At 35.5% G+C, this 68,505-nt stretch overlaps 3 protein-coding genes across 3 annotated transcripts; all 3 read left to right on the top strand.

The window, feature by feature from the left end:
• Positions 1 to 13,743: 13,743 nt before the first annotated feature.
• On the top strand, positions 13,744 to 18,777 carry LOC130996053 (probable peroxygenase 4). Its single transcript, XM_057921558.1, has 7 exons — positions 13,744 to 14,005; positions 14,101 to 14,199; positions 14,275 to 14,360; positions 16,760 to 16,854; positions 17,393 to 17,518; positions 18,209 to 18,352; positions 18,478 to 18,777. The coding sequence occupies exons 2-7, from the start codon at positions 14,103 to 14,105 to the stop codon at positions 18,491 to 18,493; spliced, it is 564 nt and encodes a 187-aa protein (XP_057777541.1). The 5' UTR covers positions 13,744 to 14,005; positions 14,101 to 14,102; the 3' UTR covers positions 18,494 to 18,777.
• Positions 18,778 to 32,072: 13,295 nt separating this feature from the next.
• Positions 32,073 to 36,292, top strand: LOC130996052 (plasmodesmata-located protein 6). Its single transcript, XM_057921557.1, has 3 exons — positions 32,073 to 33,048; positions 35,652 to 35,762; positions 35,931 to 36,292. The coding sequence occupies exons 1-3, from the start codon at positions 32,334 to 32,336 to the stop codon at positions 35,942 to 35,944; spliced, it is 840 nt and encodes a 279-aa protein (XP_057777540.1). The 5' UTR covers positions 32,073 to 32,333; the 3' UTR covers positions 35,945 to 36,292.
• Positions 36,293 to 60,460: 24,168 nt separating this feature from the next.
• On the top strand, positions 60,461 to 62,575 carry LOC130996051 (probable inactive receptor kinase RLK902). Its single transcript, XM_057921555.1, has 2 exons — positions 60,461 to 61,806; positions 61,883 to 62,575. Exons 1-2 carry the CDS (start codon positions 60,555 to 60,557, stop codon positions 62,419 to 62,421), a joined length of 1,791 nt encoding a protein of 596 aa, XP_057777538.1. The 5' UTR covers positions 60,461 to 60,554; the 3' UTR covers positions 62,422 to 62,575.
• The last annotated feature ends 5,930 nt before the right edge of the window (positions 62,576 to 68,505 follow it).

Here is a 68,505-nt window from a genome sequence, read left to right as displayed (position 1 = left end):
TTTTAAGTATAGGCAAAAGCTAATTAAAGCTAAAGGAAAAGTCTGAGTTGCTTTACACTTAATTCGGACAACCACTACTGCTGGGTGCGGTGCATATCTTTTCTTTCAAGGTTCCATCCGCGTAGTGCACGGCGAGCATCAAAATTTAGCGGCATAATTAAAAAAATATTTATAAACATTAAAATAAAATTAAAATATATGTAATGATTAAATATGTTTTAAAAATAAAATTAAATAATCTACATAAATTATTTAATGAAACTCCGAATTTGAAACGTAAATTTTCAACTTTGTATAAAGTGTAATAATAATAATAATAATAATATTTATTAAATAATTGAAACGTATTTGATAATAAAAATTAGCATTACAAACTATTATTATTATAGAGTATTAATTATGCGTCATAAATATAAATATTTTCATACACAGTTAAATATAAATAAAAAATCATATTGAAATTAATGAGAAAAAAACATTGAAGAGAGTAGAGAGGAAAGAGAAAATAAATATTTTAAAATTTTAAATTATCATAATTTATTCATTCTAAATTTATTTTTTTATGAATTTTAAAATTAAAGAGTTCTATAATGAATCAATATACTCCTTAATTGCACTAAAGAAAAGAAAAGATTATAGTATGTTCAACATTAAGGAGAGAAGAAATAGGATAGGGGAAAAGGTTTATTTCGAAACTATAAATAATCATAACTTATTCGTTTTAAATTTAGTTTTGATTATTTCTACCCCAAATTAATTTTTTTTTTCATAATCTTTAATTTAAAATGTATATTGAATATTTTTTTCATAAATCAAATTTCACGGTTTTAAGAAGTAATTGGTAAAGCAACATTATTTTGGCAAATGATCTTTTTATATGTAAGATATTTATATTGCATATTTTTTATTTATGAAAAAATATTCCATATATATCTGAAATTAAAGATCATGATAATTTTTTTAATTTAATATAAAAATAATTAAAAATAAATTTGAAAACAATAATATATATTCCTCCGTCTCAATTCAATAGGCCAAAGGGCTTGGATGATATGAGAGAGAAAGTAACTTTTTTTTATAAATATAGTTGTTCAAAAAGTTGGAGAGAGAAATGAAGATAATATTTTTTAAATGAAAATAGAAATAATTATGCGTAGGTCACAGTGACATTTGATATAAATAATGAACTATATCCATCCCACTATAAGTTGCTCAAAATTTTTCACCACATGAATTAATGAGGAGGTGTAAATTGGTTCAAAGTGGTAGTGCTAACACTTTTTAAAGGATTAAATTTTTTTCTATTTATGGAAATATGCCACTTATAGTGGGACGGCCCAAAATGGAATACAAGTCACTTTTAATGGGACCGATGGAGTATTTGTTATGTATTGACTTTCCATTTTTAGGAAGTAGCCTATTGAAAATGGACATACAAATAAGGAAACGTTACCTATTGAATTGGGACGAAGGAAGTATGTATCTAGAGTTTCAAATTTTTTTTTTTTTATCTCGTCTTTACTCTCTACTTTTTTATTCTCTCATCTTTTATCTATCATTTGTACCTTAACTTTTATCTATTTTCTATCCTTTATCTTCTCTCTTTACATTCTAAAAGATTGCCCTTAATCAATATCTATAATTAAAAAATTGTCATTAAATTGTCGGAAGAAAATAAATTATTGAAAAATTGTGTTCATATTATATAGGTATAGATTAATTATCAACTCAGTGACTATACTGGAGCACTAATCTTAACGAGTATCGTATAGTGTTAGTTAAATTATAACAAAAAAAACATAAAATACTTGCTCAATCCCATAAGAGTGTGCCTGATTGTTGGTGACATGACTGTTGATAAATGTTAGGTGAGTGTGTTATTAGTGGAAGAAGAGTTCCACTTTTATTAGTGAAAGAATGAGTCTAAAAAAGGAAGATGCACACTCTTGTGGAATGTACCAAAATGACAAAAAGTGTGCACTCTTATAAGACGAAGGGAGTATTTTATTTCAATATACTGTCAATCTAACATTAAATTTAATTGAGAAAATATAATAGAAAATATGTTTATATAAATAAATAAATAATTTACAGACCAACATAACTATATAAAAGAAATATTAAACCAATCTATTACTTAAATATATAATTAATTATTCATTTATAAATTTATATTAAATTAATAAATAAAAAATTATCTTTTCAAATTTATTTTTAAAATTTAATAGTCTTAAAATGGATGAATATAAATTTTATTTAAAAGAGTGAGATTATATTATATAATCTCACTCTTTTTAATTTCATTAGACATTATTATAATTAAAATATATATAAATAAAAATTGATATCTAACAGAAATATAGAAAATGAAATAAAATTCATATAAAAAATAAAAGAAAACAAAGAGAGAGAAAAAATTGTATGTTCAACATTAATACTAAGAAGAGAGTAAACGAAATCTTTTAAATTTTAATTTTTTCATAACTTATTCGTTTTAAATTCATTTTTGATAAATTTTTATGCCATAGTAAAGGTTTTATCATAGTTAAGGCATCATGCAAATCATGCTTATAAAAAGTTGTAAATTTTAACGAAGAGAGAAAATAAAATATTTTAAAAAAATTCATAGTAACTTATTTGTTTTAAATTTATTTTTGATAATTTTTATACCATATTAATTATTTATCACGAACTTAAATTTAAATTTGCATATTAAATATTATTTCATAAATCAAATTTAATAATATTTAGAAAATAATTAAATTAATATAAAAAATGGAGATAAAAATAATAAAAAAATTTATGAGATAAAAAAGAAAAAAAAATAAGATAAAATAAAGGGAAAAAAAATTCCTCATTTATATATTATATAGATTTCCAAACTAGACTCTTTTGCAACCCACGCCCAAAAATAAATAACTAAATTTAACAATCAACAAGTGGACTTTGGACCGAAGAAAGAAGAAAAATACTTTATAATTAAGTTTGCAGAAAAGGTAAATTTAAATTTATAATTACTCTATTAAAATATTAAAAATAATTTTAATAAGGAAAAGAAAAATGACAAGTCTTTTTTAGGGGTAGAGTAAATAAATACTAGAAAACCAGCGAATACGCTACTCTATTAAAATATTAAAAATAATTTTAATAAGTACAAAGAAAAATGACAAGTCAGTTTCCGACCAGGGTAGAGTTATTAAAATGAATTTTATTGCGGACAAAAAAAGGAAAAAAGAAAAAGCGAAGAACATAGAGAGCGAAAAAAAACCTAAGAAACCATGCCACAAAAGCAAGCAAAGGCCAGACCTCGTTAAAATATGCTTAGGGAATATTTACTTTGCATGATTGATAAAATGAATGATTGAGTATTTTTATCCTCAAAAATAGAATTATTCTAATCCCACTCTTTTGATCGGATAAGAATTAAGGAAAACTAGCTTGGTGGATAAAAATAATTAAGGGTCTTGGAATATCCTAAAGTTGCAATCCATCAAAGTAAACAAAGGATTAGTCTTACTATTTTTATCAATCAAGGCTTATCCACCAAAATAAGAGGTGGTCTCCTGTACACTCGGGTGTACCGTACACCCGGATTGTACCCAACCCAGATCCTAATCCAGTTGGACCATTTTTTCTTGAAATGACACTAACACTAACACAATCTTGGAATGACACTAACACTATTTTATTTTACAAATAACACTATTTCGAAGATAACACTAACATTATTTTGTTTTTCAAATAACACTATTTCGAAAATGACACTAACACTATATTAAAATGACACACTACATATAAATTAAATTAACACTATGTCAAAATAACACTAACATTTGATACTCGGATAAAATATTTCAATTAGATCAGATCCGAATCAGAATTTGGATCGGGTACGACCCGAATGTACCGTACACCTAGATGTACAGAAGATTTTGTGCCAAAGTAAACACCCCCTTAATTAAAATTCACTGAAAAACATTAAGCAGGACAAAATGTAAATACTAGAAAACCAGCAAAATAATTCTGACAAAGCGTAGCTGGTTGTGTATGATCCCTTGACCTTCGCCGCAACAATCTATCATGTCACAATTATTAGCTAAGCAATAATTAATTTTAATATAAAGGTCCACGTTTAATTTTATAACTTTGTTTCTCCGGATTCAAACTATGCTGTGTTTCACATGGTAAAACTAGGACTTTTATACTCTGCTGTGTTTATGGAGATTCTTAAAAATTACTTTCTTCATCTATAGAAATTACTCTCTTCATCTTAAGATCTTATCTTAAGATCTCAAGGGTGAGTTTACTTTTATTATAAAATTTTTATTGAAAAATAATTGTTAAAAAAAATTTATTATACTTCTTTCCTATATGAAATTTTTATTGAAAAATAATTGATAAAAAAAATTAAAAAAATATATATTTTCTTCCTTTTTTATCATCTGTTAACTAGTGATAAAAATGTTTGAAAATACTAAAAGGTATTTTCACATCACTACTTAAAAATAATATTATTCAACATTAGACAGAAAATGAGTGAAATAAGTTGTCCCAAAAATTATTCCACCTTACATGGAGAAAATTTTCTATTATAATAAACATGTGAAAATGATGGAAAAAAAAATACTCCCTCCGTCCGCCAAGATTATGGCAATTTGCTTGGGCACATGATTTAATAAAATTGGTGATGATTTTGATGTAGTGGAGAAAGGGTCCCACCACTTTATGAGATGAGTGGTTGAGATTGAATTTTGAGTGGTTTTTTTGTAAATAAAGAATGTTAGTAACGATAAAATATTAAAGAGGGTGGTGGGACCATTGCCATAAAAGGAAAGTGACATAATCTTGGCGGACACCCGATATAGTAATTATGACATAATTTTGGCGGACGGAGGGAGTAAATGAATACGATTACATGCCAACGAGATGGCGTAACTAGGGATGTCAATCGGGCTAGCCCACCGGGTTTTCGGGCTAGCCCTATCGGGTTTCGGGTTAGTCGGGTGCGGGCTAATCGGGTTGGAGATTTTTTCGGGTTGTAAATCTTCGACCCTAACCCTAAACTTTCGGGTTTCGGGCTAACCCATCGGGCTAATCAGGTTAAAGGCGTAAAATTAAAATTATCATTTGTATTTTATTATTCCTAATGATCTAATGTATGATGTATAAAATATACATAGATATTAAAGATATAAATTATATTGCAAAGCATGAAATGCAAAAGTATAAGATATTCAAGATTACATAAACAAAATTATATTAAAATGAGATAGTAAAATTTAACATGTATCAATGCACTAGAATCAATCTGGATTATTACTGAATAATTAGTGGATTTGCCATGCACGTCTCATTGACAAGAAAAAAAAATTGGTATCACTTTAAAATGAGATACTAATAATTAATTTCTAACTAATGAGATACTAATAATCAATTTCTACAAAAAAATCCGTAATTAATTTCACTTTTTTTAATGAGATTGCACACACACACACACACATATATATATTCTAACTAATTAATTTCACTTTTTTTTAATGAGGCTACATATATATATTTAAGCAAATACCATAGATCTAAACATAGCAGAAGTTGTAACTTGATGCATCAGTCACAATTCCGTCAGCCCACTGGGCCAGCCCATCGGATTTTCGGGCTAGCCCTATCGGGTTTCGGGTTAGTCGGGTGCGGGCTAATCGGGCTGGAGGTTTTTTCGGGTTGCGATTTTTCAACTCTAACCCTCTAATTTTGTCGGATTATTCGGGTCGGCCCACAAATTTCGGGCTGCATTGACATCCCTAGGCGTAACCATTGTTTTATTCGTTTTAATTTTATTTTATTTTCTTGAGAACATTGCTTTATTTTGTGTTATCCTCCTATCAGATTTATCACTTTTTTAAAGATATATATAAGGACTTTTTTTAATAAAAATCAAAATTATTGTGATAAATGAGAACTAATCTCAACCTTTTAATTTTGGTAACATGAAGTTAAGATTTTTATACAAGAGACTGAAACTATTTATTTTGATTTGACTTGATCAATGAATGTTATATATATATATATATATATATATATATATATATATATATATATATATATGGGAGAGTTAAAATAAGTACTCTTTTTAAGATATAAAATAAGAATAATTTTTAACCCTTAGATCATCAAGATCTACGATTGATTCATCATCCTGTTGGATGAATTCATGGTCTTGAGTTCGAATCCCAAAGGTAGCAAAAATTTATTTTTCGTAATTCATACCTTTATACAGGGAATTCATACGTGTTCTACTTAAAATTCATACATTGTTCCTAGTTCATATTTTTTATTTTAAAAGGTGCTACTTTTGGGATTCGAACTCAGGATCATGAATTCATCCAACAGGATGATGAATCAACCGTAGATCTTGATGATCTAAGGGCTGAAAATGATTTTTTTTTATATCTTAAATACTTATTTTAGCCCTCCCCTGTATATATTCAAGAAAGAACCACTAAATAAAATAAGAACGGAGAACCATTTTCAGTCATTCAAGCATCAAGATCTACGGTGGATGCATCATCTTGTTAGATGAATGCAGATCCTGGGTTCGAATCCTGAAGGGAGCAATTTTTTTATTTTTTTGAGTGCATTAATTTTAACAGCGACTGCATTAATTTTTACAGTGGATGCATTAGATTTGATGATTCTCACATTCTCACAAATAATGTAATTCTCTCTAGAACCACACCCTATATATATATATATATATATATATATATATATATGGGAGAGTTCAATGGAGACCACTCCCTTAGATAAAGAATAAATACCAAATCTTGTGCGTTGATCTTGCTTAATCTAAGGGTGATAATTTAACCCTTAATTATGATTTTATTTCATTTATTTTATATTATAAAGGTTAGGTTTGTCATTTGTATTTTCTTTCTCTCTCTCTCTTCCAACTCACGCTCTCTTTCTCTCCCACACAGCCGCCGCCTCCCTTTTCCAGATCTGACATCGCCGTCGCCGCTTCTGCTCCGCCGCCATCCCCTCCATTCTCCCTTCCATCGCCTCCCTCCCCTATCGCCTTCATCTCCTCTTCCTCCTCCTGCTGCTCTGCCGGCGTCGTAGGCGGAGGGATTCTCGAGGCTGTGTTGCCCCGGCGTCGTCAGGGTGAAGTCGATGAAGACGACTATGGTAGAACGCTTGTGGTGGCGACCGCCGCGCCGCGCCGGATTTGCAGATCTGCATATCGTCAATGAAGTGTTCGTAGAAAATATCAATGAACATACTAATGTTCGTTAATATGTTCGTAGAAAACCAATGAACATATTGATGTTCGTCGATATGTTCGTAGAAAAACCAATGAACATACTGATGTTCGTTGAAATGTTCGTAGGAAAACAATGAACATACTAATGTTCATTTATTATGTTCATTGACGGATCAGGTCCCAGAATGGGAAAAGAGGAATTTTTGGGATTTGTTCAACGGGGTCCCATATTTCAGTAGATTTGAGTGGACTTATTTGCCCTTTTTGGATTAAATAAATGTAATTAACCAATATTTAATTACATGTAAAATCAAATCGGGAAATTATATGAACCGTTGATTGGAGTGAGATGAATGGCCTTGATTTGGTCTTTATTCTTTATCTAAGGGAGTGGTCTCCATTGAATGCGACCCTATATATATATATATATATATATATATATATATATATATATATATATAGGTGGGCTAAAATAAAAACAGTTTTTTTGTATAAAATAGGAACAGATCTCACCCATTGATTTTTCTAGATCGTATGGCCAGATTTCATCCTAGTTTTCAGCCTACATATACACGCAAAGGATGCTAGAGGATATTGATGTCATTTTAACTTTTCACAATCAGTTACCAACATATGATTAATTATTAGCATATTATTTCCATATCAAAACAAATCTTTTTTTCCTTAAATCATAACCTAAGCGTGTAATCTCTTTAAATATGCAGTGCAATTGTTTACATACTGAAAACCCAAAAAACTTGAGATTTCTTTAATCTCGTCGTTGCTTGAAGATCCATATATATGGGTCGTCTGGTACGCCGTTCTACTCAATTTACTGTTGTAGGCATTCGTGTCTATATATTTAGTATCTAGGTGGTTGTCAATATAAATTCCTTGAATATAATTGCGCTAAATATAGAACACGAATTCCTCATATTTACGATTGGTTCAGGAATTGTTTAAATAATTCATGCATACATGTTAGTAATTCATACTCACAGTTTAAACTATGCTGCCCTTATTTTACATATAGCGTTAACACGGATTCAGAATATCTATTATGATTTGGCTAAGTTTTTTTTTCTAATTCATTCATAATGAAGTAGTGGTTCACGCCATAAGTTTCATGAAATATGTTGCAAATATAGAACAAAGCGTAAATTAAATTGCATGAATTATGTGTTGATACATCAGGAATCGAAAATTAAATTGCATGAATTACGTTTTGATATAACATGGATCGAAAATTATTTTAATCCAATTCAGGAACTGCTAAAATAATTCATGCAATCAATTTTGTGATTCATTTCTGGTGTGAATATTGTACCAATATTAGTTCTCTATTCACATCTTAGATTATGTCCCTTGTGCATATCTAGCACGTTGATATGTTTTTTAATTAATTCATACACAATAAATTTGTAATTCATGATTCAAAATAACTCTAATTATTTGATAAGCTTTCCCAGTGATTCATACATAACAAACTAATTATTCATATTTAATATAATTAGTAATATGATAGTAGTTACTCCATTTGATTGCATGCATATCAATTGTATCCAAATTCTAGACTGTCCTCTAGAAAAGCACGATATTTCTAGCACGATATGTTATATTATAATAGTAACCACAAATGTATGTAGATAATTTCATTATATTTTTAATATATCATGTTTCATTTCCATTTAACATCTGATTTTGAAAAGGGGAATAAACCAAGGAGAAATTGCAGGAAATGCGATCGTCTTGTTCTGACTCACGTAATTACGAGAAGGTAGTTGACAAAGAGAACGACGAGGAGTGACTACCACTACTGCGTTGTCAATTCATTATCTCATTGCTATTGAACAATTTTTTGTTTTTCACATTTCAATCTTAGACATTAATTGGGTTTTTGGATATTTTTGATGCTTTGGGAAAAAAAAAAAAAAAAAACTTCCATTGATTATGACTGTTGTTGTTAACTATTTAGTTTGAATTAAGCTCTTATACTGTGGAACCATTAGATACGTGGCAGTCCTTAAATTCCTATTTAACAAGCATTGAATCATTATAAGTTAGTATTTACATCTCTTCACAACAACAAAAATTAATAAAAAATAAAAACTAGAGATCAATTCATGCCGATGAACTCAAATATTCATGCAATTGTATGTAACAAATGTACCACATGTGCCGCCAATTCATACCAGTTCCTCGATTATTAATACATTTTTCACAGTCACACACAATTGAATTGTCGATATACTTTAAAAAACCCCCAATAAAAAAATGAACTTGACGCTGAATGAATTACTAACATATCAGTTTTTTATAACGTGCATTAATGTTTATGAATCTAAGAATTATTAGTTTGACGCTATTTGAGTGTTTTAGCTTATACTTCTTATTAAATTTTGTGTGTCATACATTGATATTCAGTTCATGTCCTACAATGATAATTCGGTCCACTTTAGTTAATGATCGATGCAATTGCCTCACTGTTATATCTCCAACTCAAATCTAATTCGTATAAACAAGGGAAGCAGTTCACCCCATAGTTAGTACTTCATACAAAAAACCATGGACAGTATTTCATACTTTGTAACCTATTAGTTTGTGCATTTTATCTTCGTAAACTGAAAATATTCAATCTTTATTACTTCGTACAAAATAAATGACCACACATTCATCATAATTTCATAATGTACTAAATAATCTAGAATAATCAACAACATTTGTCAAAACCTCCAATGTATCACTAAGAATTCAATTTACCACACCAAATGCGAAACCAAAGCACAAATAAGTCTGTAACTATCCATCACCCAGTAGTTAAGCTTCTCGGGTAGATCCTGGATAGGAAGATCCAACAAATAATTAAATCCTAATGTCGCCACTGCTTTTGATGCTCGTTCATCTCGTTCAACAAGGACGACTAATCTTCTGGACGTCTGACAACCCACTCCTTGTAATTCACCATCACCGCTTTGCGCTTCTCGTTCCTTGTCTTTTTTATAACAGCGACGGTAGACCTCCAACATCAACCGAAGTGTCTGAATTATCTTCAGCAGACTGCTTTGCAACCTTCATTTCTTTACTCTTTTTCAAAACTCCTAATTCATTCAAACAACTAAATAATTCAAAAAATACACAAACATAACCAAAAACATATAACCACATAATGCAAAAATTCAAGTACCACCTATATATAGAAAAAAAGTACAACCTAAACCACTCTTAAATTAATAACAGTTTAACATACCGTCTATCATTGCAAGCTTCAACTCTGTTAGCAATGGGTCATTCCTATGCTTAGTTCGTGCTGCATAAAGATGAGGAATTGTATCTCCTTGCATAAAACAAACTTGATACTGGACAAGTCACATAAACAAACCTTCACTTGTCTGTCTATTGTATCTCCCGAATTACTATACCTTTTCCCCTTTTTTGGACACATTGCTGCAATTCACGCGCAAATTTCTTTCGTTATGCACACAGATTGTGGCTTCACAGAACCTCAAAGATATAAATTTATCACACTCACACAAACACATATCTAATATCAGTTGGGTTCACACTCATCACCCACGCAAACTTGTATCCATTTCTAATCAATTACTACCTAATGAGCTGGCAATCATCAGCTAAACAATCAGAATACACAAAACAGATGTCAATTCAGACACGACACAAAATATTTTCAAATTACAACATGGTTCATGCTAATAAAGTTCGTATATGCAATTTCATAATTATGGATTCATACAACATCTAAAATTGATTCAAGGCCAACATGTAAGAGTGATTCATACAACAAATTCATATCAAGAACAAAACTGATTCATAATTAATATCAGTAATTCAAAAAACTCATAATTTAGCAATATCTTCCTTTGAACGGGTTCACACAAAGTACAGAGTTCTAATTCATGGTTGCAATTCTGGTAAAACACATATATGTTCATGAACAAATGATGTCCCGATTCACATTGTGGACATCATCAGATAATGATTACACAAATGAATATTATTAAATTCGCATTAATACCCCCGAAAATCATCATTGTGACATGTCATCTACAAAAAAAGGGGGAAACACCAGAAAATAAACCCAAAGTTTTGATTAATTCATATCTTACAATCTCAGAGATCTCAAGAATACACATATATTGAAAAAAGAAATAACAAACCTAATAGAAAAGTTGCAATTAGACGAATTCCTTAAAAAAAATTGATATGTGTAGATCCACTACAAAAAATAAAATGACATCTCACACAACATTGTTCTGACACCAATTAATCTGTTTATTAAATTATAAATCTGACAAAACCATTTAAACTAACAAACTAATTCATGCGAATTAAAAATTGTACAAGTCAGTCCATGAATCAAGCAAACATGCAAATTCGTAAGCAAATATACAAATACTTTAAACCATTAGAGAAATCGCACATCACAACTCACTCACCGGAGCTCTTCGATTTCGTCTTCACCATTAAAACATGGGATTAGTTTCGCCTACTTTTTTGGGGTTATAAATTTCTGTTCTCTGCGGAATGAATCTGCAGACGAAATATGAAGAAAATTGCCTGCAAAAAATGGTAGAAACTAAACCCTAAAATGATTCATTTTATTGATTTTAAATTAATTCTCCATAGCAATCATATAAAATCTGATTTTTTTCCTTATTTATTGAGCACAATTTCCGGGGAATAATTGTTGCAGATAAACATTCGAAAAATACTATACCAAAAAAGCCCTTGTAAAAAACTTTGGTGTGAATCATACGTATATGACCTTCAAACTAGATAGCTAAATAATTCACAATCTCAACCGTCCAGATTTTTAGATCAATGGTTAAGATTAGTTCCTATTTTATACACTAAGGGGTGTTTTCACCCTAGCCCTCCCCTATATATATATATATATATATATATATATATATATATATATATATAACATTCATTGATCAAGCCAAATCAAAATAAATAATTTCAGTCTCTTGTTAAAAAATTATGGAACATTGCATTTTTATGTATACCGGCATTAGCAGTTTGTCTGTACATTAGACACACTTCATAAAGTTTATAAATAAATTGTTAGAGTTGAATAATTATAATAAATTTCACAATATATAGTAATTAATATAAAAAACTTCCCTAAAAAATATCAAAAAATTGAAAAATTATTCTTCTCATAATTAATATAAAACCAAAGATATATATATATATATATATATATATATATATATATATATGAATGATACTAGTGACCATATTAGTACTTTATGGTAATTTTTAAGTCTGAATTTATAGATAATACAAATATAATTTATACTTATATTTGTTGTTCACTTAGGGCCTGTTTGATATGGGTTTATAGGTAGGATAAATTAAATTAATACAGATTAGTGTGATGTTTGATATCATGTGCAGTTAATATGGTCAACTCCTACTTAATCCTACTTCTCCATGCTATTTTGTGGGATTAACCCATACTAATAATCCGCCCACCCCCCCTCGGATAAATTTAATACTGAGAAGTTGGATAAAAATTCTGCTACCCTTTCTCACGCATATCGATGCAAATGCCCAAGTAATGGTGGACATACATGATATTTTTAAAATTATGTGAGGATAGTTTTGGTATTAGATAATATAATCCAACATAATCCTATGGATATCAAACATAATATAGGATTAAGTAGCCATGATATCAAACACCCATGAAATAATATAAATCCATACTAATCCACACTAATTTCTCAAGATAATTTTAATCCTAATCAATCCTAAACTGCAAATCAAACGGCCCCTTAATGGTTTAAGTCAAAGTGTATCGTCTAAAGTTGATTCAGCAACACTGTCATTCTTTTTCAACAGATGCGCCGTCTTATTCATATTGAGAAGATATAATTAGAGATTTAATTAGTTATATTTATAAATTTAGGCTAAAAATCATTATGGGTCAAAAGTGCATGCCATAATTTGCAAAAACCTTTAATATTTTTTTATAATAATAATTTTTATATATATTGTTAATACTTCTCTATGTTAATTATATATATATATATATATATATATATATATATTATTTTTTAGGCCAATTATAAATTATATAAAATTAATGGTCCCAATGATTTTGTGCGCACATAGGGGAAAAATTGATATGTTCTATAATAGTATGAAATAAGAAACATCTACCATGTAACCTTTTTGTTATAAATGTAGTATTATAATTCAACAACTTATCATTTTAATAGTAACTAATAATAACAAATACCCCCTCAACAAAATAATATTGTTCCGTCAAATTATAAATGTCACATTCTTTTTAGAGACGAGATTAAAAAATATGTAATTAATAGATAAAATGAATTGATGAAAATTATTTAAATATTAAATAATATATAAAAATATTTAAAAAAATAAGATATTTATAATGGTACGTCCCAATATAAAAAATGAGATATTTGTAGACTAGTGGGGGAAGAGAGTAACAAATACATACCTTCCAATGTGGAAAACACAATTTACAAAGTCACACAATGTTTACACTCCCCTCTCTCTTTCTATAAAACCACAAACAAAATCACAAAGTTTACACTCCCCTCTCTCCCTCCCTCTCTCTATCATTCCGTTTCTACAAATATCACACAAACATAAGTACATAACCCCCATTTCTGTGTTAAACACGCTGTTTCTACTTTATTTCCGTGGGCGCACCAATTGTGGCTGGAGATTCTAATTCTGTTTCAACAAGTTATTCCTTGTCCTTTCCCAATTCTGTTCTGGATTTCCCATTTTCTTCAATACTCTTTTACATATTCACTAATCGGAGACTGCATGCTATACAGGAATGGAAGATCACAATCATATCACCGCTCTGCAGAAACACGTTATGTTCTTCGATAGAAATAACGATGGCCTTATTTATCCCTCCGAAACTTTTGAAGGTTCCTCTCTCTCTCTCTCTTAATTGCCTAAATGTGATTTTTATGGTGAGATTAATTGATGGTTGATTTATTCAGGATTTCGAGCAATTGGAGCGGGGCTGTTGCTGTCCTCCGTCGCCGCCGTTTTCATTAACGTCGGCCTCAGCCGGAAAACAAGACCGGTAAAATCTCTCTTCCGTTTACAGATATTTCGACTTAACGCCTGCATTTGTGTTTTTAGTGGCTACAAAATTAAAATCGACGGTAGATTTAACGCCGTCTCTTTACATGGAGCATAACATAACCACTCGAATATTTGGGCATGGACTCTCCTAAAATGTAGGACAGCGTAAATCATATCCCAACAAACATTTTTTTTTTTTTCACAAATGTTTGGGTCAATATTATCAGCAATTTGGTTATGTATTCATATCTGGATATCTACACTCTGACGATTCAGGTACCCTCTAACAGGTTCATGTCTAACATAACACTATTTTATAGGGCCCATCACATAAATGCCACAAACTTTTTTTTTTTGAAGTAAAGATGCATAAATGCCACGATGTTTTTGAAGGATGCACAATTAAACATTATGGTTTGCTAGTTTCAGTCAATTTAAGAGACTCGACCCCAATTTGCGAAATACGTAGTTTGAGTTTTGATCATTTGCTTTTTTTTTTTTGTAATCTCGTCATTTTTTCCGCGGCTAAGCAACACAAATTTCATATCCTTCCTTATTTATTTTAATTCTTATTTTTATAGTATTTTTATCGGATCGTTTTAAATCAAGTTTTTACTAGATGATGTCGTTTTCGTGTTGTGTAGATCGTGTCGTGTCCGTGTTCGTATCTAGCAATTTCTTAACAGATCGTGTTCGTGTTTGACCTTATCGTGTCGTATCGTTATTGTGTCGACCCGATAATGACCCACACGCACGATTTGTCCCTAATAAAATTCCACTTCGTTCTCCCAAGTCCCAACATGAATAGTTACGATTTGTCTCGGATCGGTTCTAGTTTAAACCGAAGGCCAATAGTAGAATCGCCCGCCAATTATTAAGGTCGATCTTTCTTGGCCCTTATGTTCATCACAAGGATTTTTACAATCCTAATCTTTTCAATTGAATATGGATTAAGTTATGTCAAATTAAGATATTTAGAAAATCTTAAAATTTTAATCCATCTTAGTAATAATAAATAAATTTATATTAATTTTGTCGATCCAATTAATTGTAAATAGTACACGTTCGCTATATGTATTAATTCACATCCTAGACGCTCAATTAATATCATGTTGAGAGGCAGTAGGTTGCCGAACTAAGTGTCTTAATATGCACAGAAAGTAGTTAAGAAGCACATCGACAAGGAATATGGTAATAAGGGAACCTGAGATTAATGATGTGACGAAGTTATTTTTAAATACAGTATGTGGTTGCTTAGAAAGAAAAATTCATGTGTTGCATTGGTTTCGTCGTCAGTGGGGGTCATCTCTCTACTTGTTTGTAGCAACGTATGATAACCATAGCTTCCATTGCTGAGTTGTTATATTCATTAGCTCAAGTTTAACTATTGAACTCATGAACAATGTTAATGTACAATAATACATGAAAGTGGGGTTATGATTTCTATGACTAAATTCATCCCTTTTATGGAATTATGAATTACTCCCTCTGTCGATGAAGAATGTATGTTCATTACTCTTTCGTCCCATATTAATGCCCCAATTATTATATTGAAACTTAATAAAAGTTAATTGTGTATTTGATAAATGGAGAATGGATCCCACAAAAAGTGAAATTGTAAGAGTAATAGTTATTGAAAATGGAGAATGGGTTCCAAAGTGAAATTGTAAGAGTAATAATTAATGAAATTGTTTTCAAAAATAGATAGGAAGATGTTTTGGGGACGGACCAAAATAGAAAGAGGGGATGATGTTTGAGGGACGAAAATAGAAAGAGAAGAAGATGTTTGAGGGACGGAGGGAGTGCATTTTTTAGTAAAAAAAATAACTATTTAAAATATTATTAATATCCAACTCAGTTTATACGCCAACGTACTTAAAATAATAGTACTACTTAAATATATTTCACCAACTCACTTATATACTAATTGCACTGCTCAAAAGTAATGGGACATTACTAATGTGACCGAGGGTGTATTATTTTCGTCCATCCACAAAGATTTGATGAGTCCCTTTGTCCACTCAATTTTAGTGTACCCTCTTCTTTATTTTATAGATGCATCCAAATTATTTATTAAAATACGTGTCCTCCACTCCACCATACAATCTTCGTGGACGGATAGAGTATCAATCTTGTGACGAGTTGAAAGTACATATGATTGAGAAAGACAAAATTCGGTTTGTTCACATGTTCTGTGTTAGCATATGTTGCTTCACACAACTGTTTTAACAACTTCTCACGTAAGGATGGTTTTCTAGTATGTCATAATTACTATTTGTGATATGTATCGTGCAAGGGAAGTCATATTGTGAGGGTTTTACGAATTTCCTCTTTTGGTATTCAATAATGTAGAAGCCATGAAGGGAAAATTAATATGGTTTGGATTGTTGGATGCAGGAGAAACCCTTTTCTTTTCAATTTCCAATTGAGGTCAAAAACATCAAACTGGCAAAGCATACTAGTGATTCTGGTGTCTATGACAAAGAAGGAAGGTACATTTCTCTTGTTCACTTTTACAAGAATATCTGTCAAGACACTTCACTTATTACATCATTCTTCACATAGGAGATTCTAAATTTTACCTTGGATGTTTTAAGAATTTATTACGTAATGCATTTGTTATAATCAAGATTTACTGTCTTAACAAACAAGTATCATAGTTTATTGATAAAATGATAATCAATGCAAGCGGAATATTTTTCACACAAGTTTCTGACAAATTGAGGTGACCAACATAAGAAATTTATATTGCTTGATGACCATGATTCCTCTGCATGCTAATGACTGGTGACATGCAATACCTTTCTTGATCGCATTAGTTTATAGTGAGTTCCACGTGGGATAGGATTTCCTTATATATTGCTACTATAAAAGTGAGTAATCTTAAAACTTTGATTTATTTTGATCTCCAATGATAATTTAGCAACTTGATATAAATTATTTATACACTTAGCTTTTCCATGCATCGCAATCAAACATCTGTAAGAAATATGGCTGTCTTATACTGGTATTCTTGATTTCATTTCGAAGGTTTGTTTCTGAAAAGTTTGAAGAGATATTTGCGAAGCATGCCCTTACACAACGGCACGCCTTGACTTCAGATGAGTTGCAAAAGTTCATGAAATCCAACAGGGAGCCAAAGGACTATGCTGGATGGTATATTTTTCATCTCTACTCTATTCTTTTTTTTTGAAACCATCTCTGCTCTATTCTTGAGTTTGAGTTATCTCTTCTTTTTAGGGCCTTTTTTGCTACGCTTTATAAGGGTACGCTTGTTTCAAGTACTAAAATTCTTAGGAAGAATTTGGTTTGAGTGATAAGATATAATTGATAAAATAATCTAACTTAATCATATTTGATTTGCATGATTCGGCTCGAGATGGATAGCTCAGCCACACTCTAATCATGAATGATTATTTGTCACTCTAAAGTTGATTGATTATTTAATCATGATCCTTCAATTTATCCTATACCGTAATCAATCCAAACACAAAATTAAATAATTCAAATAATCCAATCATACTCTTTACACAAATTCTCATATGCGGACATCCGCTCGGTGCGGACCACTCACATACTCTTACAGAATACTTGTAAGTGTCTCTTAAAGTGTCTAACGGGACACTTACAAGCATCATTTTAAAATATGTGAGTGGTCTGCACCTTGCGGATATACGCACAGGAAACCTCATCTCAATTTTATCCACCAAACCGAACGACCTTTAATAAAAGGGATCAGCATCTATTAGCCAAGTATATATTAGAAGACATCTCAGTTTTATCTGTCTTATCTGATTATGTCAAGCCCTAAATGTGCAATGAAAAAGCATGGATTTGTGTGGACAGGTTGGCTGGTTACACAGAGTGGAAGATACTGCATTACCTTTGCAAGGACGAACACGGGATGCTGCACAAAGACACAATAAGAGCTGCTTTTGATGGATCCCTCTTCCAAAAAATGGCTGAGGCGAAAGCATCTAAGAAGAAAAAGTAAATTTTCATTTCCATACATAATGATCAGCTTAAAACTGTAATCTCCTTTTTTTTTTTCGGTATTCCATTCAGTAAATGAACAGGTGTTTAGTTATGCCAGTACATGGTTTCTTTTTCTGCAGCACAATCCATGTTTGATGAACAAAAGGTTTATAAGATCATCAGCCTTCCTTCCTAACATACGTCGTCGCTCTCAGGTTTCGACGTTGATGTCTTCTTCATCATGTTGATATAACATCAATTGATGCATTTCTTTATTTGTTTATTTTCTTTATGGTATTCTTTGTGTGTGTCTAAGCTGTATCTTGTGAGGAAAGTGTGAAATTTGATGTATATGATTGTGGTTTGTGTAAATGTAAGAAATTCAAAGTTGTAAATATAACCTATTCTATATTGAATATGTATCTTGAAGTTTGAATTGATGTTTTATTCTTGAAGCTGTGCTTAATCCGCGTCCTAAAACAAAAATGAGAAGTTCTTCTTATAATAGACAAAGACTTGTTATTTTCTTCGGGTTTGAATTAAAGAAGATGATGGACGCTCAATTAGCATGGCACAACCACTTGATCCAAGATGTGCTCAAGCGTCGAGGAATCATATTAGGATTTTTAATTTATCGTAATTTTTTTTAGTTATTTAAATTATGTAATTTTTATTTTTAATGTAATGTTTAATTTAAATTTCAATGAAAATTTCAAATTTTAAAATAGAAGTGTAGAAATTGAATTAAATGGAAATGAGGATTTAAGAACCCCTTTAGAACCTTTGCATTGGAGAGGGGAGGTGCTAAGGTGAGAATCACCTTATAAAGCCCCCTTTAAGCACCTCTCAATGGAGATTGTCAACCTACAAAACGTTGGAGGTTTCAGAGAAATGGGCGAACCCCATCATCGGATTAGTAGTCTAAGGTAGGTCTCGTCCCTTCATTTGAGATCTTCTGTACAAATTTTTGCTGTTTATTTTTATTTTTCTTTATTTTTTATTTATTATTTTAACTTCTTGTATTATTGTCAGTATAACTTTTTATTTTTTCTTTAATTTTATAAATATTTATTAAGATTGATTATATCCAATCAGAATACATAATTATTTTTTAATATTTATAGTTAATAATTGATTATTAGGATCGATTATTCCAACTATTACTTGTTGGGTATAAGAATAAATAAATAAATAAATCGATTATTCCAACTATTTGGGTAGATAAATTCTAAGTTCTTAACTATTTTTTTGGCACAAGTTTTTTGTTTTGGTAATAATATTTATTTGAATCATATACTACGGTAATAATTATTTTTATAAATGTGTATTATTATATTAATAAATTTATCAGTGTGACAAAAAATGTTGGGAATAGCCGAATAGAGGATCCAAAATTAGTAAATTATGCCTCATTTGTAATAATAATAATAATAATAATAATAATAATAATAATAATAATAATAATAATAATAATAATAATAATAATAAGTTTCTTTAATTTTCCTTTACTTTTTACTCTCACCAAAATTCTTGGGGTTGAAAAACGTCCATGCAATCCAATATGTTTGTATATATACATGCATAATTCATGTTCTGATCATCCATGTTCCATCTTCAACTTTTGTAATATAATATGTTCGTTCCACTTCACTTGACCTAATTCTTTTTTATACGGTTATTTCAAAGAAATAAAATTATAATGTAAAAGTGTGTGAATATATATAAACTCATGTTTATTATAGTAAAAACTGATTATTGAAAAAGAAAATATACCAAATCAAATAAAACAACTCAAAAAAAAAAAAAGTAGATCAAGTTAAATGGAACAAAGGAAATATAGTATAAATTACTTTGAGAAAAATAAGAATTTGGGCCAGGTTGAAGCGGAGCGACTCAAGAGAGAAATAAAGCTATATAGCCTATATATAAAGGAAGAAATGTAGACCCAGAAAAGCAGCGACTCAATATAATACGTTCCAGCCCAACTTTATATGGGTTATGAACACAGATACAAGCCGGATTCTTGGACTCAAAAATACAAAAAAATAACACAATAAATAGATTAAAGATTATATTATATCCAGTCATTTTCTTGTTCTTATATCCAAAGCCATTTTCTTCACCCAAATTGCTTTAGAAAAATCCGTATTTAGATAAAATAGACAGTGAATATTCCACCTTGCAATATAAGTACTTTCTATAAAGATTAAAAAGGAATATCTGGAGACAGAGAGACTGGGCTGGACCCAACTATAAATATGCCATCACACGACCTTTCTCTACATAAAATAAAATAATACTACTAATTATTTAATGATCATGTTTTATGCAATTTAGGTAGACACACACACTTAGCTTAACTCTGACTTCCTATTTTTATATAAAATGTCAAAAAAATCTAGCCATGTCAATGTCATATAGTGTGGAAGTTTCTTGTATTAAACCCCGTTACCGTAAAGACTCAAAACTTAACTTCAAACTCATATTTCAATGATATATTAGCACACGCCCACTCGTGCGATACACAATCAGTATCGAAACTGAACAATTTTTTGAATAAATAAATATGCATGTTAACTATATATAATATAAATATAAATAAATGTAAATATAAATCTAAATAAAAAAATTGAAATTATCCACGACATAATTTCAATAAAAAAACATGAATTCGAAAATATACAAATTTTTAATTTTGTATTTTCAATTACCAATTAATTGATTTTCATTGATAATGTATAAATATATAAATTAACTATTAAAAGTAAGTATAAATGATAATGAGTATCATTATATATCATATAATATTCTAAGATGTTCAAAACTATTTGTTTGCATATAGTTTAATAGTATATTGTTGGACTGCATATTTAATCATATTTATGTGGTCATTTTGTTTTAATACAAATTCTAAAATAAAGTTCCTATACATCATCCAAAGAATTGATTTTGCGAATAGACATGATTCGTTTTCATAATAAAAATGGTCAGTTTATTAAATTTAATTTTATAATATTGAATTATGATGTTGCATTATTTTAGTTGGTGTTTCGATTTTAATAAGAAAAACTTTATCAGAAAAATTGTTTCATCGGTGATTCGTAAGTGCATACATGCCATGTAACTTGAATAAACATGACAACAATTATTTTTATATGCATCAAAATTTTTATTTGTGTATTTTACAGACAAATATTTTTTATTAATGGGTTAGCAGAAAAAATAAAGGGTTGAACGTGTCATTTATTTTCAAAAAATAAAATGTGGAGTATATGATTTAAGTAAATTTGAATAGACATGGTACGACAAAATTAAACTCTTCAATTTACTTTTATTTTATATTTTAAAGAGAAACAATTATGATTATCCAATTAATCATTTTTTTTTGCTTAATAGATAAGTAATTGTCAATAGGAATCCAATTTCTCTTATTAAAATATAACCTAGTTGTAGAAGCTAGACCTAGATTTAATATTTTAATAGCATTAAGAGGAAGGAACCCAGTTTAGACCAATTATGCTAGATATGCTAGTAATAATCAATCCACCAATTTATTCCTACTACGAACATGGTAGCTTTATCACTAATCAGCCATATTCCAACAATTACGGATTGGAGGAACCAATTGACTTTAATCCAATTTAATCTAAGTTGATCAGGTTTAAATAAAATCAGAATTATCTTTAAACACAAAGAATAAATCGAAATCAATAGGAATCAATTATATGATTAAGTAGGTCTCACAAATTATTAAATCAATACTTCATTATTTTCGCCGAATTAAAAAAAAATAATTACTCATAATTAAACTAAGAACAATCAAATAATTAAAAGCAAACATTAAACTAAGCAAATAAAACTTGAATTGAAAATAAAATTGAATCACCAATATTGAAATAACCAAAAGTCGTCTACCACTTTCTTACTCCAACCGCCAAGTTCCAATCACCAAGCTAGAGAAAAAAAAAACTAAAACTAAAGTAAACAAAAGTAATTCTTCCTATCAAAACTAACGTGTAGTGCCCAAGAGAGAAATTAAAATAAAACTCTAACTACTATCCTCTAATGTGCGGCTCCCCTCTGTTGATCAAACTTAAGGGATTTAAATATCCCTAAGTAGCCGTCCCCTAGCATGGGCTTCCCCCCCCCCCCAAAAAAATTAATACTTAATAAAAAAGTTTAAAGCATATGACATCCAAAGTAAATAATTCCAAGCCCAACTCTCATGCATCTCCAAATCCAAGCTAAAACTTCATCAAAATCTCGTTTTTCCTCGTTCCATGCATCCAACTTTCTCTAATTACAAACCATGCAATTCCTGCGCAAAACATACCACAAGTCGGATAATATAGCATAAAAAATAAGCAAAACACTCTAATCTAAATAACTAAAACACACACATCAGAGACAGTCTACAAAAATCCTAAGTTTACTTCTAGAGATATGCAAGGTCATGTTAAAGACCATTTGAAGCTTTATATTAGTTTAAACAAGTGTAAAAGGGCAAAGAAAGAGATACTCTGCAAGCTTGAGGGTAGCTACAAAGATGAGTTCAATAGGTTAGTTGTCTATTGTAAGATTGTTAAGGAATGTATGCATGGAAGTAAGATGGAATTCCAACTGTCCACTAAGCATCTCCAGAATAGAAGAAGAGTTTTTAAGAGAATGTTTGTCATGCTAGAACCTTGTAGGTTGAATTGGATAGGGGGTTCTCTCTTAATGGTTGTCACTTGAAGGGTAAGACATTTGGGTGTCTGTTGACAGCAGTAGGTAAGGATGAGAACGATGGAATTGTTCCTATTGCTTGGGCAGTTGTCAACAAAGAGAACAAGAATAACTGGAGGTGGTTTCTAATGTGGTTGAAGCAGGAGCTAAACCTTGGAACAAGTGGTGAAGTGTCAATAATGTCAAATATGCAAAAGGTATGGCTTTCAAATTCAATTCATATAATTCTCTATCTGCAATGCTTGTGTGTCTAATTATTGAAATTGTGTATAGGGATTGATAGAGGATGTAAAGGAGATCACTCCTGCAGCTGAGCATAGGTGGTGTGCAAGGCATATTTATGCCAATTGGAGCAAAAAGTGGAGAGGTGAAGAGTTAAAGAAAAGGTTTTGGAATATTGCCTGGAGCTCCTACCAGCAGGAATTCAAACACAATTTAGCAAAGATTTCATCCATAAACAAGAAGGCAGCTGAGGACCTACTCCATTATCCTACTGAAAATTGGTGCATGGCTTATCAAAGCACAAGGGCTTTCACATACATGGTTGACAACAACATCAGTGAGTTCATTTCTAATGCTAGAAGATCTTAGAATGTTAGTAATGACTAGAATAAGGGATAGGAAGGTACTTGTTGATCACTGGAAAACAGAATGGTGTCCTAATGCAATGAGATTGTTTGAGGCAAATAAGGCAGCTTCTATGGAGTGTAATGCTCTTTAGAATGGTGATTATGGGTATGAGGTACGTGATGGTGAAGAAAAGCACATAGTATTTGCAGATACTAAGAAATGTAGTTGTAGGATGTGGGATTTGAGTGGTATCCCCTGCCCTCATGCCATTGTTGCCTTCTACTCTAGTACATTGGACCTTTTATCTGTTATGAGCAATTGGTATCATAGCTCAATGTATAAGAAATGTTATGAGCATGCTATTCAGTCAATACCTGGTGTCAAGTTTTGGGATGTGAAGTTTGAAGATTGCATTGAGCCTCCACCTATTGAGAAGAAGGTGGGAAGGCAAAAGAAGAATAGGGTTAGAGCTCAAAATGAGCCGAAGTTGAAACATAAGCTATCAAGGATAGGTAAAACTCAGCATTGCAACATATGTGGAAGTACAAGCCACAAGAAACACAACTGCCCTAATAGGCCTACACAGGTTTATACTTAGCACTACTTCAAATTGAATATTATGATTAGTATATGCACTTACTTTGCTTATTTTGAATGTAGTTGCAAAACCAATCACATGCTTCAACATCTACAAAGTCTTCCAAGAAGAGGGGAGGTTCAATGGCTGGAGTAGGTCTATATGTGAATATGGAGACAGGAAAGAAGTTACTAAATGTAAGTTTGAACAATAGACCATTTGTAGCACTGAATTTCATTTTACTTGAAACTAAATTAGTGTTGTATCATGGTTTACACAGCCCGGAGGATCACAATCAGTTGTGATTGATGAAGGCACACCAAAGGAGGCAGATCCCAATATAAGATTTCCTATACCAAATGAAGCACAGATAAGGAAACAGAAGAGAAAGAGAGGAGAAGACACCTCAACTGAAGGATCAGTGAAGGTGAAGAAGAACATAAGAAACCATTCAAAGCTCCAAGAGGGAAGACATAGGCTGTGGAGCAAGAACCCATCCTTAGAAGAAGTCCAAGAGGAAATAATGTTATCTCAACTGCTGGATCAACAACCACCAGTTGAAATCACATTTAGAATTGGGTTTAACTAGGGCTTTGTGGTTTTTTTTTTTTTTTTTTTCTGGATGATAGTTGATCATGAGAAAACAATGATGGCTTTTTTAACATGAATCATTTTGACAGCAGCTACTGCTACTGATGTTGCACTTCAATTTTTATGAATGAATTCCAGAAATTTTTGAGATTATCCCTGTCATCAATTGTGCTCTCTTTGTGAATTTCATATGATAACAAACAGAAATGCAAAATAAATAAACAACCAAGATGGAAAATTTACATCACTTTAGAAATTTCTTTCATTCATTTCAACAAAAGCAACATACGTTAACAATGAAATTTAACATCAAGCATCTAATACCTACATTCATGCTATATAACAAGCTTGATTATCACAAACCAAGAAATAATCAAAAAAAATGAAAAGAAAACGGCTTCTCCTTCTAAGACCCCTTGACTCTTCTTTCCAACTTGCAATTGCTGACCAAAGATGATCAATTTTAGCTTCCAAATCCATGGGTGCATTCGAACTTTCATGCATCTTTACAAGCTTCATGTTTTCCTTCTTCAATCCGTTTATAACTTCCCGAGCTCTCTCATACATTGGTTCATCATACCAATCAAAAAATCTGCAATTTTGAGTCTGCAAATCCTAAAAATAAGTATTAAAATTCTATTTTTTTTAACAAAAACCAAAGGAGTCATAAACAATTGATGTACCTTCCAATTTTGACACCCATAGAACCTTCTCCCCGGGTTGTCGTCCGTCCATGAAGTCATTCTCGTAGCTTTCAACCTATTGCCTTCAAATTTGCAACGACGATACCCAACCTCATCATCTTCACCATATGTCATCTACCGCGCGACGATGATGAACAGAATCCGGAGCTCGAACTCATGATAATAGTTCGAATCCTAGTATCCTCAGCAAACCCTAACCTAATTGCACTTTAGCTTCTCGATTTCTCTCAATTTCTGCCAAGAGCATTCGAAAATTAGGGTTCTTAATATTTGAACCATAAATCCTAAATACATTACTGTTGCATTTTAGTTGGGGTGGGGTCCACCGCTAATAAATATTAAAAAAAAATTGAAGTTACACGCCGTTTACCGGCCGTTTAAGATGTGGGCTTATTTGCATCCTTCTTTCGGGAGTTCAGGGAGGTCAACCCACTTTGACCGAGTATGTGGGGCTAAAAACTATAGGGGATGTAGTTCAGGGTGCAATGTGCACCTTTGCCCTATATAATATATAGATTTATAATTTTATTGTTATTTAGCTAAGGCACATTCTAATGCATCTGGGTGCATAGTGTACAATAAAATAGTGACCTGTACCTTTTTGTCATGAATCTATTCCGGAATTGCCATAATGAAGTTGCATAAAAACTAGTACATTTTAGTTGGACTTGGCCCTAACTTAATTTGGCAATTAGGTTCCGCATTAATAATTAATATAATTTTTTCCGTTGAAATAAATAAATAATTTTTGCTACATATTAAAAGAAAAATATCCTATGTTTTCTCTATAAACATGATATTCTCCAATAGAATGGTATTTTCGTGAATTTCATGAATAATGTGATGCATAGCGAAACTGATTTCTTAACATGAATTTAGTTTGTAGTATTGCCAATAATCTGTTAGCTATGGGAAGTTTAACTGACAATTCTTTTCGTTAGTGTTCTTTTTGTATAAAATAATTAATAAAAAGGTGTATTTATTTTGTAGGAATAATTCTAGCCAAATACTGCCAAATAATAAAGTAAGATTGCTCTCTTTTTATCCCTACCTTTTTTTCTAGAACTTTTAAATATGCAAAGTTGAAAGGAATATAAATTTAACAGAAAAGGGAGAGGGATGAGGTTGCCCAGTAGCCTATTTTCCTTTTCTCCATTTCAATGGTGAAGTGACTGTCCTTTAACAAGAAAAAATTCCATTTCAATAGAATATTTTAGCACCTTCACTTTATATAGATAGAAATGGTGTTTTTTCACTTGAAAAAACAATTGTATTTATGTTATTTAGCGTTTTGTTGTGTGCGAATAATGAAATTATTTCTCTACACTTATTAAGATGTCAAAGAATTTGAGAATTGTTTGCACAATCTGGCCCATTAAGATTCATATAGTTTCAAAAACTTGGCCCAAAGAAGGTTGCACCTCAAACTACTCCTTTCATTTTTCTTCCTTTTTTGTTGGGGTGTCTTCTTTTCTACGTCCAAACAATTGTAATTCACTCAATTGAAATTTAAAAAACCTTTTCATCATTCCAAAAAAATCTGGTAGTGCATTATATATAGTAATAAATATTTATCTTATAAGTAGTGATATCACAGTTTTTATAGCGTCTACCGTGTACACCTTCAAGCGAGAGCATTAATCTGAGGTGGATGATAATTTCTGATATTTAAGTTGAAAATTTTCTACTGAATTCATTTTCTGTTCAGACATAAAAGGAACATTATATATAATGCATGAAATAGATTTCATGTGGAAATATAATGTATTTGGCTTCCCAACTATACTCACTTTTACCTTTGTCTTTGGGGCATAAACCTTTTTGTCGCAATTTGCAACTCAATTGAACTTATGTTTCGGGCCAAAGTATACAGCTTCAGCAATAATTTATTCTCGTTTCACATGAACTGCATACTCTATATGTGGTTCTAAAAAATTTTGTGCATATTAATTGAACTAAACTAATCTGAATGTGACATATATATGTGCTAACTATTCAAATATACTCACATAAACTATAATAGATAGAAGCCAATTATCATTCATATATATATATATTAGTCATAGTGGTTTAAAATCTAATGCAAATTTGACGAATTAACGATCTGTAGGTTGTAAATAATACTTCCTCCGTCCCACTTCAAATGACCCAAATTCTATTTTGGGTTGTTTCACTTCAAATTACCAAACCCAAATTTAGAAATAAAATTAGGCATTTAACACTACTCTTTGGATTGTCTCACCATCACTTTACACCTTTATCACACATTTCTTAATTTTCGTACCCAATTTTTTTGGGTTATTTGAAGCGGGACGAAGAGAGTAATTTTCTGCAAAATTAGGTTGCAAAGCGAAGAGATGTTGCCTAATTAGTAAAAGCTATCATAGCTAGTTGGTTTATCATATATGAATATTGCACAATCACATGACATAAGCTACCTCCTTATCTCTTTTTTTTTCTCAAATTTTCTTGTGTTGTGGGAACCTCCTTTTACATATGTATATAGCCATATAGGGTTAGTCTTTTTGCAATACCATAAATCTCATGTATTTTTGTGTATACGGTAATGCATTATTATTATTATTATTATTATTATTATTATTATTATTATTATTATTATCATGTATTGTTTGATATATGTACATATATGCAATAATGTGTTTTTCTCACACTTAAATTTTATAAATATATTATTTCCATGTTAACCTGTCGATGTCAAAGTGACGTGATTAAGGGTTTTCGAGTAAAGGCTTTCAATTGCATCACGTGCAGATAAGTGTTGTTCAGGTGCAAGGTAGAAGAACCATAACTTTCAACTCTGGATTAAGGCGTTATTGGGCTAAACTTATTTCAAAAAAATTTATAAGCTTTAATGGCTTATAAAATAAGAATTTATAAGATATACTCCCTCCGTCCCATAAGTAGTGTTTCATTATTTTTTAGCACAGAGATTAAAGAGTGTGTAAAACATAGATAAAATAGATTGATGGAAATTATTTAAATATTATGTATAGAGATAGAATATATTGTCAAAAAGGAGAATGAGACATTACTATTGGGACGGCCCAAAAAGAAAAGTGGGACATTACTATTGGGACGGAGGGAGTAATTTTTAAGAGCTTATAAGTTGTTCAAGTGTTTAAATAATGGACACCTAAAAAAAAGTGTTTAAATAATAGAAGTTATAAGTTAGAGAGAATTTTTTTGCTAGAGAGAAAAAAAAAATTTAAAGAAAAAAAATTGAAGAGAGATAAACTTATTATGGTATATACGATGAAAATAATAAATTATAGTTGAAAAATATTTGTAAAATGATTGTTGCGTATAAGAATATTAAAAAATAAGTTAGGATAGAGAAACTTATTTTTTGGGAGCTTATAAGCTCATGAAACTCATCTGTTTTTGAAGTTACAAGAAGTATTTGAATATAATCAATTATGCAATGCGTGCGGGACCTCAACACCACTCAAAGATGGAAAAACAATAATCAATTATGCAATGCGTGCAGGACCTCAACACCACTCAACGGTGGAAAAACATCATCAATTATGCAATGCATGCGGGACCTCCACACCACTCAACGGTGGAAAAATATCACCGCACGCAGACGACCCGCACGTAAGCGAGAACGCCCTGCATGTGGGACCACAACACCGAACAATATAATACAACAACAATATATCACCACATAAAGTGGGAAAACATCGCCGTCAAGCGGGATTGAATCCAAGATCTTTCACAAATGAGAGTTTTTGGGTGCCACAACTTTGCCACTAGAGCAAGGCCTCATTGGCTCATGAAGGTCATTTTTAAAGCTTATATATCATTTAGGAATTTATTTTATCAAACACTTTGAATAAGCTTATAAATTTTTAAACAATTTATAAACTGTTTAAAAAATTGTTTAGAAGAGCTTATAAGCTCAGCGAAATTAGGGGATTACATCAGTTTGATGATTTTCTAGAGTCTCTTGGGGGTGGGTGTTTAAATGGAGTCGTGTCTTTAATGCTTATGACTTTTATGATTTTCTGGAACTTTGGAATTGCATTTGCAGATTGGAGTTCGATCACAATCGACCAGATTTTCGAACTTGGGCGATTTCAAAAGATGGGATGTTTCATCCAAGGGACTTGTATTTCGCCAATGCAAATGCATCACTAAGTGAGGAAGAAGTTATAGATCATTGGCCATGATTGTGGTGGAAAGCCATTCCGTTGAAGATTTCGGTTTTTGTTTGGAAAGCAATGCCTTATAGATTGCCAACGAATGATAATTTAATTAAAAAATGAATTTTACACTCGCAGGAAGACGGTGTTTGTGCTATGTGTTGGGCTCAAAATGAATCTTCGTGCCATGTTCTTCTTACCTGCTACGAGGCACTCCTTGTGTGGTCTAAGGTTTGTGAATGGATTGATCGTCATTTGCTTTATGCGGCTGTTTTGAAAGAGCATTTCGAAGATTTTGTGAGTTTTGGTTTTGGGAAAGTGAAGAAGAAAATTCTTGGTCTTATCTGGCAATGTGTTGTGTGGAGAATTTGGAAGGCGAGAAATGAGAAAATTTTCAAAAATTCAATACCGATCGCAGAGAACATCATGGAGAGTATTAAATTCTGCTCATAGAAATGGTTGAAGTCGCAGTATCCATCATCTTTTTATGTCTCACTGTATGAGTGGAGTTCACATCCTATCGATTGTTTGCCGACAAATCTTTATTTTCTTCTTTCTTTTGTTTTCAGTTTGTTGCTTTCAGATTGTTGGAGATGTCATTTTTATGAGTACCTCTGGTACTCTGTTTGGTGGAATGAGAATTTCTTTATTACTTTTTAAAAAAGGGGGATTAAATCATTAATGGAGAGCTATTAAGCAGAGTTCGACTGTATTTAAAACTAGATGTTACTATAAATCTTTTCTGTCATGTTCGTAGAGAAGCTAATAGAGTGGCTAATTGTTTGGCAAATTTTGCCGCGGTCTCGTCTGGTGTTTCGATCTGGGAGTCAAGCTTTCCGACTTGGCTCTCGGATATTGCTGTTCGCGATCTTTAATTTAATAGATATCTTTTCCGTTCAAAAAAAAAAAAAAAAACACGCGTCCAATTAACCCTTGGCCTTGGGTCATATAATTTCTCCTTATCCGTAGTGTTTATGGTCAGGGGCCAGATCACCTAATCCTAATTACTCCTATCCATCTTTAATTGCATATCATTTTCTGCTATGTACTCATCAATATATAATTACTTAGTTGAAAATGCTGTGCTTACACATAAATGAGCCATTCTCTATTTGAAATTTGTCCCCTCTCTATAGTTTTTTCTCTACGGTTCTAGAACTTTCTTGTTCACGTCTTAAGATTGAAAACTACTAGCATTTCTTTTTTTTCTTTTTTCTTTTTTGAGAATAGATTAGTATTATTCATTTAAAAAGTAGGTGATTGATCTAGCTTCAGATACTAGTGCGCAAACAGTAGACCACACACACTCATACGAGCAATAAAACTTCTTAAAAAATATGTGAAAAATTAGTAAACTCATTAAAATAATGTTTTTCCCAGTCTTGTGAAATAATATATAGATCAGTTTCATAAAAAAAATCCCAAAAAAGGTTCTAAATCATACTCCTACGACATTTCTAGGGGAAAAGTTGAAACTGGATCCTTTTATCATTTTTTTGTTTTAATTTGTTACAATCAAAGAAAGGAAAAAACCCACTTACTACACCTTAACTCTCCTAGGTGACTCGAACCCCCAACCTATTAGTTGAAGGAGAAGCGTCTTACTAACAGATTGCGCTTCATCGTCAAAGATAATAGTAAAACATATAAATATAGGATAGATCTATGCGTTCCTTTAAAATAAATAGGATAAATCTATATATTTATGGATTTTATAATTTTTTAATTTATACATATGTATAATTAACCTCTCGTCGACTAGGAAACTGAAGAAATTTCGCCATCAATATTTTAGAGACATCACATAAATATAAAGTCTCGTCGACTAGGAAATTAAATATGAACGAGAATTTATTATATATCGCGCGTGGTCGAAATTGTTCCCACTGGAATCACCTTTTTGAAACACACACATATATACCAATCTGCCTTTCAACAAAGTTGGATTATTCCAGCATTATGCAAGTCTTGGTCAAGTTGTATTAGGTGAGACACCTTGATTAAATTACACCACCATTAGTCTTTCTTGCAAATTTGCATAACTAACCTCTTTATATTGTATGGCCAGTGAAATTTTTCACTTAACAAAATAATTAATTAATTGGTATATACACTGTCCATCCTCTTCAAATTGTATACTATATTCTAATTACATGACAAGTAGGAGTATAAATTTAGCTAATGTAGCACCATTATATTAATTAGGTTCACACTCGAGCATAGCATTCACTTCGGACCATACTCTACAACATTGGGTAGCCCACACCTCTTCAAATACCCATTCGCATTGTGGATTAGAATTTCATTTATGTATATTTATTTTTTTAGTCAATAAGGATGGAGGATTAACATACGCACTCTAATTGCTGAATTTTATAAAGAGGGGGGAAGAGGTATATTCATGATTAAAGAAGTAATTAAATGGATTAGGAGCAATAGAAAAGTAAGAAAGATGAGTTTGAGAAGGGAGCCCCAGCCCCCACAGAGAAATGAGTGAGGAAACTTCCCTTATACCTATTTATATATTCATCACTGCACACTCGATCAAAATCAGCATACTGTATTTCTTCCACACTCATCCCGTAACGCCCAAACACACAACTTGATCATATACATATATATATACCTCTCTCTCTGTGTCTCTCATAAAATTAATTAAAGAGATGAACATGCAGTCTGTGTGGGTATTAGTGATGATAATCCTGACGCAGCTATCAAAAAGCTGCTGCAGCTCTTCCCTGAATTCGTTCATATACGTGGGGTGCTCCCAACTGAAATACAACCCGGGCAGCCCCTACGAGTCCAACGTCAATTCAATACTCACCTCCATCGTCAACTCCGCCTCCTACGCCAACTACAACAACTTCAAGATCTCCCTTCCCGGTTCCGCCGCCGGCGACGTCGTCTACGGCCTCTTCCAGTGCCGCGGCGACCTCGCCGCCGCCGACTGCCGCCAGTGCGTGTCGGACGCGGTGGCCCGCCTGGGGGCCACCTGCACGGGGGCGTCGGGCGGGGCGCTGCAGCTGGAGGGGTGCTTCGTGCGCTTCGACAACGCGTCGTTCGTCGGGGTGGAGGACAAGACGGTGGTGTCGGAGAAGTGCGGGCCCATGGTGGGGGAAGAGTCGGACGTGTTGACTCGGCGGGACTCGGTGCTGTCGTACCTGGGGGCGGGCGGCCAGTACTTCCGGGCCAGCGGGGCGGGGAAGGTGCAGGGCGTCGCGCAGTGCGTGCAGGACTTGAGCGTGCCCGAGTGCCAGGATTGTGTCTCGGAGGCCATCCAGCGGCTGAGGGCGCAGTGCGGCTCCGCTGCGTGGGGGGATATGTTCTTCGCCAAGTGCTACGCGCGATACTCCCAGCGTGGTTACACGTCTAAGACAGGTACTCACTTTAAAAAAGACGCTAAATGTGTGCGTGTGTTGGTCTAGTACGGTCTTTAAATTTCTTTGTTTACTTATATAATTAAAAAAAAAAAATCACTAAATTTCGTCAATAATAAAATCCGTCCGTCGTTAGTTCAAGCGACGGCCTCAACCCGACTCTATAATTTGACTGTAGCTGATAAAATAAACATGGGAGAGTTATTTGTCGTAAATTTAGGAAAGGATTAGGGGCTTAAAATTTTGAGCGTCGATGGTCAAATCATTTTGGAATACGTATATTGAGAATTTGAAGATTGGAATATAAGACGAAAAACGTTATGAAATAGAGGGTTTGCTCTGATTTTAGAGAGTGGACCCCATCTTATTAACATAATATGACTATATGACATGTCTAGATCATATATAGCCTACTTAGTTTTTACTGCTTAGTTGCCATCTCCAGAGTAATTGTGTAACAAAGAGTCTGTGATTTATACATAAGCAAATGTGTAGACTGCATAAAATATGTACGATTTTAAGCTTTCTAGATCGCGAATTTAAGGATGAATTCATCGCATTATTGAATAAATTCATAAGTTTCAAATTCTAGAGGTGATATATTTTTTTTAATTAATAATTTATTAGTACAAATTTTAATATTTTATAATATTAAAATTTAATTCATAGTATATCATCGATACCTTTACTCATTTAAATCACTCAAATATATATTTATTATTATATACTATAATATTTAATTTGGGACTAATTTTGGTGCACGTGGGATTCCCTCTAGTGTTGGCAATAATGGAAATGACGAGTTCTTGTGGAAATGAATTCGTGTGTCTTGGAAAAAATATATATATATATAATAAAATTGCAGTTTTGGCCTTTTTTCTTTTTCTATTGCATGTCAATTTTTTTGCTCATATACTCTCTTATGATCATGCCGTGAGCTTCACATAATTGAATAACAAGGAAAAGGAAAAAGTTGAAGCAAAGGTTCCATTTCTTCTTCTTTTTTTGTTTGCTTTTGGGTGCGGTAAAATTATGAATAAGGCCGGCAATTCTTTTCAATTCAAGAATCTCTCCCACACCATGCTTATTCCAAACCGGAAAGAAGAAGGAAAAAAAAAAGTTAACTTTAAACTTTCATTAGTGAATTTGTAACCTATTAATTTTGTTACTGTGTGTTTATAGAAGGTGAAGGTAATACATCAAATAAAATAATACTAATATAGGAACTTTGACTTGTTTACTTCTAATTGTGTAGATTATATTAATAGCTTAATAGATAATGATGTATAGGCTTAGAGTAATATTGTATATCCACCTAATAATTAAGACTATGAATTAAAAATTAAGGCCATTATTGTAGTTTAAGGTCCGGATTATAAAGTCCGCGCCCCACGTTGCTACTTATACAATACAAAAATTAATACTTCTCAAAAATAAAAACTAGTAGCAAATCATTATCAGTATAAACATTTCCCTGAATATGTGCGTGAAAAGACAATAAGGGTGCATATAAGAATATATATAACTTTTATACTTTACTTTATTATCTAGATGCCAAATAGTACTACCCTTTTGGGAATAAAAATTCCAAAAAAAGGGCCGATATGGAGCAAATAATTCCTTTTTTTTGTGGAGTTTTTTTTTTTAAGGAATTTGGTAGAGCTATTCTTCTGCTTTTAAGTTTTAATGACTCGGTTTGCAAATATATTTGGTTCGTCGATGTTAGAATTTGACTTACCGAGTTAAAATAGAATAGTGGGACATGGGATATTTCAGGTAATTTTTCAAAATAATATGAAATTGATTATTATTATTTTTTTTAGTAGATGAAATTGATTATTCTAGAAACCGTTTGTGCATCTTTTCACAATTTGAAAAGTGTGTATTCAACTGATTGCCGTGACAAAGAGAACATTTTAGGCACTAAGCTAGGACTGAAGTTAAAGAAACTAGTTTCTTTTTGGTATTTTAACACTTGTTTGTTTGAAATTTATAAAAAATATTTTCCGAACACTTGTATATTAAACAAAATCTTGAACAACTTGCAAAAGTGAATGAATAATTGAGAACCGATTGGTTTTTAATGTTTTGAATACTATGTCTTCATAGGTAAACACAATGAATTGATCTAAAATCATTGATAGAACTAAAATTCATGATCTTTTAATCATGATATTACTACCCCACGAACAAGGAGAATCCATTATGCATTTTGAACCAATAGTTGAGATTCTAAAGTTTGTTTATTAATCTTACTTTTTTACTATCCGTAACTGCTACTGATCATAAGTACATTTTTTACACTTTGAATTAAAATGCATCGAGTCCTTTGTGTTAAAAGTGGTCTAAGGTTTCGTCTCCATTGTCCTCCTCCCCTGATTCAATAATAATAATAATAATAATAATAATAATATTGTTTAAGGTCTTGGGTTCGAGTCCCTTTTGACGCAGTCTTTAAATTTATTTATTTAATAATAATAATAATAATAATAATAATAATAATGTGTTGACATGATTTATTAGTAATTAATAACATGTTTATAATTTAATGTTGAGTGATTAGTTTTCCATGAGAAACTAAGAATTTATTCTGTATTTGTACAGAAAATGATGATGAGGTGGAGAAAACACTAGCCATTTTCATTGGACTTGTAGCTGGTGTAGCAATACTCGTGGTCTTCCTCTCTTTCTTGAGTAAAGCTTTAGATCACAAAGGTTACTCATCTAAACTTTCCCACTAAAAAATGAATTTCTTTTAATTAATTGCATTTGTAAATGGTGAATTAAATACTTTCCCACTAAAAAATGAATTTCTTTTAATTAATTGCATTTGTAAATGGTGAATTAAATAAGCCAAAGTGATTAACATTTCTTCAACTGCAGGTGGCGGCAAATAAGCAAATTACGTTGCAATCATTCGGTAAATTTCCTTTCTTTGGGTTAATCCTTTTCTTTTACCTTAAGTGAGAGCAACAAAAAAAAGTGAAGAAGGAAGATTTGATTTGGTCCGTGCCTCAATCTTGTTGTAGTTTTCATGAATAAAATTCGTTACACTTTTGTAAAAAAGGTGTTGATTCCGCAACGACGATCGAGATCATTTTAATACCTAATAATTAGGCTAGCCATTTTCATTTAATTGTTATCGTATAGAATGTATTTTTGTCATGCTGCACCATTCATTATGGTTAATTCTTCAATTTCATTTCTAATTCATGAGGAATACTCCACTCATTTAAATCCTTCAATCTTATCGGATTCATTTATTTACTGTTCTGATAATTAATCCTTCAAATCTGATCAATTTTTAATATTTTCTATAGTAATAATATGTGGCGATCGAGCATGTGAATGGCAATATAGTCAATCAAGATCTAGTAACAGTATAGTTAATATCTGAGATCAAATATCATAGATTTGAATGCGTCGTCATGTAATTTTCGAAAATTATTTGTTCTTTCATTAAAAAAATTAAAGTTCTCAATATTTTGCAAATCGAAATTCATGTGGTTATTTGATTACGGTTTCGAACTCCACTATTGTATTTAAAATGCACTCGTGAATAGTTAATTTGCTTGCTAAAGTATGTGTGTGTGAGTGCGTGAAATTCATTAATTTTATGTTTTACTCCCTTCGTACCATGAAGCAAGATCTAGTTCTTTTTGACACGAAAATTAAGAAATTGATATTTTGTGTGTTAAGTGTAGTAGGTGAAAAAGTGAAAATGTGAATAAAGAGTAAATTTTTTACTATTTTTAAAAACTGATCTTGTTTCGTGGGACAGACCTAAAAGAAAATTTGGTCTTGCTTCATGGATGGAATATTTCACTAGTGATCACCGATCATAAACAACTTAAGTTCAACTATTAGTTAAAAGTTTTATATACTCATCAATCTACTTAAATATTAAGAGATAAATAAAAATTAAAATATCAAATCTCATTATGCTGTTGCTGAATTTGACTGGAACAGAAAGATAAATGTCACAAAAGTAGCCTAGTGTCAATGTCATAAAGCACTAACAACAATGATGGAGACAATATTCCCTAAACTTTATGTAGCAAATTGAAATGCGAGACTAATTTTATAAATTAAAAGGTACAAATCAAATTAAATTTGTATGTTAATAAGTGGAGGCAAAGATACGAACTAGGAGCATGTCTCCAAAGTGATTAGAATCTTCTCTTTCATCAATTATATGACTCTCATTTTTATATTTTTGTTTTAATTAGGTAGAATATTATATCACTAAACTCTTTATGTCATCTCATTAGCCCACCAATCCTTATCTTACTTCGGTTATTGACTGCTCACTTACGTTTGGTGCTCTAATTAAATCAGGTTGTTTAATCTAACAATTTGAGGGGTAAATCTCTCCTAAATTTTCTTATATTATGAATAAATAAACTTATAAACAAAACACGTATGAAATGGAAATAAAGTTTTTGACATTTTTGGGTCTTCCTTTTTTTCGCCTTTCAAAGATTCAAAGATTTAAATATGCATCATTTTTTAAACATCTATTTACCGTTTAGTGATTGACTAACATCTATAGAGTGAGAATTTAGGAGCTCAGAGCTTGCTCAAGCTGCGACTAATTGAATGGATTGGAAAGTGTGGAAAATCTATTTATCCATAATGATTGCTTAATTTTATCTATTAATTGTCTTATCGGATTTGATGAAAGTCCGTCATTCTTTAATTTTTTTTAATGGTGAATTTCTTGTAAATATTCATAGGATAGCTAAATTTCGATTTTAATCAATATTATTTTTTTAATTAAGTATAAATTTTAAATATTTTGAAATTCAACCAGAGTTAAAATTCTAGGCATATTTAATTCATCACACGTACTTACAACATGATTTAGTAATCTGATATGAGTTACAATATCTAAATCATGTGTAGACTACTAAATCATGTTGTACAATATCTTTTCAATACAAAATAACACTTAGATTCGGGTATTATAATCAACTTATATAAAAAATAGGGCAAATAGCATCAAAATTCCTATACTTTCCCCGAATTCGCATTTTTCCCCTGACTTTAAAAATTCGTGTTAGAATCCTTGACCAGTGATTAAGTTCGCAATTTTCCCTTAATTAATTTTCCGGCGACTAACTCCAATGACGTGTCACTTATGTTGCATAATTTTACCGAGTCATTAATATAGCAAAAACATCGTCGTTTTGGCTACAGAATTATTTAACCCTACCAAATCAATTTGTAAAAAGTAAAACTAAGAAGGTAAAAAAACGAAGAGTCACTCACACTGTGTCATCTTCATCGGCTTCTGAGGAAGAAGGAAAGTCCGATATCTCCATTTTCAAGCGTTCCAACTGATTGCATCATCATCGGCGATGGCTAATCCGTAAGTGTGCTTCCTTATAGATGTTATTTTGAGTTTAATTTTTCTGGAAAAAACGAAGGGAAGCTCTGAAATGCATGTATGTGGAGAACCTTTGTAAAGTTAAGTTTTGCAATGCATGTTGTCAAACTTATGTTGATGATTGATTCTTTATTGTTTTGCTTGTTACAATGATACTTTTACCTTGTTTGTGCGTCATGGGGGTGGGTTTGAACCAGTTAATGGTGCAGATCACTATGTTGGGGGTGTGATTGAGATTAGGTCTCGTCTTGATCCTGACTTATTTGGATATTTTGACTTAACTGAAATCGTAGAACAAATAGGGTACACGAAATGGGCTGATATTTGGTGGAGAACACCTGAAACTAGTACCTATAAGACTATAAATGCAGACAGGCAGGTTATGGAACTTTTAGGTCATCTAGAGTCTGACCAACGGGTACTAACTGTCTATGTTGAGGGAGGGGAGATGGGAAACAATGATGATGCTATTGATTTAGGTCAGGACAATGAAATGGGGGATGTTGATGGGCAGGCTGATGCTTTAGGTGTTGAAGGGCAGGGTATTGAGGTGCAGGCTGCTGATTTAGTTGTTGAAGGGCAGGGTATTGAGGGGCAGGGTGTTGAGGGGCAGGGGGTTGAAGGGATAGAGGGTGGAGATGGAGAGGGTCCTCTAGATGATATGAGTGAAGATGATGATGACTATACCCCTTCTATAGAGGGTTCTGATGATGATTCAGCATTGGATGGTTTAGCAGAGGATGAGCTAGTGAGTGATGATGAGGAATATGTCCAGTCAAGAAGGAACTTAGCAAACAAGCCCAATGTTTTTGAGCTCATTGATGACAATGTTAGGACAGAACAAGATTTGGTAGGTGAAGTAGATGTAGAATCTGAATATGATGCTAGTGAAGGGGATGTTGACTCATCTGAAACTGATGAGGAGGGAGTTGTTGTTAGAGGTAAACCAAAGAAGCTACTTTATGACCCTAAGTGTAACCACAAGGACTTAGATCTCTGTCTATGCCTTAGATTTCAAGATGGCTGGCAATGCAGAGAGGCCATTCAGGCTTGGGCAATTGAGAATCACAAGCATGTCCATTTCAAGAGGGTGTCAGGGGAGTTTTGTGAGGCATTTTGTAAGAAAGGGTGTCCTTGGAGGATTTATGCAAGTAGAGTCAGTGGGGATGGATCTTTCAAGATCAAGACAGTTGGGGGTAGACATAGATGTTCAAAGGCTATGAATAATAAGCTAATGAGTAGTAATTGGATAGCTAAGAGGTACATTAATGTGTTTAGAGTTAGGCCAAGTTTGTCAGTTGTTGAGTTGAGGGAGGATATCTGGCAGAGGTATGCAACTAAAGTGCATAAGGATAGGCTATACAGAGCAAGACAGAAGGCTCTGGAGCTTATTCGAGGGACTGTGACTGAGCACTATGCTCTAATCAGGAGATACTTGGCTGAGAATAGAAGAGTGGATCCGGAGGGGAGTTTTGAGTTGCTGTTGGCAGAGGGAGGTGAATTCAAGGCTTTGTATATGGGCTATAACTCATTGAGGAAGGGATTTAAGGCAGGCTGTAGGCCAGTGGTGGGCCTAGATGGCTGCCATTTGAATACTTTTCTATGAGGTATTCTGTTGTGTGCAATAGGCAAAGATGAGAATAATCAAATGTATCCCATAGCTTGGGCTGCTGTAGAGATAGAGAATGAGCATTACTGGACATGGTTTATGAAATGTCTGGTTGAAGATCTTCAGATTGGGAGTGGAGATGGATGGACTTTTATATCAGATCAACAAAAGGTATGACATGCAATGTTTCTTTATATTTGATATAGTGTATCAAACCTGCCATATGTATTGATTCTGATGTTTGATTATTGCCACAGGGTCTTGAAGCTGCTGTCAATCTTCTTGTACCTCATGCCGAGCATAGAAATTGTGCTCGGCATGTGATAAACACTCATTTTGCATTACTTTTAGGAGTGTTTAAGTGTTCAAAGTGCTAGAATTATGCTTGGTTGTGATATCATTTGGTTTAAGTTTCATATTCTTTTGTGATATTACTTTTGGGTATGGTTTTGGTCATTTTGCTATAGGTTTGAGTGTTTTGAAAGCTACATATGGATGTTGAAGATCCAAATATCAAGTTACAAGTGTTCCGGATGCGAAAATCGACGAAACGAGCTTGAAGAGCTAGAGAAAATGAAGAAACGGAGCTGCCGGCGATCAACCGGCGACCCAGCCGGCGACCGCCGGCTCATGAAGGAAAATACTGCAGCAGCCGGCGACCCAGCCGGCGCCCGCCGCGCAGCCCGCCGAGAAATCGGCGTGGCTGGCGATCGAGCGGCGCCCGCCGGGCGCCCGCCGCGTACAGAAGGAAAATAAAGAAGGAGGCGGCGACCGCCGGGTGCCCGCCGTGCGACCGCCGCGAGTCCGGGTTTTTGCGTTTTTATTCGTTTTTCAAAGTCTTTTCGAGCTCAAACTCTGTAGTTTTACCCTGACACTATATATAGGTCTTCTTTGCACCTATTCAGGGTTCCGAGCTTTAGTTTTTCAGTTCCCAGATTTTATCTTTCAGTTTTCTAGCTTTCAGAATTTCATTGCTTTCTAGTTTTCAAGGCTTGGATCAAGACTGAAGATTCAAGCCGCTACAATCGTTTTTCATTCGGTTTTTATACAATTTAGTTTTTATAATTGTGTTCTTTTTAATTATGTTTATGTTTTATTTTAGCATGTCTGGCTAGTCTCCCTTAGCTGATTCTAGGGTTTGTAAATAGTTGATTGAATTTATGTGATTTATTTGTTAATACCTTTGTGCCTTCCAGTTTTTGATTCATAATTCCTGGTGCTTATTTTCTTGTGAATTATCTGATCAATAGTTTGCATGTTTAGCTATTCGGTTTGAGACCTAGCGGAGATAACTGTTTAGCGGATTCAGGAATGTATGATATGATTTTAACCTTGAGACCTAGCGGAGATAGGTGAATCATAGGGAGCTATTCTTAGGAGCTATTGGGAGTTAGTAGATTTTCTTGAGACCTAACGGAGATAGAGAATTTACTAATCTACGATCGTTGCTGCTCTAGCGAGAGTAATTGATTAATTAAGCGATCTCTCATCATAACTGGATTAAACTGGTACATAGGATTAATAGATTTATTATGTGGATTTAGTTAATGAATTTACTACCCTAGGATCAGTTGTCTTTTAATTTTTGATTTTTCCTACAATCTTTTCATTACTGTTATTTGCGTTCTAGTTTAAGTTAATTAAACCTTCCTGCGTTCGTTTACTTGCATACTGTGAGAGTCTGTTTAGGAGATAGATAGAGTGATTTCGTCATAATAGTCTCTGTGGATACGATATCCGATTGCTGTTTATACTACGATTACACCGTGTTAGTTGCGGTATTTTTGTTGCTAATAAAATAGTGATCAACTTTTTGGCGCCGTTGCCGGGGACTGTTTAGATTTTGCTTTAATATTTCTAATAGGACTTTATAGTACTGCAAGTTTTATTTGTTTTTATTTTTCTTTTCTGATCTTTTTGCTGTTTCTGTAGGTTGCATATGAACACACGATCTCACGGGACTCCTCTCTTTGAGTTACACCCTGAAATCAACAAGACCTTGCGCAACCTAAAGAAACAGAACACTCAAGCTGTGACAGATCCAATGGCTACTCCAGAGCAAATCCAAATTCAAGCTCTGCAAGAACAGTTGAAGAAGCTACTTGATGCACAGGAGACGAGAGAGGCTCAAAAACAACCAGCCATCAATGAAGCGTTCATACCACAGTACGTGTACCAGGAGCCCCCAAAAGTGAAAGTTAACAACTTTGAGCTGAAAACGGGTTTGATCACGATGGTCCAACAGAGCCAATATGGTGGACAAGCGATTGAAGACCCTAATGCGCACCTGGCGCATTTCCTGGAGCTGTGTAGCACGGTAAAGATGAATGGTGTCCCTGATGACATTATCCGTCTTCGTCTTTTTCCCTTCTCACTGCGGGATAAGGCGAAGTCGTGGTATCATACGCTGCAGCTGGGGGACAATATCGTGTGGGAGGACTTAGCTCATGCATTCCTACGCAAGTTCCATCCCCCTGGCCTTACATTGAAATTGAAGATGGACATCGTGCAGTTTCAACAGTTTGAAGGAGAAAAGCTAGCGGAAACTTGGGAGCGTTACCAGGAAAAGCTTAGAAAGTGCCCGGGCCATGGGTTTGATGAAGGCACACTCGTGATAATGTTCTACAATGCCTGCGGGGAGCGTACACGGATGCATATGGATACAGCTGCAGGTGGCTCTCTACTCCAGAAAAGCAGCTCTGACGCATGGAGCATTATTGATAGTATGGCTTCTACGAGCTACCAATGGCCATCTGAAAGAATACAATTGAAGAAGGTTGCAGCTGCGTCCAGTTCTGATCCTATGGCAGCATTGGTTACTCAACAGGCATCGATGGCTACACATCAGGCAGCAATGGCTACACAGCTGGCAGAGTTGACTACAAAAATTAGTGAATTCAATGTTGGACGTCCTGAGCAAGCTGTGACAGACCCTTCAAGCATGGAAGATATCAGTTATATTAATGGCAGAAACTATGGGAATTTCCAGCGAGGGCAGCCAGGAATGTATGGCAGAAATCAACAATTTCAACAGGGTCAGCAGCAGTTTCAGCCAGGAGCACGACCGCATCCTAATCTTTCTTACGGCAATCCGAACAATGCTTTGCAGCCCCCACCTGGATTTTCTGTGTCTAGCGGAGGAGTCATAAATGAGCCGAAGAAGGTATCACTGGAGGATATGATGCAGCAGGTTTTAACAGAGGTGTCTAGCATGAAGACAACTGTTAATTCAAGGATGACTAATTTGGAGTCTCAAGTGGGTAATATTGGGAATAATTTTTCATCACTGTCAAAGCAAGTGCAGATTTTGGAGACTCAAGTTGGTCAGATTGCAAATCAAGCAGCTGCGCAGCACACACCAGGAAAATTTCCTAGCAACACTGAAATTAATCCCAAAAATCAGTGTAATGCGATCCATCTTCGAAGCGGGACTGAGTACCAGAATTTTCCAGAGCTGCAGAATGACAAGGGAAAAGGCAAAGTAGTGGAGGAGGACGATGATGACTTAGAGGAGCTTGCAGCGAAACAGACGCCTCCCCCTAAGAAGGATTCGAGCTCTTCTGCTGTTAAGGAGCCCATTCCTACTCCCACGTTTCCCAGACCAGAGTACAAGCCTGTAGCGCCTTTCCCGAATCGCCTGGCAAAGCCAAAGATGGATGAGAAGTTAGCCAAGTTTATGGAGGTATTTTCCAAGCTACACATCAATATTCCTTTACTTGATGCTTTGAGAGATATGCCAGGCTATGCCAAGTTCCTCAAGGATGCAGTCTCCAACAAGAAGAAGTTGGGGAAATATGAGACGATAAAACTTTCCGAGGAATGCAGTGCTGTGCTACAAAGAAAGCTACCATTGAAGCAGAAGGATCCTGGCAGCTTTACTATAGCTTGTGTGATTGGAGGGCAGAATTTCTCCCGTGTTCTTTGTGATTTAGGGGCAAGCATCAATTTGATGCCTCTCTCTATTTTCAACCGGTTGGAGATTGGAGAAATCAAGCCTACATCTATTGCTTTGCAGATGGCAGATCGTTCCCTTACTTATCCCAAGGGAGTTGTGGAGGATGTTCTAGTGCAGGTGGAGCAGTTTATCTTTCCTGCAGATTTCGTAGTATTGGACATGCCGGAGGACAAGAATACTCCATTGATCTTGGGGCGTCCGTTTCTAGCTACGGGCCGTGCATTGATAGATGTTCAGGAGGGAGATCTGACTTTCCGTATCAATGATGAGAAGATGACGTTGTCTATCTATGATGCGATGAAGAAGCCAGCTGAGCCACAAGTTGAGGATTGCAACCTAATTGATACTATGGTGGATTTTCCTGCAGCTGTAGATGATCCTTTGGAGGAGTGCATCACACAGTCCTTATATCCTTATTCCGATCTTGATGAGGCGTGTGATGAGATTTTAGATTATATTGCAGAGCTGGAAGCCGTAGAGAGCCATCCCATCGATCCTGTGCCTTACATGGATATTCACAAACCTGTTGATGGGGGAAGCAAGTCCACGGAAAAAGGAGCTGATTTTCCTGCGCCAGCTGCAGCTGCAGCTGCACCCAAACTTGAGCTGAAACCACTTCCTGAGCACTTGAGGTACCAATTTTTGGGTGAGAATGAAACGTTTCCTGTTATTGTGTCTGCTTATTTATCTCCGTTGGAGTTGGAGAAGTTGATGCGAGTATTGAGGAAATACAAGTCTGCTATAGGATGGTCTATTTCTGACATCAAAGGAATTAGTCCTTCTATTTGCATGCATCGTATTTTACTAGAGCAGGAATACAAGCCTAAGGTGCAGCCGCAGCGACGTTTGAATCCGGCGATGCAAGAAGTTGTGAGAAAGGAGGTGCTCAAGTGGTTAGATGCAGGAATCATATATGCCATCTCTGATAGTGAGTGGGTGAGCCCAACTCAAGTTGTCTCTAAGAAGGGAGGCATGACTGTGGTTAAGGATGAGAGAGATGAGCTTATAGCTACGAGGCTAGTCACAGGATGGCGCGTGTGCATTGACTATCGAGCTTTGAATGCAGCCACACGTAAGGATCACTTTCCTCTGCCATTTATTGATCAGATGCTTGACCGCTTGGCAGGATATGAGTACTATTGTTTCTTGGATGGGTACTCGGGCTACAATCAAATTATGATAGCCCCGGAGGATCAGCATAAGACCGCTTTTACTTGTCCCTATGGCGTTTTTGCTTTTAGGAGGATATCTTTTGGTCTCTGCAATGCTCCTGCCACTTTTCAACGCTGCATGATGGCGATTTTCCATGGGTTGATTGAAAACATTATGGAGGTATTCATGGATGACTTTTCTGTTTTTGGTTCCTCCTTCGATAATTGTTTGGACAATCTAGCTCAAGTGTTGCAGCGTTGTGAGGAGACGGCACTAGTGCTCAATTGGGAAAAATGCCACTTCATGGTTAGAGAAGGCATTGTTTTGGGGCATAAGGTTTCTGCCCAAGGTTTGGAGGTGGATCGTGCTAAGATCGTGGCTATAGAGAAGTTGCCGCCTCCTACGTCTGTGAAGTCGGTGCGGAGTTTTCTGGGGCATGCAGGATTTTATAGGCGCTTCATCAAAGACTTCTCCAAGCTGTCCAAGCCACTTTGTGCTTTACTAGAGAAGGATGTGAAGTTTGTCTTCACCGATGAGTGTCTCGTCTCCTTTGAGAAGTTGAAAGCTGCACTGACCACTACGCCAGTTTTGATCACGCCGGATTGGAGTGCCCCGTTTGAGTTGATGTGCGATGCTAGCGATTGGGCCGTGGGAGCTGTGTTGGGGCAAAAGAGAGATAAGCTGTTCAAGGTAATTTACTACACTAGTAAAACTTTGGATTCTGCGCAGATGAACTACACTACCACGGAGAAGGAGCTGCTAGCTGTGGTGTATGCTTTTGATAAGTTCCGTTCTTATTTGATTGGAACTCATTCAATTGTCTACACTGATCATGCCGCCATCCGCTACTTGTTCACGAAAAAGGACTCCAAGCCCCGCTTGATACGTTGGATCTTATTGCTGCAAGAGTTTGATATGGAGATCCGAGATCGCAAGGGATGTGAGAATGTGGTAGCTGACCACTTATCTCGATTAGAGAATCCGATTGAGGGGGATGATCCGAAGATGGCCATCAATGAGTCGTTTCCCGATGAGCAGATCTGGGCGGTGCTGTTTAAGGATCCATGGTATGCCGATTATAGCAACTACTTGGTTATTGGAGTTCTTCCCGAGGGGTTGTCGCACTATCAAAAGAAGAAGTTCCTCCATGATGTCAAGTTCTATTATTGGGAGGATCCTTACCTATACCGGAGGTGCGCCGATGGCTTTATTCGGCGATGTGTTAGGGAGCATGAATGGCCAAAGATCATTGAGGAGTGCCATAGCTCACCTAGTGGAGGTCACTTTGCTGCCAACCGCACTGCCATGAAGGTAAATCATAGTGGATTCTATTGGCCTTCAATTTTTGCAGATTGCCATGCTTTCGTGAAGTCTTGTGATCGTTGTCAACGCATGGGCAATATCACCAAGAAGGATGAGATGCCGCAGAATATCATTGTTGAGGTGGAGCTGTTTGATGTTTGGGGGATTGACTTCATGGGTCCTTTCCCTGCGTCTTGTGGTTTTTCCTATATTTTGCTTGCTGTGGAATATGTTTCTAGATGGGTGGAGGCGATTCCCACTGCCACCAACGATTCCAAAGTAGTCATTAAATTCTTGCAAAAGAATATTTTGACTCGGTTCGGAGCACCGAGAGCGTTGCTTAGTGATGGGGGGTCGCACTTCAACAATAAATTGCTAGCAAGCGCTTTGGCAAAGTATGGAGTAAAGCACAAGGTGACAACTCCATATCATCCTCAAGCTAATGGGCAGGCGGAATTGGCTAATCGAGAGATCAAGCAAATTTTGGAGAAAAGTGTGGCCAACAAGAAGGATTGGGCGAAGCACCTAGATGATGCTCTTTGGGCGTATCGCACTGCCTATAAAACTCCGATTGGTATGTCTCCCTATCAACTTGTCTTTGGCAAGTCATGTCATTTGCCTGTTGAGATTGAGCACAAGGCATATTGGGCGACGAGGAGAATCAATTTGGAGTTCAAGGAGGCTGGTCATACAAGGCGTGATTTGTTGACGGAGTTAGATGAATGGAGGAATGAGGCCTATGAGAGTTCCCGCATCTACAAAGAGAGAGCCAAGAAATTCCATGATTTGAGCATTCGCACCAAGGAAATCAAGCCAGGAGATGAGGTACTTTTATACAATTCTAAGCTACGTTTGTTTCCTGGCAAGCTGCAATCAAGATGGACAGGGCCATATGTGGTGCATAAGAGCAATTGGAATGGGACATATGAGTTGTTCGCTGCTGATGGAACTACTTTTACTGTCAATGGTCATCGTCTCAAACCGTACTTCAAGTCGAACGTGGATCGTGGTCTTGAAGTTGTCAAATTCAATGACCCATAAGTTTGAGGTACCGTCAAGCTATAGACGTTAATTTTAGCACTTTTTGGGAGGTAACCCAATTTTTATTGCTTTCTTTTAGCTTGTTTTTCTTTAGTTTAATAGTTCTTTTCGTTTTTCCTAGTAGTTTTTTTTTTATTTAAGTACCGTTTTTTTTTTATTTTTTTTTTTATTTTTTTTTTTGCTTTCTCTGTTCTTTAAAAAAAAAAAAAATCGGATGGCCGGCGACCGCCGGGAGCCCGCCGGGTGAAGGCCAATTTTAACAAAGGATCCGGCGACCGCCGGATGCCCGCCGCCGGGTCGCCGCGCGGTCGCCGTGCGTGCGGCTGGTGGCGTTTTAAAGGTAGTTTTCTCCCCTCTTTCTCATTCTTTCACACCTTTCACTCCCTCACTCCAAAACCCACGAAAATTACACATTTTCTTCATCAAATTACTCCCAACTCACTTCAAATCCACCAAATTCCTTCCACACATCTCTTACCCACATCATAATCTTCCATTCCATCCGAACAATTTGAGTGTTCTTCCACTTAATCACCAACATTCAAGTTTAGAGGTTTTTGTGTTGGGTTTGTAGATCTTCACCTATTTTTGCTAAAGATTCAAGGTAACTCACTTCTATCCTTTGCTTTTATTGTTATTCTTGCTAGTTTTACTAAGATTTTTGCTATTGTTCTAGCTTAGCTTGGTAATTTAGCTTGATTTTATGAAATGGGAGTAGTTAGTGTAGTTCTTTATTTTGTGAAGTTAAGTTGTGAATTGAAGCATGCTAGTCACTAGTGGTTTACTTGTTCATCTTACTTATGATTTTAGTAATGCTAGCATGTTAATTTGTTGGAGAATTTAGCTTGATTTTTGTGGTTGGAAAGTAGGCTTTGCTCATGATATGTTTTGTTTTGCTTATTCATATGAGTAGAGTTAGCTTGGAATTGTGAGATTTAAGGATTGAGTGTGGAGTAGGGGGATGATTTTTCATGGAAGTTTTAACCAAAGTTAGGAGTTTCATTGCTTTATCTTAGTTGGTTTGTTGGTTATAGATGGTGCTATGGAATTAATTGAAAAATTTTTGTAGGCACAATGGCACCGAAGAAGAGAAAGGGGAGCGCTGGAGCATCGGGGTCGAGAAACACTCCATTGACACCCGATCAGCCCGAGTATCACGGCGTGGTACTCATGTCGGATCTTGATCGACCAAAGTTTTCAGCATTGTGGCATCGCAAGATAGAGCCCACAAGGTATGCCGACCCGGCTGTGCTCCAAGACATGGGGATTTATGGAGATGTCCAGCAGTTGTTCGCCAACATTGGGTGGAACCGTATTCTTGAAGGAGGATGGCCCACGATAGAAAGAGTTGTGCTCGAGATGATGAGCACGTTTGATGAGAGAGTGATGTCGGCGACGTATCCCGACACGATGGCCTTCCAGCTCAACAACAATTGGGAGCATGATGTGGACATGAGCACTATTAACAGCATTTTGAGTGCCCTACTGATTGTGCTTTCACACACCTTGCCGGCTTTAGACCGAAGGAGCTGTGGAGGGATTTGGTGCAACCCGAAGGTGGTGTATACGCGTCGGGCACATCAAAGGCAGCTAGCATCAGAAACCCGGTCTTCCGGGCAGTCCAGCGCATCATCGCCCATACTGTTCTCGCTCGTAAGGAGAACAGTAATGTTAGCCAGTTGGACCTCTACATTATCTATGCTATGCTCACTAGGACCAACATCAGCCTCGCCGACATTTTGGTGCAGCAATTCTACAGAGTCGCCAAGGCCCCCAAGGGCATTATTACGATTGGAGGGATGCTCACTCCCATTGCTTTACACTACTGTAGCGAGGTGAGAGATTGGCAGGCTATGAGGGGTGAAACGCTACTACATGCTCGCCGGATGTTTGATATGCGAGTGATTTCCCGAGTCGAGTCGCCTTTCACGTTTATTCAGAGGGACGGAGATCACTTTCCCCTGCCCAACACTGCGCTCACCACGGTCAATGGTAGATATGACATGAACAACTGGAAGTTGGACACTCCTGCCCATCGCGCACTGGCAGGCCCAGGAAGAGGCGGCCACGGGATGCAGGCGCAACCCGAGATTGAGGAAGATGAGGAGGAACAGGCGGTGTCTCCTCCCCATGCACATCAGGGCGCTGCTGCAGGCGCAGGAGGTCACTATGACATGGCAACTTTGACCGAGAGGATGGGTAGCTTGGATGCCCAGTTTACCGTCGTTCGTGGCGACATGATGGCTGTGAGAATGGCGCAGCAAGAGGCCGACCGACGCCAGGCGGAGTTTGAGGCTTATGCACGTGAGCAGTTTAGTCGCCAGCAGCAGTTTGAGGAGTATCAGCGAGGTGAGATAGAGCGACAGATGGCTATGCAGGAGGAGCTTTTACGCGAGTACCGGCGGTTTCGTGATCCACCGGCCTCCTGATTGCGTTTCTGTGAGTATGCATCACATAACCTTTATCTATTCTTCCCTCCAAATTTATTTTCGAGCTTTTGCTCCTTAATAAGTTTGGGGGAGGGGGATGGAGATTGGTTATGTTTTGCATTATTTTTCATGCTTTTTCTTGCTTTTATTCGTTTAGCTTAGTCTGTTTTGCTTGTGTTTGGTCTGTTTTCGTAGCATGTTAGAGTCTGGGTGTGTTCTTTACTTGCTTGTTTTATTATGTTTTAGTTGGTTGGTGCTTTGCTGCAATGCTTTTGAGTTGGTTATTACTCCATTAGATTTTTGGTGAGGGGCTTATGATGATTTCTTTGATAAAATTTCGTAGAATTCAATCTTCTTTGATAAGTTGAGCATAATTTGAACTATTTTGCATAATTTAGGGTGATTTTGACCAGGATTTTGGGACGTTGAATAAACCTGTGAGGACTTGAGCTATAACTGTTTATAATGCACAGTTTATTCTTTGTTGTGAGTTTTGTCATTGCATGTGGTGATCTTCTAGAACTTGCCATGGTTTCTGTGTCGAGGTTGCTGTTGTGCCCAAGATTAGGAGATGATTTTAGGCCATCTTTTGTTAGCCACATTTTTTCCCAAACACTGTCCTTGACGAAAAATTATCCTTTGTTATCCACTTTGAGCCTATTTAGCTTTTATTCTTTAGCTGGATGATAGGGGGTGATGTAGTATATGGGAATCTTTGTGTGGTGAATATTCATAGTGGGTTGTGAAAAAGAAGGGATGATTTTGTGTTACTTTTTACTCTTATGAGCTCTAGAAAAGTTGTGGAAATAAAAGAAAAAAAAAATGTTGAGAAAAAAAAAAAAGAAAAAAAAAAGAAAAAGAAAGAGAAAAGAAAAAAATATAAAGTCAAATGTTTATTGAGATATTTGTTTGAAAGTCGACTTTGTGTGATTGGAAAGAAGTTGAGAGCATAAAAGAGTGTTTAGTTCTGTTTTGTAATGATTAAATCCCTTGAGTTTTGTTGATTATGGTGATATAGTTGAGTGGAAGATGGAATTTATTCCATGCTTGATTGTGAAGTTATAAGGTTGGTGTTCTTGATCTATTTGAGTCACTTAGCCTATATTTCCCTACCTTAACCAATGTCCCTACATTATAACCCAAAAATAAAGACCTATTTGATCTTAGTTTTGGCACACTTTTAGCGATGGAGATTGTAGACGATTGGCAAGCTTATGGTAAGTAATCTGCATTGCATTGACTTCGATGAGAGTATACACGTCCCATCATACACATTGAGAGTTGAGTGATACACATACATAGTGAGATTCAATTGTTTGAAATTCAAGGTTGATTTTGCTTTAAGTTGTGTTTAATTGGTGAACTTTGTGTTTACTTGTTGGAGATTTGAGAATTCTAACTTTCTATGTTTTTCTGAGGCCTCTGTGATCCAAATTTCTGCCCATTCGTGTTTATTGAGTTTATTCTTTCCATTATTCGAGGACGAACAATGATGTAAGTTTGGGGGAGTTGATAAACACTCATTTTGCATTACTTTTAGGAGTGTTTAAGTGTTCAAAGTGCTAGAATTATGCTTGGTTGTGATATCATTTGGTTTAAGTTTCATATTCTTTTGTGATATTACTTTTGGGTATGGTTTTGGTCATTTTGCTATAGGTTTGAGTGTTTTGAAAGCTACATATGGATGTTGAAGATCCAAATATCAAGTTACAAGTGTTCCGGATGCGAAAATCGACGAAACGAGCTTGAAGAGCTAGAGAAAATGAAGAAACGGAGCTGCCGGCGATCAACCGGCGACCCAGCCGGCGACCGCCGGCTCATGAAGGAAAACTGCAGCAGCCGGCGACCCAGCCGGCGCCCGCCGCGCAGCCCGCCGAGAAATCGGCGTGGCTGGCGATCGAGCGGCGCCCGCCGGGCGCCCGCCGCGTACAGAAGGAAAATAAAGAAGGAGGCGGCGACCGCCGGGTGCCCGCCGTGCGACCGCCGCGAGTCCGGGTTTTTGCGTTTTTATTCGTTTTTCAAAGTCTTTTCGAGCTCAAACTCTGTAGTTTTACCCTGACACTATATATAGGTCTTCTTTGCACCTATTCAGGGTTCCGAGCTTTAGTTTTTCAGTTCCCAGATTTTATCTTTCAGTTTTCTAGCTTTCAGAATTTCATTGCTTTCTAGTTTTCAAGGCTTGGATCAAGACTGAAGATTCAAGCCGCTACAATCGTTTTTCATTCGGTTTTTATACAATTTAGTTTTTATAATTGTGTTCTTTTTAATTATGTTTATGTTTTATTTTAGCATGTCTGGCTAGTCTCCCTTAGCTGATTCTAGGGTTTGTAAATAGTTGATTGAATTTATGTGATTTATTTGTTAATACCTTTGTGCCTTCCAGTTTTTGATTCATAATTCCTGGTGCTTATTTTCTTGTGAATTATCTGATCAATAGTTTGCATGTTTAGCTATTCGGTTTGAGACCTAGCGGAGATAACTGTTTAGCGGATTCAGGAATGTATGATATGATTTTAACCTTGAGACCTAGCGGAGATAGGTGAATCATAGGGAGCTATTCTTAGGAGCTATTGGGAGTTAGTAGATTTTCTTGAGACCTAACGGAGATAGAGAATTTACTAATCTACGATCGTTGCTGCTCTAGCGAGAGTAATTGATTAATTAAGCGATCTCTCATCATAACTGGATTAAACTGGTACATAGGATTAATAGATTTATTATGTGGATTTAGTTAATGAATTTACTACCCTAGGATCAGTTGTCTTTTAATTTTTGATTTTTCCTACAATCTTTTCATTACTGTTATTTGCGTTCTAGTTTAAGTTAATTAAACCTTCCTGCGTTCGTTTACTTGCATACTGTGAGAGTCTGTTTAGGAGATAGATAGAGTGATTTCGTCATAATAGTCTCTGTGGATACGATATCCGATTGCTGTTTATACTACGATTACACCGTGTTAGTTGCGGTATTTTTGTTGCTAATAAAATAGTGATCAGCATGTGTACATGAACTGGAAAAAAGTGCACAAGCAATCACCACAACAAAGTGTGGTGACTCATGTGAAGAGGACAGCATCTTCTTCAAGCAAAGTGAGTTCATCTACAACACAAGTCCCCCAAACTCAGGAGAGCACCGCTGGACCAAGCTAGATGACTCTACTCTGAAGAAGTTTTTGTCTACATCTTATGGATGGATTTTTTTTGTTAATATCATTTCAGCAAACTTTGTGCAAACTACTTAAACCCTTATTTTTTTGTTAAGCAACTTCAGGGATTTGGAATGGTGGTTAATATAAAGGTTGATGGATGTTTTTGCAGATCATTTTCTTGTCTTTTACATATCTGTATGGTTGAATGGTTGTCTTTTGCATTTTAGTTGTTTACACATTTCAGTTGGATATAAAGCTAGACTTTAGTATTCTTCATAACAAGAAAGAAGTGAGCCATAAAATGGTGCTCAAATGGTACTCTCATTTGTCCAAAAGAAACAACATTGAAAATGCCAAGTACAATACACTTTATTTGAAAGCTATGAACACAACAAAGAAAACAATAAGCATAAACAACAATCTACACATGTGTTTCATCTGCATTGCCATTTTCTTGAGCTCAACTTGAAGTTCTTTGATCATGGCCAACTCCTCAGTTTCATCTTCTGCAACAATCGCCTCATTTTCTGGTAATTCGTTCCTCATTCTAAGCTTCAAGGTATTGAAGGCTTGCTTATAGTATGGAGATAGCTCGGGATCAATCCAAGTCCACAATCCACAATCACCAGACTACATAAACAATTCAACACAATCATTCCACCATTTCCGTAACACCAAAACAAGAATTGAACATCGAGAACTTACCGGAGCCATAGGGCATGTACAAAATCGACGCTCCGGATTCTTTTCAGTGTGGGAGACGTACATTGAAGCTGGGAGTCCATGGCCGCCCATAACTCGACCCTCGTTGCTGACGTTCCGCCGGGAAGATGACGAGAAAGACATGGATTTGGCTGAAGAAGAACTCATGAATAAGAACCTTAATTATTGTACCAAATAAATTTTCCCCTAAATTTCTATGTGGGATTGACATTTAAAACCCGAAAATAGGCAAAACGATGACGTTTTACATTACTAACTAAAACTACGTTGCTTAATACGCCGGAATTTAAGCCTACGTGGATTTCCGGACTCCATGTCATCATTTCTATATATCGCCGGTCATTTTTTAGGGAGAAACGCGAACGGGATTAAAAGTCAAGGATTCTATCGCGATTTTTTAAAGTCAGGAGAAATATGCGAATTCGGGGAAAGTATGGGGATTTTGGTGCTATTTTGCCCTAAAAAATACTCCCTTCGTTCTCAAAAAGTTTGCCCCAGTTTTTTTTGGGTGTCCCCCAAAAGTTTGCCCCAATTTCTTTACTTTCTATTTTTGTACATGGCCCCACCATCAACTTTACAATTACAATCCTTTAAACATTATTTTTGTATATGATCACACCATCAAACAACTTTTTATCAGCTTTTATTAAAACCTGTGTGCTGCTCTTCGTGGAACAAACTTTTAAGAGACGGATGGAGTGTTACGTATTTTGGGGTTCATGTTCAAGCTGAATTTAAAAAAGTCCAAAATATGTATTACTTGATAAAAAAAAATGTTAGTTAAAAACAGAAAGGGTGTAATTTGTATATTTTACTTTCAATTAACTAAAGTTAGTTAAAATATCAATTCTCATTTTCCCTTTGTCTAATCAAATAGTAGTGGTAATAAATAAATGATAAATTAATCATTTATGTGGTTGTTAAGTGGTTAACCATCATCAGAAGCCAAAAGATTTGATTATTCGAATAGGGTATTTGGTTGAGTTTATAAATTTTTAAAACCAATTGTAAATTAAAGGGTAAATTGCATGAAAATATATAAATTATTCTAAAATTTGGGTTTTTGACAAATTTTCTAATTGTAGTAAAAATATTACGACTTTTCAATTGATTGCAATGTCGGTCTAGAGATATTCTTCGGCTAAAATCTGATTTAGCAGCCGGACCACCAACTTGGAAGCCGGAATGCCAACGAGGCATCAAAAATACCAAATCACACCCAGATACACTCTCTCTCTCTCTCTCTCTCACACACACACACACACACACACTCACACACACACACACACACACCCTACCACGCCGAAGGCCCCGTTGCCATTGTCGTCGCCATCATTTTAAATCTCCGGCTAAACAATGGCAGGCAAGCCCACCGCTGCTACTCGAAGTCTCTCACCCTCCCTCTTGCTCCGATTAGTCGGCGATAGGGTCGTCGCCCTTCTCGCCGCCAACCGGAACCACCCTTGCCATCTTCCCCTCATCATCTCCCTCAACCTCTCCCCATCGTCTTATCTCTCTCATCTCCCTTTCCCTCGTCTCTCACACACAAAACACGCACGCACACTAAACACTACCGCCGCCTCCTTTCAAATCTCTGGCTAAACAATTAACGGTAGGCAAGCTTGCCACTGCTGCTCGAAGTCTCTCACCCTGCCTCTTGCTCCGATTAGTCGGCGATAGGGTCGTGGCTGGAGAAGACGCGGCGGCACAAGGGGGAAGGTGTGTGCAATGGGTGGTGAGGGGGTTGGGGAGGGTGACGTGTTGCGCAAGTGGAAGGGAGGGTGATGTAAGCAGTAAACCATATATAATTTAATTTAGCAGAAAAATCTCTCCGGACCGACATTGCAATCAATTGAAAAGTAGTAATATTTTTGCTACAATTAAAAAGTTTGTCAAAAAACCAGCTTTTGGAATAAGGTCTGGTATTTTCATGCAATTTACCCTAAATTAAATAAATACTCCAAAGTGTTTGGAAATTATTTTAGAGAATTCCTTATTTGGTAAAAAAAAAGTTACATTTAGGGTTAATAGTAGGTTTTACTCGTTCTCAAATACAAAAAAAAAAAAAAATACCCATATAAATATATAAACAATACTTATTTTTTGAAAAATTTGACAATTATATTCTTATTGGATAAATTATAACGTAGAGCTAAATATGATGATAAAGGAGAAAGAAATGACGTGTTAGAGACTGACTGTGCGGTGATATGAGAGTCTTTACAAAATGCTATACCAACTTTTGCAATTAAAACAATCATGGGCATGAGGCTGGAGGATAAGCAATGGCTGCAACGGAAACAAGGCACACTTCGAGCGGATGTTGATGCCTCCATGATGAACGGTCTTTGTTCGTTTGGTGTGGATGTTATTGTGTAAGACAAAGAGGGCAATATTTGTGCAGTTATGGCGAAGCGAACTAGGTCAACGTTCAACTCCATGGTGGCAGAGGTCATGGTTATTGTCCATGGCATTTTATTATGTGTTGAGAGAGGCGTGACCACGATAAGTATTTTCATTGACTCCATGCTTGCAGCACGGGTCATGGCTGGACCAGAAGAAGATAGAGACTTCCTTCGATAAGATATACAGGACATCCTTATGGTGGCAACATAAGGCTGGCTGTTAGGAATTTTCCACATGTATCGCACGACTAATTTGGTCGCGCACAGCCTCACGCACTTTGAGCGTGATATTGAGAATAGTATGGTATGGACTAGTGATTATCCTCCGTGATTAAGGGATATTGTACGTAAAGACATTGAGTAATAAAATTGCTAGCCTTCCGTCTTAAAAAAAATCCATAAGATCTCTCTCTCTCTCTCCAGATCCGTCGCCTCCCTCCAACGCATTCACCTCTCTCTCTCTCTCTCTCTCTCTCTCTCTCTCTCCCTCGCTCTCTCTCCCCACCTTGTCGCGTCTCCACATCTTCGCCTCTCTCTCTCTCATCCGCCTTACCTCGTCGGGCCTCAACATCTCTGCCTCTCTTTCTCTCTCTCCAAATCTACCGCCTCGTTGTGCCTCACCTCGCCTTATCACGCTGCCATTCGCCTCACCACATCGTGCCTCTGTCTCAGCTAAGATTTGAGTTAAGTTCAGTACTCGACACTCGAGAGGCGAGCAATAGTTCAAATTGAACTATCGCTTGACATGCTGATGTTCGACACACTCGACGCTCGAGCAATAGTTCAAATTGAAATATCGCTCAATGTTGATGTTCGACGCTTTAGTGTTGGGCACCACTGTAATGCTCGATGCTCGACGCTAGTCGAGTATGTATGGTCGTTTTGATAGATCTGTGAATTGGTGGTGATGGTGGTGGATCGAGCTTGCGAATTGTGGTAGTCGGTGGTGGCAGTGGATTATTTGAGAAACGTGGCTGCGGCAGAAACGCGGTGGTTGTCGTCGATCGACGATGGCGCGGTGGGTAGGGGGGATCTTTTTATTAATTTGTTATAATTATAATTAAATTTAATGTTAAAGTGGTATAGGTGTAAAATTATCATAATGGATAGAATTTATATATTTTAGAAAATATAGGTATATTTCATGTTTTGTCTTTCAAAAAGTGTATATATCATTTTACCCCCTTATATTTATTATAAACTATTTTCAAAAAAATTATAAGTTCTTGAAACACAAGCTATTAATTAAATCTTATAAACTTTTTAAAATAGGCTTATCCAAATACCTTATTAGAAAAGGCCTATTAGTCCCAAAAACCAATATTTGCAAGTTTTTTTTTTCAAGACGCACAAAATTTTAAGATGATCAATTTAGACTTGCTTTTGTCAGTTGGGTAAGGTGGGAGCCAACTAGGGACGAGCAAAATAATCAAAATCTAATAACCAAATCGATCCAAATCGAAATATTAAAATATGATTTAATTTTATTTTTGAAAAGAATTCGATTTTTCGGTTCGATTTGGTTGTATAAAAATCGAACAAAATTGAAAATCGAATTATATTTATATAATATATTAATATATATATATATATATTATATTTATATAAATTATATATAAATATATATTTATACATATAAAATAATATATTAATATATAAGTATATATTTTATATATTTATATAAATTATATATAAATAAATATTTATACATATACTTTATATATATATATATATATATATGAATATATATACATATACGTATATATATTTATATTTATATACATATTGATGTATACATATTTAAATAAAATTTATACATACTGATATATATATATATATATATATATATTTATATATATACATACTGGTATATAATTTTGATATTAAATAATGCAATTTAATTTTATTGTTTATCTTATTATTATTTTTTTCGGTTTTTTCAATTTTTTTTTCAGATTATTTTGATTTGGTTCGATTTTATTCTAAAAAATTTTATTTTTCGGTTCAATTTTTTTTTATAACTAAATATATATTTAATTTGATTTGATCTTAACAAAAAAACCGAACTGAAAACCAAATGCACGCCCCTAGAACCAACTTATTATTTTAATCAAAATTTGATGACATCACAAACACATTTTGATTTTATCCCTATTAGGCCTTTGAAGAAAGCGTGAGAGGAGTAGAAAACCTTTTAATTAAGAGCTCTGAGACATAAGCGAATGGCCCAATTCGCCAAAGCCCAGTGCAGGATGGCCAATGTTTTTCTCTCCATAGTCTCTTATCTAAAGAATATTAATAAATGTACACTTTTATTTCTATATTTTTCAAATTAAATACTTAATATATAATAAGTTATGTATAGAATCATACGTTTTTATTTATATTTATTTTTTTATTTTTATTTATATTTATTTTTTTAAAGGGGGAAAACAACGAAAACTTAGTCTATGGTGTGGAACTCCATCCAAAGTTGGATCGGAGTTAGAACGGCAAGACCGGTGGGAGTTGTTCAGCATTTCATTTTGTTTAGCCACCTTGGTAAGGGGAAGAAAAGTCGGCAGATTCTTCAGGCTTTATGGGCTGCTATAGTTTGGCTTATATGGGAAAAACGGAACGGGAGTAGATTTGATGGAAAAGTCTGGGGCGTCCAAAGAATGGTTTTCGAAGTGAAAGGTAGGTTATGGAGTTGGATCAAAACGTTTAATGTTCTTGATGTGGATGTTAGTTTTGAGGTTTGTGCTCTCGAGATTTCTCGTTGACATCTTGTATTAAGTTCTAGGTACCTCTGGTACCACTTGATGGTTTAATATTATTTTTTATTTTATGATAAAAAAAAAAAACAGCATCAGCGGCCAAATATTCATTCTTCCAAAAAAAAAAATGGATGACCTGTATCAATTTTATAGAATATATAAAAGTTAGTTCACTAGTATGGAAACCATAAGTTAATTAATACTAGTATTTACTACTATATATACTCCATATAGTGTGTATTAACTTGATAAATTAAGACATCTTTGAAATATGAACTTGGCATTTAAGTCGCACATAGCTTATCAATAGGTGCAAAGCAATGGAATATGGAATTTGCTAGTATTTGGGGGTATTTTGAATTAGTCAGACAGGTTGTTAATTTCTATATTACTTGTCGTCGTTAATAAATGATAGTAACTACTTTTTCTTTTTCTTTTTCCTGAGTAGTATTCTTCGTTTGGCGTTGACTTTCTACCAAGTATGTATAATCTTTCTCTGTACCAATCATATTGAAGATGGGAAGAAAATGAAAGTAATTAATGCAATCAAGATCCTTGCCTAACTTTAGTTAAATTGTGAATAAGAGGAAATTGTATTCTCCAAAAAAGTGTTGTATCAAGATGCTTTTCATTTTTCTTTTTTTGGTTCAACTGAAAAAATTGTGATTTTTTGTTCAAATTTTGGCCTATGCTAGTACTAAGATTGCCACTTTACTCCTATGATCCCATTGAACGAAAAAGTGTGTGAATTGAACGAAAATTGCAAAAATCTATGATCCCATTGTAATATTGTTTGAATTCAAATCTTAACCCTTTTAATTTATCTTAAATAAAGACGAGGACACAAACACTCCTCTCATTTAAAGTCAATATATCTATTACAACTTAAGATTAACTCCTTAATTAATAATTTAATTTACATGCCACCTTTTAGTGTTTTTGGTCAATTTCATGAAAGAATTGCATATCAAGGTTGTTATCAATTAGTAGTTCCATGTCACATTTAAATAAAGTTAGCTCCAGGCAGTAAAAGTGTCAAATTATTTGGCAAAATGTTTTAATACCTAATTCCCATATACCGGCAGCCTTCCACAATTTCTCAAACTGCCTAATCTGGAATCCTTCCTTTACCAAATAACAAACATACTATTGCATACAGACCAAATTTATCCAGTACAAAAAATATTACTAACGACTGCGACTTTCCCTTATGAGGAAAGATAAAAGAAAAAGTATGAAATGCAATATATACAATTTGTTGTGGAAAACAAAAACCTGCTTAATTCAATGCAACATCTATTTTAATACGTTAGCAAGATAATGATAAAATACTACTATGCCCACGTAATCAACATTCTCATAATTAATAAATCAATTTCTTCCTAAATAATGTGAGTCATGTAAACCAAAGCACACACGAAAGAATAGTCACAGCAGCCGTCAATTCCATGCAGCTTCGAGTCAACTGTCTACGCGCTATTTGAAAACCAACAAAAAAATGACCGTTGACTGTCGTTTTACGATCATCAAAACAATGCTATTTCCAACCAAATCTTTGTAAAAACACTCCATAAACCCTTCCTACATTTGACACCAACATGCAGAGAAAAATGTCTGATCACCACCCCTTCCTCCACCTCCTCCTCCTTTCACTCTCCTCTCTCCTCCCCGTATTCTCCGATCTCGCGGCGGACCGCTCCGCCCTCCTCCGCCTACAAGCGGCAGTCGGCGGCCAAACCATCCGCTGGGACACATCCGCCGGCTCCTCCCCTTGTAATTCGTGGCGAGGCGTCACATGCAACACTACAACCGACCGCGTAATCGAGCTCCGTCTCCCCGGCAGCGGCCTCAGAGGCTCGCTCCCGCTAAATTCCGTCGGAAACCTCACCGAACTCCGGGTGCTCAGCCTCCGCAACAACGCTCTCTCCGGCCAACTCCCTTCCGATTTGGCATCGTGCACTCAGCTGGAGAATATCCAGCTGCAAGGGAACAGCTTCTCCGGCGAGATTCCGGAGAGCTTTTTCAGTTTAACGAATCTGTTACGTGTGAATTTCGCCGGAAACAGCTTCTCCGGCAACCTTTCTCCCAATTTCAACAACCTCACGAATTTGAGGACTTTGTATTTGGAAAACAACCAGTTGACCGGACCGATTCCTGATTGGAATAACCTAATCAGCCTCAGAAATTTCAACGTTTCCTTCAACAACGGAGTAACTGGATCAATTCCGTCGAGTTTAGACAATTTTTCCGATCAATCTTTTTTAGGAACCTCTCTGTGTGGCAGACCTCTGCCTTCTTGCCCAAGTAGTGACGGAAACAAGCTTTCCGCCGGAGCAATAGCCGGGATTGCAGTAGGATCCTTGGTGGCATTACTTATAACTATCTGTGCATTCTTCGTTTTGTGGAAAACATACAGAAGCAGAAAAGTCCTTCCGCAGAGGTCACCGGCCCCGCGTTCCCCCGCCCGACGGCAAGACATCGAGGTTTGGACTCCAAACGCAGAGCAATACAGCGAGATGAAGAAGGACGACGGATTGGTGTTTCTGGGGAAAGACGCGCAGGTTTTCAGCTTGCAGGAACTGCTGAGCGCTTCAGCAGAGGTGATGGGGAAGGGGACGCTGGGATCCACGTATAAGGCGTATTTCGAGAGCGGAATTGAAGTGATTGTGAAGAGGCTGAAGAAAGTGTCGGTTTCGGAGGGCGAGTTCAGAGCCAAAATGGAGGAGATCGGAGCGCTTCTTCACCGGAATCTGGAGCCCCTCGGGGGCTACTTCTACGGTACAGAGGAGAAACTCCTTCTCTACCACCCCATGCCCAAAGGCAGCCTCGCTACCGCTCTCCACGGTTACGGTGAGATATATCATTTGTTTTATACATTTATTCAGCAGGAAATCAAACTGACAGCTGTAATCTTCATCATCGGCAGGAATGAAGAAGCAGTTTCTGTCGCTGGAAACAAGGGGCAGGATCGCGGTGGAGATGGCATCGGCGATCGAGTATCTCCACTCGGTGGGCCCCGGGAGCGCGCACGGCAACATCAAGTCGTCGAACGTCTTCATCACGGACGACTACGAGGCGCGTGTGGCGGAGTTCGGGCTGGCGCAGCTGGTTTCGCCGGCTTCCGGCCTGAACGGGTACCGTGCGCCGGAGGTGATGGACACGCGCGGCGGTTGGCAGAAGGCGGACGTGTACGGATTGGGGGTGGTGCTTCTGGAGCTGCTGACGGGTAGGGAGCCCGACGGAATCCTGACGGAGGAAGGCGTGGCGCTGCCTAATTGGGTGCAGACGGTGGTGGAGGAGAAGGGGACGAGTGCGGTCATCGATCCCACTCTGCTTAGCCACCACGACTCGGACAATCAGGTGATGGAGCTCTTGCTCGTCGCGCTTTCCTGCACGTCCCGGGATCCTCACGGCAGGCCTTCGGCGGCGGATGTTAGGCGGCGGCTCAGGAAAATCTGTGGCTGAAGTCGTCTATTCTTTGCTTTATTTAAGTGAAGTTGTGCAGTAAGATGAACTCGCCTCTTTCGTCCTTCATGTATGTATCACAGCTGGAATTCAAATATTTTTGGGTGAAATGATATATACCTTCTCTAAAGATAAAAAATTATTTTTTACAAAATATACAAATTATACTGACTTCTGAATTTTTTGTTCTTATGTACCGTACATTTTATTAAAATTATAAAAGTATTAAAATAAAAAAGTAAAAAATAAAAGATCAAGAAATAGATAGTTTAATTATCAAGTCCCCAGATTCACTACAAAAAAAAGCCTTCAATGACGCCGCTTTTTATCACTAAATAATTAAATATGCTAAAATCTTCACTATAGGTACTTAGTGACAACTTTTATGTTTTGGCAAGTGAAACAAAACCAAATAAGTGTAGCTTAAGTTGGGCTGGTGGTGTTGTGTAACAACATGTTTGATAGCAGAGGATTAAAATCGTGATAACAGAAATCCAATGTTATATAGAGTAATCCCTCAAAAAAAAAAAAAATGTTATATAGAGTATGAAATGACAAATATGCCCCGTTGAATCAAATTAAAAGAAACAGCATAGAAGTTCTCTTCACTCTCCACTCGCATCTTCAAGCTTCTATCTGCATCTTTCTCTTTCCTCTCTCCGAAATCGAATATGGCGGTTACCTTCTCAGATCCGCACACAGAATCCGGCCTCAAGGCCATCAACGCCTTCATTTCCAGCAAGTGCGGTTGGTGTTGAGGTGGAGGATGTGCAAATCGGTGGGGAGCGAGAGATCTTTGACTAGGCTTCAGCACCATGCCTCTAGTCTGATGAAATTGGGCATCCGTGGGCGACTGGCCTCGCTCTTTAAAGGAAAGGTTGGATCTTTTGAAAGTCTGGTGAAGATGAGGAAGCTCGAGAAGCTTCATCTGATCAACGACGTGTACCCAAAGGCGACCTCAGAAGGGCAACTGCTCGTCTTTCCTCAACATTATCAGTTCTCTTCCACTCTAAGGAGCCTCACGCTGTGTGCAAAGAGCGAGTTCCCTTCGCAAAAAATCGGTGGTAATCGATTTTGGGAAGGGGAAGGAACTAATACAACCGCCGCTGAAATGGTGGTAATCAGTTTTTTAAAGGGGAGTTTCCTTCGCAAAGAATTAATACCGCCACCACTGCAACTACTGACCGCCCGCGAAAGTTGGTGAGGAACGGCGAGGGCAGGGTAGTGGTGGTGGTGGTGGTGGTGATGGGAATTGGGGGCAATTGTGTGAACAAAAAAATAGATAAGGTTTACGGTGGCATTGAGCATCAGTAACCAAGGGTGACACCGGACGTGTATCCGTAATGCAACAGTAAATATGGTCAGGCCGAGCCTTAAAATGCGAGCTTCAACTTTTCCCAAACTAGACTATCAAATAGAGAAATAAGGATTGTTAGCGACCAAAAATGCCTTTAACCTTATTATCAAAAAGACCTAAAAGTATTAGTAAAAACGATCAAATATTGTCATTACATATGAAAGTATAGTGACAAATGATCTTGTCATTATAGATGGTAATATTGTTATGATGATAATTAATCATCACTATATTTTACCTTTTTAGCCGCATGGAATGATCGTCACTGTAGTTTATAGTTTCAGTGCAATGAATTATTTATCACAAAAACTCGCTTATGCAGTCACACGTTTTAATCTTCACTAAATAACTCGATATATAGTCGCATTTGTTTTCACTTGTCACTATATAATTTAGTATGAAGTCGCATGTCATTATTATCACTAAAAACCTATCAATTAGCTACATTCTCACAATTGTCACTAAAACAATTTGTATATAGTCACATGTGGTTACCGTCACTAAAGCTTCTTGATTTAGTCACATGATACAATCGTCACTGTAATTCCGTAATATAGTTACTCGGTATACTCGTTACAAAATTTATTTTCTATTGTCAGTATAACAATGTTCGTTTAATGACAAACCTATTTTAACACCGAAACAAGTTTATATTATCATTAAAAGAATTTCTATAGTGACATAAATTATTATCATTATAATTACCGTCACAAATTGATAATAATTTAGTAACAAAAAATAATTTAAAATTGTTAAAATACTAATATAATATCAATTATATAATTTGTCACTAAAATCAATTCATCCAATATTTTTATATAATTTGTTATTAATATCAATTATAGTATCAACTTATTCATCATTATTAATAATTTTATATAATTGTTACGTAATATACAATATTATCAATTCTTCATTTATCCAAGGTGTGATATATATTATACAAAATTGAGAAAAATAAATAAATTACCTATTTCATAAAACACATTCAACGTCAAAGCACATTGTTTGAAAATAAATACTTTTAATTAAGACACCTAATACGACATGCATTAATTTAAATTTGGGATTTGGTTGTTTTGACTGAAGCTTTGTATGAGATCCGGGAGGCACCTTCTGATAGGAGCTTCAACTTGAGTTTGTATGTTCACTTCGTTGTTGCTAACTTGAGCTTCTAAGGACTCAAATTGAGAGAATAATTCATGATTTTGTTTCGTCAATTCTTCATTCTCTCTTTGAAGATCAAAATCAAAATTTAATTATCATTTTTTTTATAAATTACATAAGTAAATAAAGAAATTTAAAGACCGTGTGAAGGAAGACTTGAACCCATAACCTCAGGTCTTGAGCACTAACCTCCTACCACTAGACCAAGACAAGCAAACTTAATAATTTTCAGCAATTGGGCAGAAGACAATCTAAGAGTAAACTCGATCAAACATATTTTGCAATTAACTTTTAGCAGCTAACTGCATAATAGGCATAGTCACGTCTATTTTCAAATTATATTCTACTATCACTAGACATCAATAGAATTTTGTGCAACTCAAAGTACAGGCAGATAATCAAAGAATAATCACTCATATTTTCAAATTAGCTTTAAACATTCAATTGTACAGTAGGCATGGTCACGTCTAGTTAATAATAACCAGAGCCCTCGCCATTACTCTTGTCTTCCGAATTTTTCAGTTGCAGCAAAGGGTCAACAGCAATAGTAACCGCAGCCAACAAGTTCGGACCATGATCTAAATCAAGATCTTTCTCCTTCGTTTCCCACTGAATAGGAGCAGTTTCTTTAACAAGATCTTTCTTATTGTCTAGCTTTGCAACCGCCGGGGCCTTGCCTTTCTCCTGAACTCGAGTTCCTTTCTTGCAATTAGCCAACGAATGCCTGGTAATTTTGCATTTCGAACAGAATAAAGGAAGTTGTTCGTAGCTAAACTCCATGTAGAGGACCCTTCATCACAATGAACCAAAAGAGATTCATGCAAAGGAAGCGCCAAATCCACTTCAACTAGTAATCTAGCATAATGGCCAAATTCTCCTTTAGCCGAAGCGTTATCCACTTTGATCGGCAGGACAAGACGACAACCGATTCCCGAGATAACTTTAGGATGCCAACATTCAACCGGAAGATAATAAATTATGACCCATACATGACATAAAGAGGAGATTTCACGATATGGATAATTTTTTTTGTCCATTCACGAATACGTATCGAACCTGAGGAAATATCCCTTATTAGATGCTGCTTCACCCGAGCTTTATCGTCCGCCGAAGAAAATTTCATGGTGAAAAACCCCTCCCCCATAGGAATCAATTTCCATGGATGTTGTATACTCCAAATCAAATGCAACTCCTGCTTTAGAACTTTGAAGGACTTTGGTTTCTCTCTTTTCCGGAGAAGGACGCGACCTATAAGAGAGTGTTGGAACTCAACAAGTTGTTGTTGGTAGAGAGCAGACGGGACAGAGAGTGAAACCTCGTCGTCGTGCTTTTCAGGCTTAAGCGCAACAAACTTATGCGTCGGAATATCAAGTTGTTTGGTAGTGTGTCCCATAACCGCCGCATAGGTTGGCTTAATATTCTCCGCTGTCGGGGGTTCCCCCGTCGCAGGGATGACTGTTGGACCAGTAGAGATGGCGCCATTAATAGTAGGCAAAGCTGCATGTGTGCTACCAGTGGTGGGGAAAGAAACCGTAGGTGGGCTGATAGCAGGAATCCCCCGCCGGGGAGGATCAAAGTTGGCGGAGACCTTAGGCAAAGACCTGCCTTGATGTCCGGTGGCCATAGAGGATTGACTGGTCGTCAGTGAGACCGATTTCGCCGACGAAACCATAGGCAGCGCAAGTAGGGTTTAACGTAGGGTTTGAGAGAGAGTCATGTTCCAACTAGAGATCTTCTGAGATTTCAAATAAAATTGGCAAAGTTTAAATTTTAGATTGTAATATTATATATTTTTTTTAAACGAAATACGAGCTTCAATATTACTCCAAGTTCGAATGTACAATATCTAGAAGCCAAGACGGAAAATCCGTCTTCCAAATCATTACATCATGAGAAAACAAAGCAAATTGGGCTAGCTCATGCGCCGCCGTGTTTGCAAATCTACGAACGTGACAGAAATCCGAAACCAAATGGTTGCGAGCCTGCTCAAAAACTTCCCATAACTCATCAGAAAGAGAGTCATTACCACCATACTTATCAAGTAGAACATGGACAGCTAGGAGAGAATCGGTGAAAATAATAATGGGTCCAAACTCGTGCTCCAAACAGAAACCAATTCCCAAAATCATCGCGTGAAGCTCACCCATCAACACAGTAGCCATCGCCCCAACTCTTTGACTAACAGCCGCCACAACCATGCCGCGATGATCTCTAATAATGAAGCCAACACCCACTCTCATTCCTCCCTCTTGGAAAGCAACATCAACATCCAACCGAAGAAGTCCTTCTCTGGGTGCCTGCCAAGTATTCAACCCCTCCGGAGGAAGAGCTCGGTCTTATATCATAGTCTGTTGTCTCGCATCACAAAAGCTGCGCAAAAGGATCTCACTGTCATGTCGATTTAACAAGCTCTTGGCAGAACCATCTCCATGTTTGAGCTCACAAATATGTTTCCACGTCATCCATAGCTTAAGAAACCAATCCTCCAAACCTCGACTGCCCCAATTCTCAAAGACCAGGCCACTAAGAAGTTGCAAAGACAGAGCCTGATATTTGTTCAATAAAGACCAGAAAATCGTCTCTTTCCAAGTTTTTCGAATAGACTCACAAAAGATTAAGCAATGGGTAGTAGTACCCCAAAATTTCCGACACCAAAAGCAAAGACCTGAGCTGGGAACATGATGGCGAAGAAGGTTCATATCAGCCCCAATGAGATCATTCACCGCACGCCAAGAAAAATGTCTAACTTTCGGTGGTAAGTTTAAAGCCCACAGGCGCTTCCACCATAAAATGCTCTCCGCCGATGAAGAGTGAGCGTGCGGGAGATAGAAATTAATAGCGCAAAGATACCCAGATTTCACCAAAAATACCCCTTTCTCGTCATGTATCCAATATCTTTTGTCTTTCCCAGAGCAATCCATCAGATTAATGGACTTAATAGCATCAACCTCATGAGGGAAGAAACCTTTTTTGCAGTTGGGCGTCATTCTACACATTATCATAAGTAAAAAAATCAGCCACTTTAATCTCATCAGAGAAATCCGGTCTTTCCTTAAACCCACACGATTGTAATATTATATTTCACCATAAATCTTTTCAAACTTAAAAATGGGTATTTTTTGTATATTGCTTTTATGGTGTTTTTTTTTTTTTTTGGTGGAATAACTAAAATGTATAATTAACCCAATATTTTTTTAGGGAGGTGATAATGATAAATCACTGTAGTGAGTTTGATAGAATGGAAGACAAAATCATATCATTTCCTCTATTATCAATTTGTGTTGCATTAACAATCTTAAGAATTTAAGATTGTCCAATATTAAGGTAGTTCTGTTATAAAAAATAAATCATAAATCTTAAACCCATGTACATTTTATATTACCATGTACCATCAATTATCCATAAATATATGAACTATGAAATATCACATCATAATGCAATAAAAGATCCAATTGAGACAAAATTGGAGAAGATTACATAATTTTAAGGTAAATAATTAATACTATTCTATATAGGGTTAATTGCCGCTAAATTCAAAAGCTTTCTAAAATTTCGCGATT

Source organism: Salvia miltiorrhiza, chromosome 7 (genome assembly GCF_028751815.1).
Source record: "Salvia miltiorrhiza cultivar Shanhuang (shh) chromosome 7, IMPLAD_Smil_shh, whole genome shotgun sequence".
In the NCBI taxonomy this organism is placed as follows: domain Eukaryota; kingdom Viridiplantae; phylum Streptophyta; class Magnoliopsida; order Lamiales; family Lamiaceae; genus Salvia; species Salvia miltiorrhiza.
Note: the sequence above shows the minus strand (reverse complement) of the source record. Positions and strands in the feature narration are given on the sequence as shown.

Bases quoted from the DNA above. Each gene is read 5' to 3' on its own strand.
- LOC130996051 (XM_057921555.1), top strand. From the start codon at position 60,555: ATGCAGAGAAAAATGTCTGATCACCACCCCTTCCTCCACCTCCTCCTC. The intron at 61,807-61,882 runs GTGAGATATATC...CATCATCGGCAG, and splicing joins TACCGCTCTCCACGGTTACG to GAATGAAGAAGCAGTTTCTG.
- LOC130996053 (XM_057921558.1), top strand. From the start codon at position 14,103: ATGGAAGATCACAATCATATCACCGCTCTGCAGAAACACGTTATGTTC. The intron at 14,361-16,759 runs GTAAAATCTCTC...TGTTGGATGCAG, and splicing joins TCAGCCGGAAAACAAGACCG to GAGAAACCCTTTTCTTTTCA. The intron at 17,519-18,208 runs GTATATTTTTCA...TTGTGTGGACAG, and splicing joins CCAAAGGACTATGCTGGATG to GTTGGCTGGTTACACAGAGT.
- LOC130996052 (XM_057921557.1), top strand. From the start codon at position 32,334: ATGAACATGCAGTCTGTGTGGGTATTAGTGATGATAATCCTGACGCAG. The intron at 33,049-35,651 runs GTACTCACTTTA...GTATTTGTACAG, and splicing joins TGGTTACACGTCTAAGACAG to AAAATGATGATGAGGTGGAG.